Raw genomic sequence first — 72,089 nt, forward strand, 5'->3', positions numbered from 1 at the left:
GAAGTGTTTGTATCCTTGGAACATTCCAACCTACTGATGATAGAGTCAAATTGCTTCCACTCCTGAAGCAATTTAGGGTCAATATGAGTATCTATATTGACATCAATGGTGGTTTGTTTTTCCTTTTCAGCTTGGGACTCCTTCCGCACTTTTTCCTGCTCCCTCTTCTGTTGTTCCTCTTGTTCTTTATTTTTCCTTTCCTCTTGTTCTTTCTTTTGCTGTTCCTCTTTCTCTTTCCTTTGTTTATCCTCCTGTGCTCTCTTCAGTTGTTCTTATTTTTCTTTCTTTTGCCTTTCCTCTTGCTCTTTCTTATGATCCTTTGTTACAACCAGAGGTTCCTTTGACTGTTGCCGACCAGGCTCGCTTGATGATGTTGCCGGGGTTGTTGCTAGTAAATCTAGAGGCAGAGTTTGTAACCTCTATTCTCTAAGCTTATTAAACTCAGTCAACCCTTCATCATTATATTTCATTCGAGCGAATTCTTTAGCCTGACCTATTGATTCGGCTGAAACGAATAGGTCATCAAACATATCTTCTTTGTGCTCAAATTTTGTCAATTTGGCCTGTTCTAGTGCATTGTAGGCAACTTTCTTTGGATCATATGGCCTATTTGGGATAGTCGCCAGAGTTAAGGATTGAATCTTTGTGGCTTCCATTTCTGCATGTTTGAGATCATGCAGAGTATAGACACCACACCTCAAGGGAAAAGAGGGCCAACCCCTCTTCTTTTCTTTCTTGAGAGTCTGTGTAACACTCTCAGCCATAATCTGATAAGCGATTTCTCTGTCTAGCAGTTTATCTGGTATGTACAAAGGGAGAACATGTGGTTTGGCTTGGCTACCGAAAACTCTTATGTAGGTAAATCTCTCCTCTCCAAACCAATTCCTCACCACTGTTATATCAAACGAATCTTGATAGGAAATCTTGGGAATGGGTTTATCAAAAATAGAATAATGAATAGGCACCATAAAGCCATTTCAGATTTGGTACAGATGGTGCTTGTAAGAGGACTTCCATAATTTCTGATGGTATATGTGGATAGCCGTGGGATCTTGTGGCGTCCACCTCCAGCCGAGCACGGGAAATTCAGAATTGAAGCATAATGTATCTAAGATATATGCACTATAATAGAATGGGGGAATTTTCCTTTCAGAGACGACAATCTGATTTCTAAAATCATGCACAGCTTGTGCTAATTTGTCAGAAAGGATGGTGGCCCAATCCATGATTATACTGTTGCATGCTGCTTCCATTAGAGGAACCATTTCTATGGTAAAATTAACAGAGTCATGCAATCCCCATAATCTACACATCATTATTCCAGCATAGCAATAAGGAGAAGCCAGAGAATCAACCGAGTACTTACCGGAAGATTCGTGTTTGTGCTTGGCCAGATTTTGTCTCCAATCCCGGATGGGTTCGGATTCAACTTCATTTTCATTTGCGAATTTCTCCAGGAACGCCTTATTATATATCTTCTCTGGCTCGGGCAAATGATACATTTGCCTTAGATCATCCACCCTGAACGATTCGAAGATTCTTCGGTCTCTAGCGCTGAAAGTTCTATCCAAGATTGGGATTTCTTGAATCGCCCACTGCACTACGTCTGTGTATGGGAGAATTTGCTCCATGGACGCTATTCTGTGAAGGAAAGAGTCGGATAAATCCTTGAGAGTACATTCAGACTTCCGAGTAGGATCCGCAGTAGCTTCAACTATTGTCCTTGTTGGTTCTTCAACTTCAATCAGGTTATAGGTCCCTTGCCAAGTAACTTTGACGAGACCTGTACATGTAGTATCAGATCTCAAGCCCTTCTTTTTGTCCACGAGAGCTTGTCTTGCAGCTGGTGTAGCGGAAGCGCCTGTGGTCTTCTTGGATTTCTTCCCCATATTGCTTGATCTTTCTCCTTTGGATGAATTCTGCACAGAGGCGCAAATATACGTAACACAGAGAAATAGCAATGAAAACTTGCAAGTGATGAGAAATATTGACAAATGCGTAATAAGGGATTAGCTTTAAAAATGGGCGCAGACACAATCCATGGGATGATCTTACAATTACATTAAATGGCCGTTTAAGACCTGCCACCCCTTAAATGCTCATTATACCATTATTCGGCCGAATGGCCCGTTTAAGCGTGTTGTGGATGTTTTGGCGGTTGAGCGCGGGTGAATGATTTCTTAAAAGATCAAGCTTTAAATATGAATGAATCATAATATCCCTCCATTTAACGACTTTTTTGAAATCCGCGCTATATCATAATCGGGCGTCGGGAATACTTAAATCCTTACATTGACAATTTTGAAATCCCGATCGCCGATAGCGAAATCGCATCGCATCGGGGTGAATGGGTATCATAATGTGCATAAATAGTGTATCGCCGATTGCTGATTGCGATATCGCATCGCATCGGGGGTGAAAGGGCTGGGGTGTTTTAAGACTGTATAAAGATTACCGCTGATGGTCGATCGCCGATTGCGCATCGCGTCGGGGCTAATGGCATGGGGCGCTTTAAAATGTGCATGGAGTATTGCCGATAGCCGATAGCAATATCGCATCAGCGAAGACCAATGTGCCACTTATTTGTGTTTTCTATGCCATTGCTATATGCGATCTTGCGATCGCTTTATCACAACGATAAAAGATTGTATTATTTGACAAAAATGGGTTTTTAAAAGGTTTTATATAATGTCTTCATTTGGTTTGCGGGCCTTTTTCAAATAATGAAGTATTGATACCAACTAACTTCTAAAGGGACCCATTTCATATATTGATTTAGTAAATAAATATGATATGAAATTGGGGGTTGTTGTAGGGCACAACAGGTCCACCCATATTGAGCAATAGGATACCTCATCACACAAGGGAGTAAACATTTGACCCTGGAATTTCATCGGGGAGTTATACCCTCAGCCTGGAAACATATTGGGTCATCTCAAACCATGGGTCATCTCAACATATCCTATTGCCTAATGATCTTCCCATTGATGACTCAAAATAATTATGTGATAGAACACCTGCATCATAATCGCCTTGGGTTTTACACCCCCAAGTGCACTCTCAACTCATTGGTTAGATGAAGAGTGGTACTCCCGACAAGCACGACTTGTGGGTATGATGCCAACTGGGGTATACTATGCTCGAACCAAGATAGGGTGAGCTACAACTCCAACCCTATAGGTAACAGATAGGGTTAACTCCCTATATAGATAGGGTAATGCCCTATTGTCTAGAGTTCCCTCAACCCATGGAGCCCTCCATCTTGATTCCTCACCCTGGGAGCTCAAACAAGGTAGGAATATTTAGCTCATTGTCCTCGATTAGTGTTTCCCCTCATTTGGACGGGATTCTCTCTGAAAACCAAGATGCCTTTGAGATAATATCTGCAATCTGCTTGTCTCAATAGCAGTTGTTTCTTGTTCATACAAAACATCAAATAACATATCATGTGAGATCATATGTAATCACATAAATCACAAAAGGATACCTTAATCATCCTCCCTCTCAAGGAGGTCCCAACCATAAGCCTAAGCTTGTCTCACACAGATGCATTGTCTTAATATATGAGAGTATCTCAGTCCCAACTGTAAATATGGGACTTATTGCCAATCGGGTCATCACAATGTATCCATGTCATATCCAAATCATACTCAAACAACTCTCTAAGGAGCTTCCATATCCTGCCTCACAGCTAGCCATGCTAGCAACATCATGATCAACCTCAGTCATGTTATGGACCTCTCATCCAAGATATCATGGCAGATCACATAATAAAGAAGCATCCAAAAGTTCTTATCAAAAATAATCTCAAATATCAGTAATACATCTATGTAAACACATATCATATGAGAAATATCTCATTCTAAAAAACAGAACACCTTATGCAAATATTTCAAGGCAACTCTATGTGAGTGAAGCAGTTCAATCATGAATTTAAATAGGTTATATGCACATCATACATATACATATGGATGTTCAAAATGTAACATCAATGCTTCAATCAACTATTGGGTGACATGTCATGTTCAAAAATATCTTTGAACTTCAAATCAGAGTATCCAAGGATTTTCATTTTCATTATTCAAAAACATTTTCCAATAGCTTTGCAATATGGAATTCCTTTACCAAATTCTAGAATTCATGCCATGATCCATCATTTAGGGCTTCATAAGCTATCTCCCTCTGATTTAGATCATCAAAGGCTCATCACCTGTCACAAGTAGATCATCAGGATATAAAACCAAAACCATAATCAATATCAAAACCATACCTTAGAACTCATCATCCTAACTTCATCATATAACTGTCAAATATAGACATATCAGGATTGCAATGCTCTAAGCATAATGCCTTGCTAAGCCAACAAAATCATCATTACATAACTCAATGTTGTACCATCAACAACGAAGTCAAATCATCAGAGTTTAGAAGCCAGATCACGACCATTATCAAAGTCATCATTATCATAGTATTAATTCTTTCAACCAGGAGACAGGTAGAGCTCATATCAATTTTGAATAAAATTATGCTAACAAGTTGTCATCAACCATGTATTATCAATCTGAACTTTGCCGATTCTTTCTCATAATCATAACACAAGTCATTTTTGTCACTAGGTGCAAATGCATATGACAAGGATGAGTCATTCAGGTTCCATTTTCATGTTGAATCACAACTATCATTATTTCAAACATTGTGCTAGGAATAAGGAGGCCAATCTCCAAACACCCACATACGTCATCATGCCCACATAACATTGATATCATGGAAAATCAACACTCGTCAAATCATATCACTAGACATCAGGTCAAGTCCAAATTTTCTATCATAGAGAGATCTATAATCAAAGAATTTCTCAATCATCAATTCAAGGTTATTGTCAAGTAGCATGACAAAACACTGTTCATATATATCAGTAAGCCAGATCATGCCAACCTCATGTAGCACAAACATAGTGACATATCTATATGTATGTCCCAGTCACCTACAAACACAAGTTCAGACTGTATGTTCATGTTACGACAAACATTTAAGATTTTCCTACTAGCAGATCTTGTTTTTATCTGCAATACATCTGTGGTACTGACATATTCCAAGTGATCATCTGATTTCATGCACAATACTTCATTATATGATCAACAATTTAACTCAATAACTTCAAAATTCAGTTAATAGTGGAAGAATATGTCAGGGACATCATCATTCAGAGTTTAGATAGCTTCAGAAAGATTCAAATGATGGTCAACAATAGTCAGAACTCTGGTCGCTCCCTTCGGGTTAGTATGAGAGTGACTTTAGATGCCTAGACATTGTCTAGGCCTTAACATGTGTGCATCTAGGGATGAAATCTCCTAGATCTAGGAATGTGACAGGAGCATAAACCCTAAATTCTATAAAGGCTTCATCTAAGACTCTGTCGCATATCAATACTATTAGATGCACATAAATCATACTTTAGTAGCATAGAATACAAATAGTAATAAGGGTAAGAATATTGAGAAGATATTCTCCCTCTAACTGGGGATCTGCATCATTCATATTCATTTATGTAAGAAACCTATCTCTAGTAGAGTCATGCAACATCAAATCTATTAGATCATAAACATATGTATATTAGCATCATGACATCAATCTTTCATCAAAGGTTAGATTCAAAGTAGTAGATAAATGCAACATCATCTCTCAAAGATTATGGACACAATAGAATTTTCTATCAAGTCACTCCATCAAGTTACTATATCCAGTTTAACCATATGCCATCAAGACAAGACCATAGGCAGTAAGAGATATGGAATATCAATATTAGACTTATACCTCTCACATAAAGGTTATCATGCTCTTCATGACCAATGAGATCAAATTAGGTCATTCAACAAGAGTGTCAATCACTCTTTCCATATGCTTTCATCATGCTTATCGCAAACATTATCAGCAGACTAAGTCACATGACACGAGGACACGAGACATAGAGGACACGTAAATACGAGTATTCAATACGAAACGCAGCGACCTGGAAACAGGACACGGGGGACACGTTTTATATATATTTAATATATATATATATATATGTGTGTGTGTGTGTGTGTGTGTGTGTGTGTGTATACCAAAATATAGTTTTTTATCCATATTAAATTGCAGGTTGCAGCTTATTAATCAAATTAAAATATAATTACTTCTCAAAGTTCATAGTTCACTTTAAAAAAATAAATAGAATCAAAATTTACTATTTAGAAATTAAAATGTGATATGCTTGGTCTTGATTCTTGAATATTCAATGTTCATTGTTCATGTACAACTTACAAGCACATAAGAAAATAACTAAAGTCTAATCCTATTGATTTCCTTTGCCCCTCTTGCGAGAAAATGCCACAGCTTTCCCTTTCCCTCTAGATGTAGATGCCGGTGCTGGCCGAGTTGGTAGTGGAGTTTGCTATGCTCTAGAAGCTGAAGAACTAGAAGTAGGAGCTATAGGAGGTAGACCATGTCCTCTACTGGTGGCAGGGGTAGCCCGGGCAGGTGGTGTCACCTGGAAACATTACAATCTCCCAATCTTGAAATCCTGAAAAACTGATAAGTCTGCTGCATTTTGAATGAAATCTAAAATTGTACTTTCTCCATATGAAATCCAATGAGGCCGGAACTACTCTCAAACATCCTGAGTCATTTCGTGGTAATGTTAAAAATTTAAGTAAAAGGATGAAAATGAAGATTAAGGAGAATGTCAATTTTACTTTAAGAATTTAACATTACCATGAATAGCATATCAATACTAGGGCCTAGACTTGATCATTAAGCTGCCCCACTCAAAAATTATTTGTTTCTTTCAAAAAACTTACAGCTTATGCAGGAAACATTTTCTATCAACGGAATACATGTTTTCCAAATGCAGGACACGACGAAAACCGACGAATACGTTTTACATTTTACAAGACATGATGAAAAACGTTTTCGACACGTTTTAGGGCCGTTTTCATGTCCGGCACGTAAAATGCGGGACACAGGACCTTGGAGGACGTGTCCTGTGACTTAGTCAATAGACTAATGTATAGGAGTCAATGAACTATCCTTCTCTATGAAATCCATCATGACAAGTATCAAGAGTATCATTTTCTAGAGCCAAGGTGCTAACCTTCTTTATAGGATCAAGATATCCAATGGATAGATCATAAATATTAGCTAAACATCAAGTGTATCAATGTATCAATATTAGATAGCCTCGTAGAATTCAAGAAGGTCAAAATGTTCAACACCAAGTGCATAATTTCATCATAGGAGAAATATATCCAATTCACTTTCATATGCATGTATGAGCCATTAAAGAAAGAGGCATTCTCATCATACCTTAGGGCTTACTAAGCCAATAGATGAAATACAACATACCATGCATATCTTGTGATATTCAAATACCTGAGAACCTACTCATTAGACATAGGCCACTTGAATCACTTTATCATCTTTTCATCAAGTACCTCTTTGTCTCTCTCCAGATCTACATCTCAAAAATGATCCTCAAGAAGGATCTACTCATCACATCTCATCCAGGAGGTTAGAAACATCCATATACTCAAATACATATATAGGAAGTACAAGCAATAAACATAATCATCAGATCTATAAGTCTAATAAGTAAGAAGAATCATAAGTCAAGAAATACTTATCTTCAATGAGAGGTGATCCTCTCTCTCTTGAACCAATCTTTAAGAGCCATTAATGTCCATGGTCCTTCTACCAATGTTGTCTTCACGTATCCAATTAGATATGCTATGGATTATCCCATCTAGGGCATCATTGAATCTTCGTCAAGTGCTTGAGCATGGACCATGCTAGAGTTTCATACATCATATCTCAAGTCTTTGCCATAAACCAGGGTTTTCTATCCAACCCTGACGTCATAGAATCCATCAAACCCTTATCATCAAGATGCCTAGAGTTTTCTTCAAACCCTAGAATTATTTTAGGTCTCCACCATCCTATTCTTGATTACATTAATGGTGTCATCATTGGGGTGATCTCCATGTCTTTTCTTAAAACTGACTCTGATACCATGTTAAATTCTCTTAGGGCGACATTGTTCTTTGCTATGATAGTTGCATTTCATCATTAATACATTAAGTTCACCCCATATCATCATTACATTATTCAGATATACACCATTATACATTAGCATATGCAATTACATAGAAAGAAACAACATCACCATCATCATCAATGCAAAAGAATATAAAAGGAATGGTAGAAGAAAGCATGCACACACATAGAGACACCAGGATTGGTTTGAGAGCAGGGAAAAATGCACTATGGGGAAAACCCTTGCAAATATTCTTCTTCTTAGATCGTCATCAAATGATGCAAAAAAAAAGAGTACAATGATCCATAACTTTATCTATGCAAAAAAATTAATAATAATATCTATGAAATAGATCTAATCATGTTAGGAGTCAGGACCCTCATACTGATGGTTGTAATGTACTATAAAAAATTGATGTCAACTATTGTATACTGTTGTCACTGTGTTGAACACTATTGAGCATTGTTGTCACTGTCAATGAGCCCAATACATATGTTTGCAGCAGAAACTAACAAATCAGATCTACATATCTGTATAAGAGCAAAGAGTAACCCAGATCTACTAGATCACTGAAGTCAACTGAAGCCAAGATATCAAACTCTAGATCTGAAGTCGGGTCACTCTCATCCAAACTATCTGTGTGAAACCGAAACTCCCGGGTCACTCTCTCGAAAATTGTATGTGAGCGACTATGTCATAATACTGCTAAAACACAGAATCAATCCATTACTATTGTTGTTCGAGTGACCCTAATGTCCTGGTCGCTCCTAGGACTAGCTTGTGGGAGCAACTGAGGACCAAAACTTTCTGATCTACCTCTGAATCCATAGGAGCTCCCATAAGCCTCTGTGCCAGTGACAAAGAGTCTATAGTCACTCTCATAGGCTTGTGTGCCAGCGATTAGGGATCATAATTCCATGTTCTATTCCAATGACTGAGATCTAGAAGACCCTGACCCAAAGCGAACCTTTCGCCTGTGTTTTCGGACCCTTGATCGAACTCCTTTCGTTGAACCTGTGCGAACCAAGACATGAGAGAAGAGAAGATGTGTCCAAATGATATTGAGGTCTCTTCTATTTATAGGCTTTCCTAAGGGTTCACTTGGGGTCAGGACTAAACCAAGCAGTTACTCATGTGGTTAGGGCTGACCCATTTCATAATTCATGTATGAATAAAATAATTCATAACTTAACTTCCGATTAACCAAATTGGGTGATCTTTAGGTAGATTTTGGTCCTCTCGAAAAGAAGAATCTAATGCAATAATTATCTCAGTCATTTGAGCTATCCAAGGTGGAATTTTACTGCAATTTCCAAAATTAAAATATCACACAACAAGAAGGGTGGAGTGAGGTCTTGGCTCAGATTTCTCACTAGGAAGGGTGAGTGTGTGCTTCCTAGTTGAGGGTCTCAGCATTTTTGGCCTAGTGAGAGGGCATGGGGTTCGAGGATCGATCACTCTACAACAATGGGTCCTAATATGTTGATGACATTACCATGGGTTTGGTATTTCCCTCGATATGGCCACTAGTATATGTTGATGTTAGATAATGATGGATAACCATTTTCTTTAGAGAAACTTGTCAATTTGAGAACGCCCATGATAGTGGTTATGAATACCTCCATAGTTAAGAGGGAGTTTTGAATTTGTAACTATGGTCAATATTCATAATGTATATTTTGTCACTTTATGTAATTTTATTTATCATTGTAAAGCATATTTATAAATTCTAGAGTCAAAAGAAAATTTATTTTGAGTGAAAGTCCATCTGAATTTTTCAAGATGAAAATTTGAATTTTTGAAATGTAATTTTTGGCTCCAGAAATGACAAGTCATCTACCCACCAATTCAAGTTAGCCCTGGAAAAGAGACACACCCATTTGGCCCATAAAAACTACTATATAAAGGAATCTTGACCTCCTCCACTTCGGCATTTGATCTCACTCACACAAGACAATTCTGGGAAGCTAGAGAAGGACAAGAAGGAAAAAATAGGGGGGAAACAAAGGATGAAATCTCTCTCTCTCTCTCTCTCTCTCTCTCTCTCTCTCTTTTGTCTCTCTTGCAACTTGAATGTGTAGGCTGGATTATTTATTTGTGGTTCACATTTTTTTGGGAATTTTGTCGTAAGGGGCCAAAACTTCTAGGTAACTAGGCAACTGTTGTAGGGCCAAAATTTCTGGGGAAACTAGAAATTGCAAGAGGGACAAAATTCGAGGTCAGATAAGAAAAATGAATAGCTGGATCAGATTGGGTGACTTGAATTGCAGGAGAAAAATAGGTTTGACCATAGGTCTAATTGTGTCTCTCATTGAACATGAAGAATTTCTCTATTGAAAAAGGTTGTTGGGTTTTTCCCTTCGTGTGTTTTCCTAGGGTAAATCTTGTCTTCTTTTGTGTATTGTGATCTCTACTATTCTACTATTCTTTATGGTTGAATTTATTCAATATAATTGTGGAATGATATATTGGAATAATTTAAAATAAAATCTACATCAAAAGTAATGATTGGAATTTCATAATTATTGTACTAATCTATATTACACCTAGAAAATCGGCATATATCATGAATGAAAATTAAAAATAAGACTTTTTATTAAATTCCCTAGAATCGAATGCCCATATTTCCAAACAAGGAGAAAAAATAGGAAAACTCTACTTACAATGAAGTTTGACATAATAGAGGTCTATTAAAATGCATGATTTAAATGTTATGAAATGAAAAGAATCATTATATACCATTGTAAGAATATCATTATAAATAACGGTTTGAATTAGTGGCTTGGTTCCATGTTTTTTAAGGATAATTAAACGTATTATATAGAAAAGTTAGGCAAGATTGCAATATATATTAACAATTCCGTGAATTTTTCTATTTGATTGACTAGTTTGCTTACACATGGACATTAGTTTTCTTACACATGGACATAAGACATGGGGATTTGGCCACTTGATGTTTCCTTTTCGGAGTTGGGTTCAATTTATTATTTATTATTTATTTATGAAATACAAAGGATCTTGATGAATTAATGGTGGATCGATATGCAGACTTGTTTCAAAAAACAAGAACAACATAGCACCCAATGCATGAAATTCTATTACAATTTGAGTCTTATGAAAATAATCTTCTATATCGGAAATAAGATATGCAAGCACATGAAATAATTGTTGATAATAAAAAATTTCATAGGTTAATTAGAAAATCTCAACCCATATTGATGTTGCAAATGGATAATTGTGTGGAAAGTTAAATTCAAATTGCTATAATGCATCTATTAGGTAAAAGTGTGTTTCTTAGTATGTTTCTTTAGTATGCATTAGTTGCATTGTAATGTTACGACCACCATAAACTTTAGGCATAGAGTGATCAAAGGGCTCATAAAGGCTAATGATTATTGATTCATGGTTTAACACCCAATTGGTACATGATATCTATTTAAAGGGCATGGAGGGTTATTATTGATGATTGATTTTAAGAACTCTCTTATGTAAAATATTTTCTTTTGCATTAACAAAATTACTTCAGTGGTTGCACTAGTTGGGGCCATGGACTACTTTCCTCTCAAAGAGGTTTAATCACATAAAAATAATGGAATTGTGATTTTTATTTTGTTTACCTTAACATGGTATCAGAGCCAATTTGAAGAACTTATCATGTTGGCATTAGAGGTCTTAAAGCCCATTTCCTGCAAATTTTGAGGGTTGCTATTTTTGTACTAATTTAGCTTAAATAGATTGTTCCATTACATCCAAAATGCGCTTGGATTTACCTCTCGAGATGCACTTAAGTTTTTTTTATTAAAACTTAAGAGAATTTTTTTTACTTATTCTTGGCATACAAGTCCCTTGTTTAACAATTTGGACATAAACTACAAACGACTAAGAATATATAATGGTGGTGAATATGTCAATAATGAATTCACAACATACTACACTACGAAGGGAATTCAAATGAAACATATTATTCCATATACACCATAACAAAAAGGTGTTAAAAAAATAAATAATCATGCATTAAAAGAAAATTTGACTAATTGTATGATTCAATATAAGAGATTAAGTCTTCCTTATTGGGCCATCAACTGTGAAAATTACATACTAAATCACACTCCCACAAAGGCTTTAAGTAATGCAACACCAAAATAAGCATGCAATAAAGTTAAGCTAGATGCAACCACTTCTATATGTTTGGAAATGTAGCACGGACTCACATTACTAATAAGAGAGGGAAACCTTTACAACCTAAATGTGAGAAATCTTTACAATATTTGAAGATGTGAAATGATATAAACTTCTTCAACCTCACTCCATTGAAATAATCATTATAAGAGATGTTAAATTTGATGAAAATATCTTGACTTACAAGCCTAATCCAGTGATTGTGCCCCCTTTGACCTGCAAGCCATCTTCGACATTTGTGCTACCTTCTCTTCCTATTTTGGCTTCTTCTTCAAATGATAAAATTCAGGATGAAAATCCACCTCTGCCTGCTCATATTCCTCTATAGGAGTCCATTGAACTTGAACTTGCACCAACACCATGAAGCAACAGGTGACACATGAAGCAACAGGTGACCTTGCTAGTGATCCTATAGATCAAATTTGTACTTGTTCACTTTTCCAACAAGCCTACTCTCTTTTGGCTCAAGTTTCAAAGAATCATGATCTAAAAACATTTGTAGAAACTTAAGGAAATCCAAATTGGGAAACAACAATGAATGAAGGATATCATTCCTTGATGGTGAATGATACTTGGGAACTTATACCTCTTCTAAAAGGAAGAAAAGTTTTCAAATATACATGGGTATACATAAATAAGTATGCATTAGATGGAAGTGTTGAAAAATGATTTTCTCAATTTGAAGGAATGGACTACAATGAAAACTTTTTCCCTATCGCCAAAATGAATTCCATTCACCTTGTTCTAGCCCTTATTGCTTCATGGATGGGAGGTCCATCAAATGGATGTTAAATTTGTCTTCCTGCATGGGAATCTACAAGAAGAAATCTACGTGGAACAACCTCCTATCTATGTTCAAGGTGGCTCCAACCTTTGTTTCTACCTTAAGAAATCTCTCCATGTCCTTGAATAAGCTCCTTGAGCTTGGTATAAAAGAATGAATAGCTTTCTTCTTGAAACCAACTTCTCTAGATGTCATTCTGACCCTACTCTCTACACCAAAAAATTAGGAATCCATTTAATAATCTTTGTTCTTTATGTTGATGACCTTATCCTCACTAGTAGTGACCCTAAAATTTTAACCCATGTGCAGTCAAGACGTAAGAAGAAGTTTGAAATGATAGAATTAGAATATTTACATTATTTCTTTAGCCTCCAAGTATCGTAAACTAAGGATGAAATTTATATTTTCCAATTGAAGTATGCATGTGACCATATTTAGTATTTCCACATGGAATATTGTAAACTATCCCCTTCTCCCTTTCAATTTGGATTCATACTTGCTTCTACCTACACTACACTTGAAGTTGATACCACTTTGTACTATCATTTAGTTGGAAACATATTATATTTGACTCATACACATCATGGTATTTCCTTCCCTAATGGTATTGTTGCTCGATATATGCAAGAACCACATGAAAATCATTGGAAAGTAGAAAAAAATATGCTTTGATATATTCATATTATAGTTCAATTTCGGGTACAATACAATTTATGGGGGTATCCTTTTTTGGTTGGTTTCACTAAATCAAATTGGGTTTGCAACCCTAATGACTAGAAGTTTATAACAAGTTATGTTTTCACTCTTGGTTTTGGACATATCCCTTGGGCTTGTAAAAATAAGTAGGTTATTTCTCTTTCTTTAGTAGAAGAAAATTACCATGTAGTGGCTAATGCAACTTAAGACGTCTTGTGGCTTAGACAGATCCTTTCAGAGTTTGGATTCCAACAACAATATCTGACCATCCTCTCATGCCATAATCAGAGTGCCATCAAGCTTGTGAGATCCAATTTAGCATCAACACAACACAAACATTTCATAAGAAAACTCATTTATGATTGATTTTTTGAAGTGAACTTTTTGTCTGCAGATGATCAAATTGCAGGCGTTTCACAAATTCTCTTACAGAAGCTCATTTTTCTAAAGTTTGATCTATGTTAGGAGTTTAGGAATTTTTCATTAAGGGGGATATGATCTAATGCCTCCTTCTTTCTCTTATTTCTTGAGCTTTGTAAATCCTTTAATCCTATCCGAAATTTTTCTTAAGAGGGATATTAGGATATTTACACACTTAGAGTTAGTTAAATTCAACTTGGCCTGAAGTGTTTATTAGGTAAAAGTGTGTTATTTAGTATGCATTAGTTGCATTGTAATCTAACAATCACAATATTTTTTAGGTACAAAGCAATAATACTACTCATATTCTCCTTGATACTAATGGCTATTGGTATGTGGCTTAACATCCATGATCTCTATTTAAAGGGCATGGAAGGTCATCGATAATGACCGATTGTGGGAACTCTCTTATGTAAAACAATTTCTTTTGCATTAATAAAATTGCCTAAAGTTGTCACATTAGCTAAGGTCGTGGATTGTTTTCCTCTCAGATGTTTTTAACCACATAGAAATATTGGCATTGTGATTTTGATCTTGTTTTTTGAGCGATTATTGAAGGTGCTCATCTTATTTGTAATACATTGTTTACCCAAACATTGTTGGGTAGGGCAAAAGGAAGTATTTACTGAAATATATATTCTACTACTGAGTCCAATAAAATAGAGGTTCAATGGTGGAAGTAAACTAGAACATCAAAGTTAACACAAAATTGTATGAAAATTGCTTAAATAGAAAAGAAAAACGGGTTGATGGTTCAAAATAAAATATTTTAATTGATGTTAATATAATCATATGGGCATGCTCACCAAGGCATGAATGGATGAAAAAAAAAAAAAACTACGAAGGGACCTGCAACAATTAAGGAACAACAAGAATAAATGGAGCATAATGTTAAGGGTAGGGGTAACACTAATGAATGAATCTTCATTTGCACCATACTATCTTAAGTATTTATTGAGAAGTACAACTATAAAATACAAATTTGTCACTTATTTTATTACACCTCTTCAATATTAATATATTTAACATTGATCCACGCACATATAAAAATAACATGTTAATAATTGTCCATTAATTATATATATATTCAAAATTTTGAAATTTAAATACATAGATTAGATATTAGAAATTAATATTTCTAGAATTGAAATTCTAATACTGAGAATCAAAATTGACATGCATTTCAATTCATATTTTAGGAATTGAAAATAATAGTTAAAATTGACATGCATTTCAATTCATATTTTAGGAATTGAAAATAATAGTTTTGGAACTTAAAAATGTAACTTTTAAAGTTTGAAATTATTTAAAATTTATATGTTTAAAATAAAAAATCACATTTAAAAAAAAATAATATTTACATCTTTAAAACTGAACATTTTCACTTTAAAAAATTAACAATAAAACATCTAAAATAAAAAATTACAATTTTTAATCTAAGCTTTTTTCAGACAGAAAAATCATCATAGATTTAATCTAAGCTTTACAAATTCGACGAAGTTCAAACTATGATATTATGTATATGAATATAAAATTAGTCGATGGTAGAGCATGTGTGCACTTCATCAATACTGAAACTATGGTATTATATAAAATATAAAACTAATCGATGCAAGAGCATTCTCGCGCATCATCAATATTACTATTTGTTTATTTGACAATTAACGTCAAACCATCTGCATACGTAACTTATCTTTATATTTAGGAAAATGCCATCTCCGTAGATAATTTGATGTTTTCATTTATGAAAAATAATATTTGATTATGGGACTTTCTGAGTCAAATATAAATTCTATGTAACAAAGAATGTACAATTAATGTCCGTTTTAAAAGGAGTGAGCTAATATGTTCTACAAACTAATTAAAAAATAAAGAAATTAAAAATAAAGTTTTTAAAGACTTTGTACCAAATCAATTTTAAAATAAGAAATGAACCTATTTATCAGTAAAATAAATAAATTAAAAATAAAGTTTTTAAAGAATTGATACCAAATCAATATTCAAATAAAAAATAAAAAATGAACATATTTATTAGTAGAATTAAATTTAATTTTAATAGATTAAATGTAAAACTTAGAATATGTTAATGTAATTTTTTTGGTTTGCTAATCCATGAATTTTGAACTTGCAATCTTCCTCATTTATTTTATATCCTATAAACAAATATTAATGTAATTGAATATAAAATGAGAATATAAATTTTAAAAGAGTTAATTTTTGTGAAATTTATTAATTTATTTAAATAAAAATTATTATTTTTAAAATTCTTAAAAATAAAATTACTTAAAAGAGTTAACTTTTCTGAAATTTATTAATTTTGTTTTTAATTTATTTAAATAAAAAATATTATTTTTAAAATTCTTAACGATAAAACTATGTAAAGTTCAATAACTATTAAATATAGATCAAAGTTGATTTAATAATTATATAAAAAAAATACATAATATAATTTTTTTTAAATATATATTAAAAATTAATAATGAATGTGGTATTATGGTTGATAATTAATTTTATTTTTTAATTATTTAAATAAAATTATTTGCTTTTAAATATTTAAAATGAGATGATTTAAAATATATGTTAATGGTATTTATTTCAAGTAATTGATAAAAATAATTATTTTCTTCTCCATCTAAGTTTAATTCTCACAAAGAATATATTGAAATCATAAAAAATATGTATTCAATCTTTTACAAAATATAAAATGACAATCAACTATATTTTTTTTAAAAAGATCAATTGAAAAATAGATAATCACAAATTTTATTATATTTTTAATATCTAATTTTAATATGGATAGTGTCTCTCTATTAAACTATCTTTAGTTTTGAATCTTATGGTACAAATATCACAAAACACAAAGTAGAAGATTCATTTATTTATACTTTTGTGTAATAAAATACAATGTCCTCTTATGCAGGAAGCCTATACAATCCATAAAAGGCTCGAGGTTTTTTAGGGGGGAGAACTAGTATCCAAGTCCTAGCCCTCTCCCACACTATGAATATAACAACTACAACCCCAAATCCAATCCCTATTCCCATCCCCAATGCTAGCAATGAGATCTTTTCATTTACATGGCTTAGCCATTTCATTTTAACATGGCTATTGTCACTAGTACCATTATCTTGTCCAATAGGTTCTGCCTTTTGATTGTGACATCGATTTAAAGGATACCCGCACAAGCATTTATTCCTTTGAAATGAAGCTGCATCAAATGTTGAAAATTGTGTCCCTATTGGAATTGGCCCACAAAGGTAATTAGATAAAACATCTAATTTGCGCAACCAATGTAACTTAGAGAGTTCTTGGGGAATTGGCCCTGTTAATTTATTTTTTGCCAAGTCCAACACCTCTAAAGTATATATGTTACTAAGAGTTTTGGATATTTCTCCTTCTAATTGGTTTCCACATAAATTCAACCATCGCAAAATATTCATACTTCCTATACTTGAGGTATTTCCCCTACAAGATACTTGAGGTATTTCCCCTACAAGATACTTGTTAGAGAAATCAAAGAGAGTGTTGGTAGGTATTAGCTCTGAGAGTCTAATATGTTCAGTGCCTTCCATTTTATCAATTGATATAGATTGATAGGTTGTGCTCTTTGAAAGTGGGTGATTATGGCCACGACTGTTCTGGTGTGTGGCCTACACGTAATACCATACCAAGAACATACCCCCTTTGAGATGTCAGCCGTCCAGTTAAACAGCCGTCCAGATGGATCTGATTTGATAAGGCTTTTGAAGGATAGAAGAGCTTCCACGTCCTTTCTCTCGTGAGGATCCATGGATGATTCGTGCTATTCTCTAACATGGTACGCCCATTCAAAACAGATTCACCAGTAGCGTGATAGCCAGAGACGTGAGCTCCCCCATAAGTAGGGGAATGTAGGTTCGAGAGTGAGTAATTAATGGCTGCTGCAAATGGAATCACAGTGGCCACGATGATGACGAAGCACCCGAGCATGAGCGGAACAACGCCCTTGTGATCCATTTTCCTCTATTCGAAACTCAAAACTACGTCCACCAGTGAGCTGTGTTGCGAGCTATATACGTATATATAAAGAGAGGAGCCTCATATTATGAAGCAGAGATAGAAAGCTTGGGCGGTGATCTGGGAGAGGCCTCCAGAGATACCGTGGGTTAGTTGAAAAAATGAAAGGCACCATAGAAAAGATAAATGGGCGAATTCAATGAATGACTTTTGTAGGGAAGAAACTTTGTTATGTAGGTAGAGGAAAAGAGCGATGGCACGTAAGAGAGAGAAAAATTGCCCAACCTTATGGGCCTTTTTGACTATCCAGGCGATTCAAACCATTTTGTTTTTTACTATCCGGGCAAATTCCACGAGGTTTTGAATGTAATGTAACAACTTTATTAAATATTTAGTTGATGGCCTGAATTTATTGGTTAATTTTATAAATCGAAGGTTAGTACGAATTAGAAAACCAATTAAATTCCATTATATTTCATTGAGTGAATATATTGTTACAGCGAAGACGGCAGTAAAGATAGAAATGGGCGTTTGGAGCAGGAGATAGAGAGGCGGCCATATTGACTCGCCGTCGTCTCAGGGGCGGTCGTGGAGGCGTGGAATTTGATGTTCACGTAAATCTTCGCTGTGCACGTATTTAAAAAGGAAAGGGAGAACTGCTACAACGAAAGACAGCAGTAAAGACAGAAATGTACATACAGAGGGGGAGATGAGAAATGTGCGCATGGAGCGGGAGATAGACACTTGAAGAGACTTATTGACTAGACGGCAGTAAAGACAGAAATGTACATATGGAGCGGGAGATGAGAAATGTGGGTATAGAGCGGGAGAGATAGACTTGAAGAGACGTATTGACTCGATAGCAGTAAAGACAGAAATGTACATATGGAGCGGGAGATGAGAAATGTGCGTATGGAGCGGGAGATAGACACTTGAAGAGACGTATTGACTCGACAGCAGTAAAGACAGAAATGTACATATGGAGCGGGAGATGAGAAATGTGCGTATGGAGCGGGAGAGATAGAGACTTGAAAAGACTTATTGACTCGATAGCAGTAAACACACAAATGTACATTTGGAGCGGGAGATGAGAAATGCGCGTATGGAGCGGGAGATAGAGAATTGAAGAGACTTATTGACTCGACAGCAGTAAAGACAGAAATGTACATATGGAGCAGGAGATGAGAAATGTGCGTATGGAGCAGGAGATAGAGACTGGAAGAGACGTATTGACTCGACAGCAGTAAAAACAGAAATGTACATATGTAGCGGGAGATAAGAAATGTGCGTATGGAGCGGGAGATAGAGCCTAGAAGAGACGTAGTGACTCCACAGCAGTAAAGACAGAAATGTACATATGGAGCGGGAGATGAGAAATGTGCGTATGGAGCGGGAGATAGAGACCTGAAGAGATGTATTGACTCGGGTTCGTCTTGGGCGGTGGTCGTGGAGGCGGCCCGAGAGATGCCGTGGGCGACTGGGAAACGCTAAAAGACGTAGATGAGTGTAACGTGAAAGCCAAGGTTTTGATAAAGATGGCAAAATAGGTTCTGGATGCATCGCATAGTAGGGGCTATTACAATCAATACATCTACATAGTAGATATCTATTGATATTTGAAATTTATCTATGATATCTATTGATATTTGAAAATTTATCTACATAGTAGATATCTATTGATATTTGAAATTTTTTCTTGGATGAGATTTAGTTGACATAAATGAAATCAAATGACGTTGTCTTGACCCTAAATATAAAATATAAATAGAAATAAATATCTTGAAAATATAAATGTTAATAAATATCTTTATAATATAAAATATAATATTAATGAGTCACTATTGAGTATTATAATATTAATGAGTCACTATTGAGTCAACATTATGTATGGAAAATAAAATAATGCACTGTACCATTTTTAAATCATAATTTTGCTATATTGTAATAGAGTTCATAATTTGGAAACTTTATATAACATTGAGCAATTAACAATTTGGAGATCTTTATGGACCATCATTATTTTGAATAATATACAGAAAGATTAATATTTGTACATGTATTTTCTAAGTTGGAAAACGATACACTCCATAAAAGGGTCTTCTGGTAAGAGGCATTACACAAAGCCTACTATTTTTCCATAGGATGATTAGACTTACTACTCCTCCAACTCCAATCCCTAATCCCATTCCCACTGCAATTAATGATACATGCTTGTTCACACTGTTCAACCATTTCATTTTAACATGATTCTCCTTGCCAGTGGCTCTCACTTTCGGTTGCTTGCATGTAGGCAAAGGATACCCACATAAGCACTTATTCTTCTCAAATGAAGTTTCATCAAATGTTGTGAATTGTGTTCCTATTGGGATTTTTCCACATAGACTGTTATATGAAACATTTAATACTGCCAACTCAAATAACTTAGAAAGCTCTTGAGGAATATGTCCACTCAAATGATTTTTGGACAGGTCTAGTTGTTCTAAAGTAGATACTTCACTAAGAGAGAGAGGTATGTGCCCTTCCAATTCATTCCAAGATAAATTCAACAACCTCAAGCTACTTAAATTTCCCATACTCACTGGTATTTCCCCTGTGAGATTATTACTTGACAAATCAAGTATTGTATTTGTTGACAACACATATGTTAGAGTATAATCATTTCCTTTGATGTCAATCTTGAGATCTTCATAAAGTGTATCAACACTAAGTTGCGAAGATGCATTAACTTTAAAACCTTTTAGTTTCTCAAGATTATGTGGTATCCTTCCGCTAAGTCTATTGTTAGATAAATCCAAAACCTGTAATTTGGAAAGATTTGTAATCCATTGAGGGATGCTGCCATGCAGACTATTGTAACTCATACTGAGAACTCTCAAGTCTTGAAAAAATGCCATGTACTCTGGTAGCTCTCCTGTTAATTCATTCTCTCTTAAATCTAACAATTGAAGTTTGGTACAACTTGCAAAAGACGCTGATAGAGAACCAGATAGATTATTAGAATGAGCACTAAAAATATACAAAGAAGATGGAAACTGTATCTTGTCAATATCTCCACTAAGTGCATTTTGAGATACCTTCAACCTCTGCAAAGCAATGCAATTGCCAATACCCTTAGGAATCACTCCCTCCAGGTTATTTTCTGATAAATCTATGACCCGAAGTGAAAGCAAACTGCTAATACTTTGAGGAATTGTACCTGTGAGCTCGTTGTTATTAAGGGAAAGCTCTTCAACCTTGCTGAATCTTATAATGGTTTTGGGGATGTTACCTGTAAGCTTATTTTCACCGAGATCTATGCTGCTCAACTGATTTAAACTGAAAATTGCTTCAGGGATATCACCAGTGAGCCTATTTTTACTGAGCTGCAGGTTCGTCAATTGACTTAAATTGCCAATTGCTTCAGGAATGCTCCCTGTAAGTTCATTTGAACCCATAAATAAAAAAGAGAGAGAAAGATGAAATATACTCATGGGCAAGGAGCCCTGAATTGTGTTATTTGATAAATCCAACCATTGAAGGTTGCTGCAGTTTCCTATTTCTGGAGGGATGGAACCAGAAATCTCACCCGCATAAATCCAAAGTGTAACAAGCTGTCTTAAATTTCCCAATTGAGGTGGTATGTTGCCTGACAACCTATTGTTCCCCAAAGATAAAAGCTGAATAGAAGAGCAATTTCCCAGAGATGGAGGAATGGAATTCTCCAATTCGTTGATGTCCAGAAACATCCACTCCAACTTTTGCAGCAATCCCAATTCACCTGGAATTCTTCCACTTAAGCTGTTGCCAGAAAAATCGATGTACGATAGTTCACTACAATTCCCTAGGGTTGAAGGGATGTGACCACCAAGTGGGTTGAACTCAAAGCCAAGATGAGATAGACTCCTAATTGAGCCCAGAATCGAAGGAATTGGACCGCTGAGAATATTCCTTCCAATCGATAATTCTTGCAGAGTCGTGCAGTTGCTCAATGAAGTTGGAATACTTCCATTCAGGTGATTCCTGGACAGGTCTATATATTCCAGCTTTGCTAGATGACCAATTTCTGTTGGTATGATCCCTGTCAAACCATTTTCTTTAAGACTGATCGATATAAGACGTGTGCAATTAAACAGTTCTTTTGGAATAGAAGCTGAGAGAATATTAGTGCTGAGGTCGAGTTTTCTCAGTGCTTTAAGATGCCCAAACTGGGATGGAATTCTGCCTGTCAAGCTATTAAAAGAAAGATCCAAAATGCGCAATAAGGAGAGATCGCCAAGAGATGGCGATAGCGTACCTTTTAATCGTAACCCGGACAGCATTATGGCAACAATTCTTTTAGTGCGTCTTCTGCACCAAATTCCATTCCACAGACACACGTTCTCCGAGTTATCAACCGTCCAGTTGGACAGCGATCCAAATGGGTCTGATGTAATGGCCTTTCTGAATAACAAAAGAGCCTCGAGGTCTCTTTTATCACGCTCCTCCATGGATGACGCAGATTGGTGAGCTTCCTCCATCGTATTGCGCCCATTCATAACAAAATGATGAGAATCATCCCGGTAAAGAGAGGTTAACCCACTCATATTGCCATACAGATGCAAGTGTTCTTTCCTTGAGTAACTAACAGCTGCTGTTGCGGTTTTCGATACAAATACAAACCATAACAACATGGTAACAAATTTATCCATGATTTCTCCTTGACCAACTTGAATATCTTTGAAGCTGGTGAGTTCTGCATGCGTTCAGTTCTTCGTGCTATATATAGAATACAGCCACAGTGCATCTCTCCTAGAAGGTCGTGTGTGGAAAAATGAGGAGATGCCGTGTAATCCGGGAATGGTAGACTAATAATAACGTTGTGGAGAGTTTTAAGAATGTGTCTAAAGTGGGGAAGTTTAGTTTCACAAGTTTTTTTAGTGAAAGATATAGTTTCCAAAACTGCTCTTAAAAATCTTGAACAAAATTATGCTCCGAAGAAAAATGAGAAGATGCAAATCGTCGGCTGGCAAATATGAGAAGATGCCGTGTAGGCTGGTAACTGTAGAGCAATCACATAGAAAGTAAAGGGCCTTATTGACTCTCGGAAATAAAGGTGAAGGTGGTGCCAGGGAAAAAAATGTAATGGGGATGTGTTTGCCAGGGCTGGTGTAAGTTGAATAGAACCCTGCCAACACGGCACGCCGGTGGTTTGACGTTGAACTTCAAAGCATAGTTACTATGTTCGAATTCGAATTCGGATTCGAATTCGATACCATACGATAAAAATTTTGATGGAAAAATTTCAATTCGAAAAAATTTATGAGTATATATCTTAACCATTTAAATATACATATTCTTTTTTTTATAACAATAATGTCTTGTTATATTCTTCCCATTCATTTTGATATTTAAATAATTTTAATCAATATAAACAATTTTAAAATTAGTCTTTACCTACCAAAACTACAACCACACTTATCTTCAATCCAAAATTTATCTGTGTTTTAAAATTCAAAATTCGCTCCTACTTTCAAATCCGATCTAAAATCTTTTTATAATGAACATTTATTTAAAAAAATAATATTTAAAACTCAACGCTATAATTCTTTAATTTCAAATTTCATCTAAATTTTTTTATAATTAATACTTATTTAAAAATGAAATAATGAAAACTTATTCTTATAATATCTAAAAAACAATTAATTATTATAAAATTTACTCTTCACTTACTCTTCAAGATTTTCTCAAATTATTTCTTTTTCTATTATCTCAGCGTTTTAAACTCTTTAAGATAACACTAAAATTTAAAATTTCCATTTCCTACGTGCAATCGGGCTGCTATCTCTTCAAGATTTTGCTCCTAAATTTTTTTCATAATATTTAAAATATCAATTATTATTTTTTTCATAATATTTAAAATATCAATTATTTTTTATAAAAATTACTGTTCAAAATTTTTTCAAATTATTTCTTTCTTTTATAATCTCGGTTTTTTAACATCTTTAACACAACACTGAAATTTAAAACTCGAAATTTTCTCAATCGGATAACCTTTCCATTTCCTACCTGCCCACAGCTATATTTTCAAGATTTTACTCAAAACATTTCTTTCCTTATTTCGTTTTTTCAGCGTTTTAAACTCTTTGAAACCATACTGAAATTTACAACTCTTTTCTCAATCTTGCAAACTTTCCATTTCCTGTCTCCGATCCCGCAACTATCTATTTTGTACTATTTTAAATTCTCAAAACACCCAAATTAATAAATCCTTGAAATAAACTAAAAACCTAAAAACCATAAAGCTAGGCAAACTAACTCTAAACGAATCTACACGAATCCAATCGAATTTTCATCGAATTATTCGATGTACGAATCGAATTCCCAAATTTCCGTATTTTTTTGTCCGATACGGACGAATTTGGTAGCTATGCTTCAAAGAAGAAAACAAATCATCCTTGGAAAAGTGTTAGTGTGGACATCATGGTGAGAGAAACCTGACGAAGTTTGTTTAACAGTGTCCTTGTCCTCCTCGACGTACTTGGACTTTCAAGTTCTTCTTACCAAATTCACGGATGTGGCCACTGAAAATCTACATACCTAACTCAAATACTTGGACTTTCAAGTTCTTCTTAGCAAATTCACGGATGTGGCCACTGAAAATCTACATACCTAACTCAAATGGTTGAATAAAGCTCATCAATTTTATACATTAATTTTTAATTAAAAACTGAATTAATGTGGCAACTCAATATCTCCATTCCTAAGTCAAATAGTTGAATAACGCTCATCAATTTTATACATTAATTTTTAATTAAAAATTAAATTAACATTTCAACGTTTAATTAATTAATAGTTATTAAAAATTAAATTAACATTTCAACGTTTAATTAATTAATAGTTTGTAAGTGTGTTTTTTTAAGTTTTCAGTAAATTTTTGGTTGGATTTCGGTGAAATAATTTATGGCTAAATCTTGATTTGTATTGTTTACACTGGTCTTTTTAACTGCATATACAGATTAAGCACCATCAAAAAAATTTAGTGTTTTTTTATTGTGAAAAAATTATCTGCAAAACTTGTGAATTCAATGAATTTCTATCAGATTCTAAACAAATTAGATTGAAAAATACACTGGAAAAATCATTTTTCCTATCATAATTTAATAAACCAAAAATATTTAATTCCAAAATATTTGAAAAAATTAATGTTAATGACACACTACTACAAAAAGATACTTTTAAAAAACAATTTGAAACAAAAATATTTTAAGACAAAACTTTATATTTAACACACAAATGTTTTGAGACAAAACTTTATATTTAAGACAAAAACATTTTGAGACAAAACATTATATTTAAACTAAAACAATTTGATAGAAAAATATTTTAAGACAAAATTTTATATTTAAGATGATGACAATTAAGACCAAGCTCGTTTAAGACAATGAACAATTAAGACACAACCATATCAATTTAAGACAATATTATTTAACACCTGCAAAATTGACTCTGATAGTGCCATGAAAAATTAAGACAAAACCATATCAATTTAAGACAATATTATTTAACACCTGCAAAATTGATTCTAATAGTGCACCCTAAGTCTGCGACCTTGTAAACTACTATTGTCTTGCACCCATACTACGTTGTTATTTCACTTATCATTCTCGATATCTTATATAAAGACAACTATTTGTTTGGTTGTTCGTTTTGTGGGGGTAACCAACAAGAACACAAAAACTTTTCCTCGCAAGATTTCTCGGACATGAATTCCTCTCTCTGGTCCCTTCTATCTGTGCTTATACGAATATGATTAAAGACAACTTGTATATCGTTGAATTCGGGAAGTTTGCAGAGAGATTCCATAAATGGATAGGGGATAATTATATTTTTTTTTTCGAATAGTTGTTCAAACCACATGAAATAGGAGATAATTATATTTTTTATCTTTGAATAGTTTTCCAAACCCCATGAAACTTAATTATAACAATTTCGTTCTTTTGTATTATATTTTTTTTTTTCAATCATTATTTTTAATTAAATATAAAATTAGATTATGTTAGCCCCAAGGGATAGCTCAGTTGGTCGAGTTCTTGCTCCTAAGTGCCTCGCCTATCGCGAGGTTATGGAGTCAAATCTCCTCAACGCCCTTCGGGTTAGGCCTTGCTAGTTTGGCCAGCGAGTAGATACATGGGATAACATACTAAACAATACCCCTAATTTGACGACATATTGGAAAATACCTATAAAAATCACATTATTTACTCCCCTGAGAATATAACCGAATACACCTTTCCAATTTATAAAACCCCTGCTTATATTGAATATATTGTCATTTTCTCCTCAATATATATCCCCCAATATGAACCCACGTGGTATGGTATTCCAATTTATAAAACCCCTGCTTATATTGAATATATTGTCATTTTCTCCTCAATATATATCCCCCAATATGAACCCACGTGGTATGGTATTTTTCCCCCGATGGGTAGATCCATTTGGGTTGATCTACCTGGCTTTCCCCGTGGATGTAGCGGCCACTCAGTTTCGGTGAACCACCTTGAAAAAAAATAGACTATGCTAATTATATTATTTCTTTAAGAGAGACAAGGTATGATGTTTACTATAGTATCTCAAGTTATATATTTGATTGTTTACACTACATGCATTGGTTTCATTGTAAATATTGATTCCTAGTCTTATTTGATTACTTGCATTAGATGCATTGATTTCAATATAGATGTTGGTTTCCAATCCTATTTGATTGTTTGCACTAAATGCATTGATTTCAGTGTAGATGTTGATTTATGATTTCATCTATGATCTACATCAATTTCAAAGTAATTATATTAATAGTGTGCATTGATTTCAGTGACATAAAAAATATTGATGACATGCATTGACTTTTATGTTACGTAATTCAACCATATATACAATACTTGAATTTTCATCCGATATAAAATGTTCACTTACCTAAAATGCTTGCTTCCTAAAACTATAAACTAATTTTAATTGACTTCTTTCTTATTATTTCCATTTTCCATTATTCAACATTGTTAATCACTTTGCATTTAAACGAGGTAATAGAAAACAACTACATTGAAAATTATTTGGGGTTTAACACTCCATAAGTCACAATAATTGACTTTGGAGAAAGCTAATATTAATATTGGAGAACAAGAGAGACAGGGTATCATGTTTACTACAGTAGCTCAAGTTAAATATTTGAATGGTCTATGATTTCAACTTCTCTTTTCATATGATCGATATTAAAAGATGGCAAAACTAATAGGTGTGATAATATGAACAAAAAAAAATAGTTTGAGATTGATCACAATGAATATTGTTTGTTATTGTTATTTGCATTTTTTTCATTCAACATTGTTACATTGTCACTTTGCATTCAAAAATTTTATTTCATCAGTTTTCATCATTCAAGTTGCTAATAATCTCTCTCATCTCAACAAACTGAGATAACTAAGCAAATTTAAAATTAATTTGACCAAATTAATCTCAAACATATTTAGCATATTTAAAATTATCAAAATAATTAGATGTTCAACAAAATTTGTAGGACTGCACACTAGTGAAATCATCCTAGATCCATCTTAACCCCGAATCTATCAAGCGCTGAGAGGGGTCAAAGCTCTTGAGGTGCAAACCTTTCATCAAAATTTTCACTAAAAAATGAGGTTTGCACCTCGAGATATTTGATCGCTCTCAATGCTTGATAGATTCGGGGTTAAGATGTATCTAGGCTAGTTATTATTGTTGGTTATGAAAAGAATTTATATATAATTAAACGTATATACATTTAGAAAAACATGAAATGAGATTCTTAATCATGGAGATTTAGTCTCATTTTACAATAGATATTCTTAATCTATAAATAGTCTTTGTTACAATATCATAGTTTATCAATACCACGTGCCCAAAAAACAATAACTCACTTCATATCTCACTTTTTCAAATGATTTATTTTTTTTAATTAATCAATTTAATTAGAAAAGGAAAAAAACATAACTACTTTGGAGATAAATTTCAATCTTTAATTTGTGTACCTTATTAAAAATATTTTAGAATATTTAATGGAAACGAAATAACTACCATTTATTTAATAATTAAATTAAAATTTTAATAATTCTATTCAAAAAATAAACACATCAATAAACATAATTACTCAACTAATTAATTAATTTTTAAATATTTCTCATTTTAATTAAAATCTAACCCAAAAAAAAATAGAGAAACAATTTCAAGTTACCCAATCTCTTAACCAACCATCAATAACATGTAAAAAAAAAGAAAGAGTATTCATTCTTCATAATGACATAATAACCTTTTGCTAAATGATCTTACGAGGGAGAGAAGACATAAACACCTTAGATTATTTTGTACATATGACTTTAATTTTAAACACATTAAAACAAATAAATTTTAATTTAATAGTTAAATATATCAAAAAATATATTTTTAATTTAATCTTTAAACCTATTAAAAATATTTTTAATATAGTAGGTATCGATTCAAGTTAAATCAATAATGGCGGAATGAAATATTAAAAAAAATAGCTTTTCCGCAAACAAAATAAAATTATATATATATATATATATATATAAATATATATGTAAAAAGTGATAAAAAATAATTATAGTGTGTAAAATTATTAATTATATTTAAATTTAAATTATTTTTAAAGAGATATTAATAATACGAAATTAATTTTGTTAGTTATTATTAAACTTTTTAATATATCGATGTTAATATGGCAATAATTTTAAAATTAAAAATAAAAGAACACAGTTAATTTTAAAATTAAAAATAAAACAACATAGTTTCCTTCTAGGTTTAGGATAAGTTTGCTCGGTAAAAATCTCTACTTTGTTCAATCAACGTGTTGCTCTAGTTTGGGCTTGCTAGGTTTTCTTGGTGGTTAGAATTTTTATGCTAACTAAGCTCTCAAAGGCTCATTAGTCCACATAGACCCAACCCCATATAGACCTATCTCCCTACGTGGGAAGCAATCATTAGTTGATTGTAGCTTGTGAGGGAAATTCGTAAATGCCATTACCCACTCTCTTATTTGTAACCTAACATGCCTCATTAAAGAGCAAGGATTTGACCGGGAGTAGAAATATTATTTCCAGGGATAAATGTGGGTTGAAAGCTTGGAATCTAGCCACTATGAGTTCGCCCCCAAACAAGTTCAAGAAGAAATTGCGTAAAGTTGATGAAAAATATATTTTGAATCATATAAAGGTTTTGATAAAGATGGCAAAATAGGTTTTGGATGCATGGCATAGTAGGGGCTTTTACAATCAATACATCTATATTGTAGATATCTATTGATATTTGAAATCTTTTTTGGATGAGATTCAAATGACGTTCTCTTGAACCTAAACGAAATGCAAAGGAAAATGATATCGATGGATTAAAGGCTTGAACGCCTAGAGAAGAAATTAGGCATCTTTCTTGATCATGGTTACGACAACAAGAAGAAAAAAATTCTAGTAGAAGTCACCATTTCTAATAAGCTTCGTTGATAAGCAGGAGTTCATTCCACTTTTAGATTGTTTACTTTGTATTTCTATGTTTAAGTTCTATAGTTTGTTGATAAAAAAAAAGCACACCTTAGAGGCCAAATGGAAAATCATGGTATTTTCGGTTTTTATGATTTTGATAAGAATTTTGTCTGTTGGATTAATGAAACAATTGAATTTCTATGTGGTAGATTAGAACAAACTTTTGAAGTCATGTATATGCATCTCTAATTTGAAGGAATAGAAAATATTTACTTTGCAAAAAAAACTTTAATTTTTTTTGTATGTTTGGGAGGACTACATTTTCATCATGTCCAATATGACTTTACATCAAGGAGTGTCTTAACAGAGCACCCGATCACCGTCTATCCAAGACCCAATGAACTTTAATGTTGAAAATATAAATGTTAATAAATATCTTTATAATAAAAAATATAATATTAATGATTTAGTATTGAGTCAACATTATGTATGAAAAAGAAAATAATGCACCGTACTATCTTTAAATCATAATTTTTCTATATTGTAATAAGAGCTCATAATTTGGAAACTTTATACAACATTGAGCAATTAACAATTTGGAGATCATTATGGACCACCATTATTTTGAATAATATACAGAAAGATTAATATTTGTACATGTATTTTCTAAGTTGGAAAACGATACACTCCATAAAAGGGGTCTTCTGGTAAGAGGAATTATCCAATGCCTAGCTCTTTTCCATAGGATGATTATACTTACCACTCCTCCAACTCCAATCCCTAATCCCATTCCCACTGCAATTAATGATACATGCTTGTTCACATTGTTCAACCATTTCAGTGGCTCTCACTTTTGGTTGCTTGCATGTAGGCAAAGGATACGCACATAATCACTTATTCTTCTTAAATGAAGTTTCATCAAATGTGGTGAATTGTGTTCCTATTGGGATTTTTCCACATAGACTGTTATATGAAACATTTAACTCTGCCAACTCAAATAACTTAGAAAGCTCTTGAGGAATATGTCCACTCAAATGACTTTTGGCCAGGTCTAGTTGTTCTAAAGAAGATACCTCACTAAGAGAGAGAAGTATGTGCCCTTCCAATTCATTCCAAGATAAATTCAACAACCTCAAGCTACTTAAAATTCCCATACTCACTGGTATTTCCCCGTGAGATTATTACTTGACAAATCAAGTATTGTATTTGTTGACAACACCTATGTTAGAGTATAATCATTCCCTTTGATGTCAATCTTGAGATCTTCATATAGTGTAGCAACACTAAGTTGCGAAGATGCATTGATTTTAAAACCTTTTAGTTTCTCAAGATTATGTGAACTAACACTAAGATGCAAGACAAAGTCAAAAAATGGACTATCAGATCGTTAACCCTAGCTGGTAGGTTGATTATGACAAAGGTCGTTCTTCAATCAATCCTTGTTTTCATATTATCAGCCCTCCCAACTCCCAAAAGTGTCTTACAGCAATTCAGGAATATCCAGAGAGACTTCCTTTGGGGCAAGGAGGAAACAAGGAAGAAATGGGCCCTTGTTTCTTGGGATAAAACCTATAAACCCAAGAGCCATGGGGGTCTAGGCTTAGATGATCAGGAGATTCTTAGTAAAGTTTTAGGAGCCAAGCTTTGGTGGCGATGGGTTAAAGAGCCAGAAGCTCAATGGGCTAAGACCTAGAAAGAAAAATATGCAAGCTCCTGGCAAACACGTGATCTTATAAGAATGTCTCGAAACATAAAGGGCTCTTACATTTGGAATAAAGCCTGGGAAAGCAGAAGCCTAGTACAAAAAAATAGTTTCTGGGAAATCACAGCAGGAGATCTAGCTCTCTTCTTGGAAGACAAATGGCAACAAGAACCAATGTTGTTAAGAGAGGACTTTATGAGCCTCAAGCAGGAAACAAACTCCCAAGGATTAAACAAAGTAAATGATTTTTGGGATCTGCCTCATAACTTGGGAAAGTGGAGAAGCTAGAGAAGCATAAACTGCAGAGATGACAACCCCATAAAAATAAAAGCAGAGGCACTCATGAGCATGTTAAAACAAAGGAAGATCTTGGTAACAGAGGGGCAGGATCAGTTAAGATGGGGCCTCAATAAAGAAGGCAACTTTAATCTTAAGGAAGAAAAAAGAATTATCCTAAACCTAGATTCCTGTGCTTTGGAGAAATCCTAGCAACAACTTTGGAGTCATAAAGGGTGGACGAAGATCAAGCTTTTCATGTGGTTGGTACATCACAAGAAAATCTTAACTTAGGACAATATTAGGAAAATGGGTGTTATGGGGCCTTCTAGATGTCATCTATGTGAAGCTCAAGAGGAGACAATGGAGCATATTCTCAACAGCTGCACTTACACCACCTGGTTATGGGATTCTTTTGCCACCTTTTTTCAACAGACAGACAGAGATAAAGGAAGTATCATTAATACCCTAAACAAGTGGAGAAGAAACTTTACGGACAATGAGCTCCTTAATTTGGCCTGGGCATTTACACCAAGCTTGATTATCTGGAATGTTTGGAAAGTGGATGAAAAACCTATTCCTCTTTGCCTGTTGGATTTGATATTGAAACAAATTAAGGAGACAGTTAGCGCCATTTTTCGTAGTTACCCCAAGATTCCTCCCATAGAGGCTGAGTTGAGAACTTTGAGGAAACTGGGAATATAAGAGATCATTCCCCAAGGACTAAACAGGAAGGAAATAGCTTTGGAAGTGGCAAAGGAGTTCTAGCAACCTCCACCAAAAGGTTATCTGAAATGCAATATTGATGGTGCTTCAAAATGCAACCCCGAAATCACCGGTTATGGAGGGGTGTTAAGAGATGAAGAAGGAAACATCATCTTCATCTTCCACTGCCATTTAGGTAAAGCCACCAACAATATGGCTGAATTAATGGCATTGGAACAATGTCTAGAGCTTCTGAAACTGGAACATAGCTCAAATGTCATTATAGAAGCAAACTCAGAGATCACCATAAACTCTATAAAGAGAATCAGTTGTGGAACAACTCCGAGAAAGTCTCAAAACACTGGAGAATAATCCAAGTTTACCAAAGAATTCAAAAACATCTCCATAGTCTTCAAACTGTTAGTTTCAACTATGTTCGACAAAAAGCCAATAAACTAGCGGATATGGGTGATTAATTCAGAATTCAGGATTGAGATGAAGTGGCGGGAGATGCCTCAAAGAAGATTAAAAGCTCTCTGCAATCAGCAAGCGGTAGAGGATAGAGAAATTTTTAGATACCAGGCCAGAATGAAAGGCACGAAATGAAGTTATCTCAGCACATTCGATCACAGCACTTCGGTATGTACCTTGTAGAAGGGAAAGCAAATATTGGTGACAAAACACCCCTGTGTAAGTTGACCAATCTCCTCCTTTTTTCAGACTACAACATAGGGGTCAAATTACAGTCAGCTACAATCTTCGGTGCAAGTTCTGAAGTGAGCTTCTGCGGGAGGGTAGTTGGATTTTTCCGAGGGCAACAATTTACGTGCAATCCACTTGCGGAACAGAAAACCAGGCACAAAGTTGTTTCCAGGTGATTGCATGGCTCCTAAGTGGTAAGTGGTATTGGAGATTTGGAAGCGATTCCATTAGGCCTCCAACACGTGGCAGGGGGTGGTAAGGAATACCACCCTCCATCGTTCACTAATGATCGGTCATCTTGGCAGTGCGATATTTCTCCAGGCCATTGGATTTAGCTAAAAAAATCGACGGTCAGAAATGACCGTGCTACTTTGTGGGGCCATGTCTTTTGTCCACGAGTCTTTTCAAGGTGTTTTTTCCCTCATTTGTTGATGGGCATGCGAAATAAGGACGATGGAAACTGTTGCAGCTTTTCGGGACAGTGGCGTGGGGGAGTTAGAGGAGTTTTCCATTTGGTTGGAGAATCATATAGTTCAACTTAATGTATTATTTGAGAGGTTAGCAATGAATGTTGTAGATGTGAGGGTCATGTCTATGGAAAAATTCCCTTGGTATTTCCTCAGTCCATGAAGATGAAAGGTGTTTTGTATATGCTGTAACATTATTTTTGGTTTAATGAAATAGAAGGATCATCTCTTGCTTCAGCAAAAAAAAAAAGACTACCTCTAACATAAACTTTAATTTAACTTAAAAAATCATTTCCATGCCCCTATAGTCACCCACATTGAAGGCTGACTCAACGCACCGAGATGACTTGGAATCTCTATAGGTTTGTGCTACATGGTGACTCATTTCATCTCATCGATTTTCTCAATATGAAACTACGTGATTCCATACTACACCTCACTTTTTATATTTCACAATTATTAGAATTCATAATTATAACACTTATTCAAGTATGTAGATAATCATTCCATACAATTATGCCTTAACATAACCAATATGCAAATCATATGAATGAAAGTAATATTATAGAATCAACAACCCAATTGGCCTAACAATTGTCAAAAATTCAAATGTGTTACAACCAAGTGAGCTCTAGTCTCGTATAACAATTTAAAAATTATAAGAGCACACAATTCATACAAACCTATCCCAAAATTTCTTTTTTGATTTACTACCATCGATCGCAACTTTGTCATAGATAAAAATATGTTTCACTTATAGAAATAGTAAGTACTCTTGTATGCATGCAATGTATGAAGAGTTAAGTGAAGGAAAGCAAGTTGAGTCTAATATTAGAAGTCAAGTGAGTGAGGGTTAAACAGTTAATGCCTTGTCAAGAAAATTTAAGTTAAGGAAAAGAAACATGTCGATTTATGTTAAAGTGATGTTAAACAAGTTTAGTTAAAGTGTCATGTCATAATTTGCATGAGGAAAAGAAAGTTAGAGTTTGCATGATTCTATATTTAGAAATTTTACTACTTATATACTCATGGTTGGGTCATTGTAATGTGAAGTAAGAAGAGAGAATAGTAGCAACTCGGTGGATGTGTATGAGAGAATAATTAATGAATATATATTCAAGCAGAAGCTCGTGTACTTATTTGTCTTGTGTTTGCATGTGTATCTCTGCCTCTAAATAACGAGTGGTATCAGAGCAAGGTTTAGCAAGGTTTCAAAAAACAAAATGAGTTAAGAAGGTCATGAGCTACTTCCACTAAGAGCCTTGGCTACTAAGAGTAGCATGCAAATTGAATTTTGCATCCATTGGTCCATAAGTAGAAACTAGAGCTCATTGAGAGTTTGTAAACCAAACTACTAAAAGATTAGGGTGAGTAGCCTACAGAACCACCACCATATCAAGAGGAAAGATCCACCGCCATTTACCAAAGGAGTCTCCACTGTACACTGTATCCATGAGCCTCCATAAGAATTTTCGTAGAAGAGCTAAGCAAAGTTGATAATAGTTATTGGGAGCCATCGTTAAAGTGAAGGTTAAAATGATTAGTTTTAAAGATAGTCAAGTGTACGTGGTGTTCATTTATATAAGGTTGATACAATAAGGAAAGAAGACTAAAGAAAAAAGAAAGACAACATTCATGGGTCACAAAGCAAGACTGAAGAAAACTGATCAAATAAACCGAAAGGAAGAACCAAAGTAGTTTGAAGAGCTCATAGAGGTTCTCGCCACAAACGGGTCATCTAAAAGACAAATAGATGAAGTAGAACAATTTTAGGATGAATGGATCAGGATAGATCTCGTAACACTTCCAAATTTTATTGGTAAAATTTTTAATTTTTGGGAACTGTCAAAAAGAAAACTTTTCTTCGATGTAAATAGTTGATTCAGTATTTATCTAATAACCCATATGATGAAGTATGGGATTCCTTAGTGTTGGATCTTATAAAACATGCATTGGATGAAAAGCCCTTTTGCAAGGTAGTAAAAGCTACATCTTTGTAAGAAGCATGGAAGACCCTGGAAGTAGAATTTGGTATAAATGAAAGTTACATAAAGCAACAAATTCTATTACAGTCTGTTAACGAGTGAATAGAAAGTCAACTGTAGGCCTAAGAGTAAATGAGCAAGACTCCAGGAGGAAATCAAAGCTTGGAGAATCCCACTCAAATGTGGATGTTGGTCATAAAGACTACAAAAGTAAAACCCATCATGCAGACATGCATATGGATGAAGAAGACACAGAAAAAAATTGTAGAGTGAGAAGTTGAAGCCTCTAAGTGTGAAGTTGATGGGGACCCAGCCCACGTGTCCCACACTCCCAAATCCTATGTGGACCTGCGCTATTATTTGGTTAATGAATATGGTTTGATTGCGATTTTATGTGTTAGGTGATATTTAATCAACCTACTGTACTTCTCTGCCTCTCCATGCTACACCTGTCTGTCTCGGGATTTGTCAAACCCTAACTCTATCCTTTGCCCTTTTCCTCGGCTAGTTCGCGCTCATTTGGTCATTTTCACTGTATGGTTTTGCTCTCTGTGGCTCTGCTCTGGTATTCGGCACTGTATCTGGGGTTTGTTCAGGTGTTCAGCTCCGTCTCGGTGGTAAACTCAGGGATTCAACTCCGTCTCTGGTTCCAACCCAACATTCAGCTCCGTTTGTTCAGGTGAGGATTTTGTTCCATGCTAAATGCTTCTGCTCTCGGCTCGAATTATTGCTAACCCTTCACAGCTCCTCTGTGGTCAGGTTGTCACTGTGCTTCTGCGACTTATGGGTCTGGTTACAGTAGGTATGGCTCCACCCCATCGGCCATACACGGGTCTCTACTCTCTGTTCCTTCTATATGATTTCACTGAACTGTTTCTGTTGCATGATCTTGGATATGACCATGACCCTAAAAATATTTTGTTGTGGTGGTTGCAGGTGACCGGTCCCGTGGCCTTGCAGGAAGTTCGACCGTCTATCCTCCGGGTAGCTCTGTTCCTAATCTACCCTCTTCTGTGGCTCTTAGCCTTCACTGTATTTGTTTGTTATGGTTGTCTGTATTTGATAATGAGTCAGGTTTGCGTAATGTATCAACCCACTTCTGCAATTTAGAGGGTTTCGATGGTTGCTTTCGGTTAATGACTCGGTCCTTTGTTCTTTCGTTGCTCGGTCAATCTGTAGCAGTGGTTAGGAAGTTTTCTGGGTTCTCGTTTGCTTGGTCGTTGGTAGTTTTATACCCGGCAATATGTTTACACAGTGAATGTAATAATTTGGGACTCGGTGTTGTTGCTTACCAGTGGTTTGAGGACCGTTGTTTCTTGCTTTGTTTGCCTGACTCCTTTCGCTTTCCACTTGACCTCGGCTTCGGCTGGTCGTGAAGCATTTGGGGCTGGATTGCTCTGTTACTGTGTCGACCTGCAATGTATTTACATGGACAGAAGTATGTATATATGCGTGTTTGCCTCTCGGAGTAACGAGACTTGGTTATAATAGCTACTTGCAATATGTGAATGTAAACAGAAATGAATATGGATGAATGTGCGTGGATTCGTGAAACTCTGTCACGGTTCTTGTTTGTATTAAATGGAATGAATAGGATTTACTGTGCATGCATGTTTTATCTTAGAGGACACAAATTCACAATCTGGAAATTTATATGTGCACTGAACAATATATGAAGGAATGAAATGTATTCTGCTATTACTCTTTTCAATGTTACACTCTAGAACCCTTCTGGTTTATCTTTTCTGTCTTCTTATACAATAGCTCAGCAGTTAGACAACTATTTGTTAGTTCCATATTACAGTTTACTTGACAGTTACTTCCAGTTACGTGACTTGGCTATTTGTTAGTTTGTCTGTTTCTTCTGTCCCGTAAGGGTTTAATGATTACATTGATTTATGGACTTTTTACCTAATTTCTTAACAATTCTAGTTTAAAACCTATAACTACAGGCCCTTAACAACTCTAGTTAGGACCTGTTATTACAATTGAAACAGAACAAGTTAAAAAAAGGAAATTTAAGCTAATAAACTAAATGCTGTAGTTAACCTTTGAAGAACAAAATAAATAAAAAAAACTCTGACAGTCTTGCTGTCCATTTGTCGAAATATTCACTTCTCCCAATCTTCTTCAGAAACCTTGTCTGCCCCTTCTCGGTCTGCGCCCTGTCGACCAGATGCTCCTGCATCAGGCTGCCGGGGTAAAAGAGAGTTCTCATGGCTCCGTTCCATGAGTTCTTCCACTGAGTAGCCTGCCTTTCGGATCTGCATCTCGTCAAGCCAGGAACTGTCCTCCATTGGACGGTCCTTCCATTTAATGAGATAACACAGATACTCCTTTCTGCGTGTCTTCTTGGCCACATGTGTGCTGATGATTCCTTCTATCTCATGGGTCTTGACCGATGGTAATTGTTTCTTCCAAAGACTGTCCTCGAACTGGGTGTCCCGTTGTGGCTGTACCACTCGTTCATCCTCTGTCTGGGCATGATATGGAAACAGGTCTGCCACGTTAAATATGGGTGATATGCCTATATCAGGTGGCAGCTGAATTTCATACGCATTTGCTGAGAATTTTCGCAGAATTTTGCATGGGCCGATTTTTTTGAACTTCAGTTTGTTATACGTACCCTTAGGAAACCGTTCTCGGCGCAAATGTGCAAGGACTTCGTCCCCAATTTCAAATTTTACCTCTCGCCACCTTGTGTCTGCATGTTGCTTATATTTCTGCGTGCTGTCCTGTAATCTTGTCTTGACCTTTTCATGCAGCTCACTCATCGCTTCTGCAAAATCTTCTCCGTCTGCACTTCTCCTTTCTAGCTGTCCCAAATCTCGTAATTCATGTACTCCTCGTGGATGCATACCATACAAGATTTGAAATGGGCTAAGACCGGTGCTCCTATTTGGCGAATCGTTATAAGCGAATTCTGCCTGGGCAAGAGCTCGGTCCCACAATCGCGAGTTCTCTCCCGTCAAGCTGCGTAATAAGTTGCCCAAACTCCTGTTTACCACCTCTGTCTGTCCATCAGTCTGCGGATGATACGCAGAGCTGAAATTTAATTGTGTGCCCAGCTTTTTCCACAGGGTGCGCCAAAAATGTCCTGTAAATTTCACATCCCTGTCTGAGACGATAGTTTTTGGTAAGCCATGTAGTCGAACTACTTCCGTAAAAAAAAGATGTGCCACGTTCGTGGCGTCGCTTGTCTTCCGGCAAGGAATGAAATGAGCCATCTTTGAAAACCTATCCACCACCACCATCACTGAATCATACCCCCTTTGCGTTCTAGGCAATCCTAGGATAAAATCAATGCTGACTGAATCCCACGGCCTGCTTGGAACAGGTAGGGGTGCGTACATCCCCGTGTTTTGGCTGTGTCCTTTCGCCAGTTGGTAGATTTTACACCTGGTTAGATACCTCTGCACGTCTTGATTCATCCTTGGCCAGTAATAAAAATGCCCGAGCTGCTCCACTGTCTTATTGACGCCAAAATGTCCCGCTAGTCCGCCACTGTGTTTCTCTCTCACCAGATTTTCCCTCATCGAACAATCTGGAACACACAGCTGTCCCCCTCGAAACAACAATCCTTCCTGTAGATTGTAATCTAGCCATGGGCTTGTATTCCTCAATACGAGATTCTGGCATGCTTCAAAAGCTTCTTTGAAATCCGCGTCCATCTGGTATAAATCTTTCAAATACTCAAATCCCATCACCTGTATGCCACTTTCTTGTAAGAGCAGGGCTCTTCTACTTAAAGCGTCCGCCACTTTGTTTGCTTGCCCACTTATGTGTTTCAACACAAAAGTGAAACTTTGCAGGTACTCCACCCACTTGGCATGTTTATGGTTCAGTTTGTGCTGCTGAGTTATGTACTGCAAAGCAGAATTATCAGAGAACAAAACGAACTCATTTCCCAGTAAGTAGTGCCTCCAATGTTTCAAGGCTTGAACCACTGCATAAAATTCCTTATCATATGACGAATATTTCTGCCGACTTTCATTCAGCTTCTCACTAAAGAATGCCACTGGTCTGTCCTCTTGACTGAGTACAGCGCCAATAGCTGTCCCGCTGGCATCACATCGAACCTGAAAAGGTTTGTTGAAATCGTGCAGTCTCAAGATTGGCCTTTCTGTTATTTTACGCTTCAGGAGTTGGAAACTGTTTTCTGCCGCCTTAGTCCAGCAAAAAGGTTGGCTGGCCTTCTTGATGGTTTCTAACATGGCTGCGCAGATTTCACTAAAGTTCCTGATAAACTTCCGATAAAAACTTGCTAAACCGTGAAAACTACGTACCTCGAATAAACTCTTGGGTGACGGCCAACTCATGATCGCTTCAATCTTCTCTGGGTCCATCTTCAACTCATTCTCTGCTACTACAAATCCCAGATAAATCAACTCCTTCTGCAAGAAAGTGCATTTTTTTAAATTTATCAGCAGTTTGTTCTGCTGCAGATTTTCGAATACCCTTCGGATATGCTGAAGGTGTTCTCTTTTCGTCCTGCTGAAAATCAAAATATCATCCAGATAGACTATTACAAACTTTCCAATAAACTCCTTTAACATCTCGTTCATTAATCTCATAAAAGTGCTTGGAGCATTACTCAATCCAAATGGCATGACCAGCCATTCGTACAGTCCTTCATTGGTCTTGAAGGCTGTCTTCCACTCATCTCCCTCTCTAATCCTGATCTGATGGTACCCACTTTTCAGATCTATCTTATTAAAATATGCTGCCCCACTAAGACAGTCCATCATATCATCCATTCTAGGCAAGGGAAACCTGTATCGAATGGTGATCTTGTTTATAGCCCGCGAATCTGTGCACATTCGCCATTCTCCACCTTTCTTGGGTGCAAGGACTGTAGGTACCGCACAGGGGCTTAAACTCTCTCTGATCAGTCCCTTATCTAACAATTCCTGAACTTGTTTGCGTACCTCCTCATTGTCCTTGGGACTCATTCTGTACGCTGCCTTGTTCGGTAAACTTGATCCTGGTATAAAGTCAATATGGTGGCTGATGCTCCTCTTGGGAGGCAACTTATCAGGTAACTCCTCAGCCGCAATATCCTGAAATTCTTCTAACAGCTCTTGGATCTCCTTGGGCAATTCTGATCTCTACACACTCAGTAACACTGGCTTCATCCTCCTTACCACTGCAAAATTAATCTCATTTTCTTCAATCTGTTTTATGTACTGCTTTCCTCCAAGTAATAGTGCTTTTGTCCCACTTGATTCTGCTGTATCTTCCTCCTTGATGGGTACAAGTGTATGTTTGACCCCATCCTTCGTAAATTTATAACAATTTGTTTTTCCATCGTGTGTCACCTTCCTGTCATACTACCATGGTCTTCCGAGCAGTATGTGGCACACGTCCATTGGCATGATATCACAGACCACTGTATCGTGGTACTTGCCAATGCGGAACTCCACCTCACATTGTTCATCGACCAACAACTGGTGGCCTTTCTGCAGCCATGACACCTTGTAAGGTGTGGGGTGCTTCAGCCGCTTCAACCCCAGCTTTTCCACCATCTCTGTGGCAACCAAGTTATCGGTACTCCCGCTGTCTATGATGACCTTACAGCACTTTCCATTCGATTTACAGACTGTCCGGAACAGTGCTTTCCGCTGGGTTGTTTCGGCCACTTCCTTGGTTGGCTTTATCAATACTTTATTCAAAATTAAAGCTTCCCCCGTTTCCGCCATGTCTTCCACTTCTCGGGGTTGTGCTTCAGCTTCTTCAGGCTGTGCCATCAGCGTTCCCCTCTGACCAGCCTGTTCAACTTCTGGACACTCAAAGGCTCTGTGCCCCCATTTGTGGCACCTGTAGCACTGGACATTCGCCCCTCTTCCGCGACCATTCCCTCGTCCTCTCTGGTATGACCGACCTCCTCTGGTGCTATCCCCTTTTTCGGCTATCCCTGAAGTTTTTGAACTGCTGCCTTCTTCGCTGTTCGCAGCACTCTTGCCTCTTCCGTAGGATTGTCCCCGTCCTCTGCTACTTCCTCTCCCTCTTCTGCTATTCTGTTTTCTGTTAATCTTTTCCTCAGCCTTTACAGCGCTCTGAAAGGCTTCTTCAATATTTCGGGGAGAAAGAATACTGATTTCATCTAATATCTCCATCCTCAATCCATTTACGTATCTTGCTGTCTTTTCTGGGTTATCATCAGTATAACCAGCACGTAAATTTACTCTGTAAAATTCTTCTGTATACTCCCTAACTGTCATTCCTTTTTGTCTTAAGCTCTGCACTCGCCGATATAATTCCACCTGGTAATCTTTTGGCAGAAATCTGCCTTTCAACTTCGCTATCATTCTGGACCATAGTCGTATCGACGACTTGTTCATTTTCTTTCTGTCTGCTTGGACACTGTCCCACCATAGTAGTGCGTGTCCCTTCAACTTAGTGGCAGCGAACTTAACCCTCTTATCCTCACTGACTTCTTCATTTTCAAAATATTTATCCAGTTCGCTTATCCAGTCCAACAGGACTTCCGCAGACAGACTGCCATCATAATTAGAGATTTCTGTTTTTGGTTTGCTGCTGGCCATTAAAACCTGTCGCAACAACCTCAATTCTGGAGCTTCCTCATCAGACCCTTCTGCAGCAGTCATCACCTCCTCTTCACTAGTGTCTCCCAGTTCTGGGTCTCTTCGTCTACCCGCTTCTACTGCTTCCAAGCGAGCTGTAAGAACTCTAATTTGTTCCCGCAATCCTTCATCTCCTCCTCTACGTGCACCTCTTCCACGTCCTCGTCTTGGCACTTGTCCTTCTGCCATCTTCTTCTAAATAAAGAAAACTGCTCTGATACCAATTGATGGGGACCCAGCCCACGTGTCCCACACTCCCAAATACTATGTGGACCTGCGCTATTATTTGGTTAATGAATATGGTTTGATTGCGATTTTATGTGTTAGGTGATATTTAATCAACCTACTGTACTTCTCTGCCTCTCCACGCTACACCTGTTCGTCTCAGGATTTGTCAAACCCTAACTCTATCCTTTGCCCTTTTCCTCGGCTAGTTCGCGCTCATTTGGTCATTTTCACTGTATGGTTTTGCTCTCTGTGGCTCTGCTCTGGTATTCGTCACTGTATCTGGGGTTTGTTCAGGTGTTCGGCTCCGTCTCGGTGGTAAACTCAGGGATTCAACTCCGTCTCTGGTTCCAACCCAACATTCAGCTCCGTTTGTTCAGGTGAGGATTTTGTTCCATGCTAAATGCTTCTGCTCTCGGCTCGAATTACTGCTAACCCTTCACAGCTCCTCTGTGGTCAGGTTGTCACTGTGCTTCTGCGACTTATGGGTCTGGTTACAGCAGGTATGGCTCCACCCCGTCGGCCATACACGGGTCTTTACTCTCTGTTCCTTCTATATGATTTCACTGAACTGTTTCTGTTGCATGATCTTGGATATGACCATGACACTAACAATATTTTGTTGTGGTGGTTGCAGGTGACCGGTCCCGTGGCCTTGCAGGAAGTTCGACCGTCTATCCTCCGGGTAGCTCTGTTCTTAATCTACCCTCTTCTGTGGCTCTTAGCCTTCACTGTATTTGTTTGTTATGTTTGTCTGTATTTGATAATGAGTCAGGTCTGCGTAATGTATCAACCCACTTCTGCAATTTAGAGGGTTTCTATGGTTGCTTTCGGTTAATGACTCGATCCTTTGTTCTTTCGTTGCTCGGTCAATCTATAGCAGTGGTTAGGAAGTTTTCTAGGTACTCGTTTGCTTGGCCGTCGGTAGTTTTATACCGGGCAATATGTTTACACAGTAAATGTAATAACTTGGGACTCGGTGTTGTTGCTTACCAGTGGTTTGAGGACCGTTGTTTCTTGCTTTGTTTGCCTGACTCCTTTTGTTTTCCACTTGACCTCGGCTTCGACTGGTCGTGAAACGTTTGGAGCTGGATTGCTCTGTTACTGTGTCGACCTGCAATGTATTTACATGAACAGAAGTATATATATATGTGTGTTTGCCTCTTGGAGTAACGAGACTTGGTTATAATAGCTGCTTGCAATATGTGGATTTAAACAGAAATGGATATGGATGTATATGCGTGGATTCGTGAAACTCTGTCACGGTTCTTGTTTGTACTAAATGGAATGCATAGGATTTACTGTGCATGCATGTTTTATCTTAGAGGACACAAAATTCACAATCTGGAAATTTATATGTGCACTGAACAATATATGAAGGAATGAAATGTATTCTGCTATTACACTTTTCAATGTTACACTCCAGAACCCTTCTGGTTTATCTTTTCTGTCTTCTTATACAATAGCTCAGCAGTTAGACAACTGTTTGTTAGTTCCATATTACAGTTTACTTGACAGTTACTTCCAGTTACGTGACTTGGCTATTTGTTAGTTTGCCTGTTTCTTCTGTCCCGTAAGGGTTTAATGCTTACATTGATTTATGGACTTTTTACCTAATTTCTTAACAATTCTAGTTTAAAACCTATAACTACAGGCCCTTAACAACTCTAGTTAGGACCTGTTATTACAATTGAAACAGAACAAGTTAAAAAAAGGAAATTTAAGCTAATAAACTAAATGCTGTAGTTAACCTTTGAAGAACAAAATAAATAAAAAAAACTCTGACAGTCTTGCTGTCCATTTTTCGAAATATTCACTTCTCCCAGTCTTCTTCAGAAACCTTGTCTCCCCCTTCTCGGTCTGCGCCCTGTCGACCAGATGCTCCTGCATCAGAAGTAGAGCAAGAGAATATAGATGCTCATATAACCCCACTATAACATGGATGGTGAAGATGATGGTGAATCCCACTATGAGGATACATATGTGGATGGTGACTACAAAGTGATTTTTGAATGATGTTGGTATTGGTGATATATTGTTCACTAAAATAACGTGTATTCGTACTATATTGTTCCAATTTTTTTAGTCTTGGCTAATCCAATTTCTTTATTTGCTCTTGCCCCAAGTTAGATACATATGTGTCAAATTTCTTGTGATATTTCAATTATGAGATGAAGTAATAACCATAAATATTTGTGAAAGACGGGAAATTTACTGCATTCTGAAACTTTTTTAGGTTGCAATTGTGATTGAACAATCTTGTGACCAAAATTTATATCATTTTCCCAATATAACATATGCACTATTTAAAACTAAAAACATATAGAGGAACTAACTATTGTATTCTAAAAAGAACTATATTCGTATATGGTGTTGAAAAATGTAACTAGGTTGGGTCTTCATAAAATCTATTTGTCAAAAGTATTTTTATTATTGTTACGATGACTCATTAAAGCATGGGTTTCATTATTAGGTCATCATTTTATTATTCAAATTCCCCATTGTGGACTCCTAGGATTAATAAAGAGTCATTAGAGTCATTTCATATTTTATGAGGCCCTTCTTGGGCTTTCAGACGATGTCTTCTTGGGCTTTCAGACGATGTAAAAAGAATGATTTTTTCGTCAAAAAAGAATTATGTAACCTCCACACCGAGTCAGCCTCAAGAGGATCAAGTGAGCCTCAAGGAAGGAAATTCGACCTCATTGGAAGGCTATATATACAAGGAAGTTCAACTTCATTTGGAGCATCTCATCTCTCTCACACATAGTTTGATATCTGAAGCTGGAAGCTGGAAGCTGGGAAAAGTTTGAAGGTGAGGAAGGAGGTGAGTTTGGTTGAGGCAAAAGGGAAGAACAAAATCAAAGTTTTGCTAGGCTCGAAGTGCACCTACTGCTAGGTCAAAAGTTGGATTGAAGAAGGATAGGTTGGCTTGGTGTGGAGGAGGTATGTGTCTATGTTGAAGCGTCTCAAGAATAACTATTGAAGGAAGATATTTTTGACTGGGTTTTGCCCGAGATACGGGTTTTTCCCTAACAAAGTGCGTACATCATGTGACTTGTGTTTTTGTGATCTTCGTGCACACATAATTTCGTAATTTCTTGATGAAAGATAATATAAAAAATAAGTAAAATAAGCCAACATAATTCACAATTAATTATCAAGAAAGAGAAAGCTAACCCTAATCACACTAGCATTGATTTCTCAACATGGTTCCAGAGCTAAGGTCAAAGAAGTTGAAGATCACTTTGTTGGATTAAAGGAAATGTTTAATCCCTCTATGATAAGAATGGGATTCAACTCTATAGGAAGATGAATCAAGAATATTGTCTACTATTTATTCAAAAAGGTCAAAATTCAAGGGTTCTTAGCTGCACTTACAGGGTGATGATAATTCATGGATCATTAACAGTGGAGCATCAAGGCATATGATAGGGTAAAGTAAACAACTACAAAATCTATCAAAGGAAGCATCTTCCCATATAGTGTAATTTGGAGACAACAAAAGATATGTTGTTAGAGGCCTGGGATCAACACCTTTGAAGCTGGAGAATGGAGCAAGACTACATCTCAACAACATACTATATGTTCCAAGTTTGTAAAAGAATTTTCTTTCAATTTCTTGCTTAGAAGATAAAGGGGATAGAGTTTCTTTTATTGATGTAAAGGTCTTGGTTTGGGTAAAACATTCAAGTATATATAAAGCTAGGGTTATTGGAGTTTGTGAAGGAAGTTTGTATAGAGTCATTACACCACCTCCGCAAGCTCTAGTTCATATGGAAATCTCTCCTATTGAGCTATGGCATAGAATATATGGTCATCTTGACTACGAGGTCATTCCCACTCTTAAACATCTAGTTCATGGCATCCCCGATATCAAAGAAGACCATGAAGGAATTTTCAAGGGATTTTCTTTGGAAAAACATACAAGAAAACCATTTTTCAAATATTGAAACAAGGCCTAAAGAAAAAGGATGAGGTATTCGAGAAATTCAAGGAGTTTAGATGTGTGCAAACCCTAATCAAAAGAAAGATAAAAACTTTGAGATCCGACAATGTTGGGGAATACACTTCTAAATAATTGATTACATATTGTAAAGAAGCAAGAATAAAGAGGGATCTTATTCTTCCCTACTATCTTGAACAAAATGGAGTGGTTGAAAGAAATAATATGACAATTGAAGAAGGTGTATGAACAATGCTACTTGATCAAGACTTGCCAAACTTTCTATGGGGAGAAGCAACAATGGCAGTTGTATATATTCAAAATAGAAGTCCTCATAGAATTCTTGATAATATGACACCAAAGGAATCATTCACAGGAAAGAAGTGTGGACCATATCTAAATCTTTGGGAGTCTTTCCTATATCAATGTTCCAATGGACAAATGAAAGAAGCTAGTTTCTACAAGCATGAAAGGTATCTTTGTCGGATATAGTCTCTCCTCAAAGGCATATAGAATCTACATCAAGGAAGGGGGACACATTGAAGTAATAAGGGACGTTACATTTGATGAAAATTAGGCCTAGAAAACATTGAAGGATATTCCTATTGGTTCCGATGACAAAGATCTACCCATATTTGAAGAAGAAGAAGTACATCCTGACAACCCTTCTACAATTCAAGAGGAAGAAGAAGGACCAAATGATCCTATTCAACTTGTGATCATACCAAGCACAAGGAAAAGGCCAAATTGGTTAAATCCACTCTTGAGGATGTTTAAGGGCATGGAGTTGCAAAACGAACCTTTAGGGAAAGAAAAAGGACGAAGAGATATTCTATATATTTTTCATATATGACAAGACTAATTGAAGAAGAACCATCTACATTCTAAGAAGTTGTTCATCAAGAAGTATGGAAGAAATCTATGCAGGAAGAATATCAATCAATCATGAAGAATGGGGTTTGGGAAATTGTTCCTAAACCTAGTGACAAATTGGTTTTCACGTCAAAATGGATCTACAATGATCAAACATGTTGTTGATGGAAGCATAGATAAATACAAGGCCATATTTGTTGCAAGGGGTTTGTCTCAAAAGACGCGGGTGTGCCCACCCGTGACACAACGGTCATGTAAGGCATGCCCGTTGTGTACTGGGTAGGCCTGCCATGCCCACTGGCAGCACAACGACCTGCTTCTTTCCAGAGGGCCAGCGAGCAAACCTGACCCATGAGAATGTTTTTTTTTTCCCCGAAAAAGAAACTATATTTCATTAGCTAAATGTTATAAAAAAAATAACGGAATGGGGTTTTTGTTTGGTATTCTAGATGAACATAACAACCTAGCTAACACGTAACTACTAGTAAATCTATGTAGGTTTAAGAACTACATTTAGTGGGATTTTAACTTAAGTCTTCCTAGTTTCCAAAATTTCATAAATTTTGAATTAATAAATTGAGCTTCCCCGCAAGACAAAGAAAATAAATTTTAAAAAATGATTTGTCGTCATATATAAAACTATTTTCCCCAAATTCTACATTGATTGGTCGAAGTACAAGGAAAACTAACCTTTGAAATGTGACAATCTCTCATTGAATGTGTTGTCGATGAAAATGTAGCTACTCCACAAAATTGCTCCAATCTTTTTAACAAAACCTCAAGAAGTCTTGATGTGATATGAGGAATAGTGATAACAAAATTTATTATGTAGGGAAATTATGGAATTCTTTTATCGCTTCTTGAATGTGGTATTAAAAATAAAATTAGAAAAACTTAATGTATAGTTAATATTATGATGATACACTAATTTATGTTACGTGTGGGATAAAGAATATAATAATAAAAAATAAAAAATAAAAATCAATTGTCTAGTAAACGTTATTTAATTTAAGTTACAGATTTAGTTTAGTTTTGAAGGAATCTATTAAATGAAAATTGTGTGGAAAATTTGAATGAAAATGAGGGTCAAAATTTTCATGAGAAAATTTTAGTAGAATTTTTTCAAATAAATTGTAGAAGAAAATATTTAAGGGGAATATTTCAAACAAAATTTATGGAGGGAAAATTTTCGACGAAATTTTTTTTGGGGAGAAACTTTGGAGGGAAATTTTCATTCTTTAAGCTATATATTATCAGTAGGAGAGAGCTCATGTGTATCACTGAACCTCTTCTGTTTGAAAGCCATTGATTCTTTTGATAGTGAGGTTTCTCTTTGTGAAGCATCAACATCTTCATCGCATAACAACTCTATTCATATTAATGAGTATAATGAAAATTATTTTACTATGAATAGAGAGTCAAATATTCCACTTAGTCCTAATCTTAAGGACTATGAGAGTAGCGTTGACGAAGGGAAAGATGAAAATTTTCAAATAAATATAGATTCACATTTTCCACTCAGTCCTAGTCCTATGGACTATGAGAGCAACATTGATGAAGGTCAAGATGAAGAATTTTGAATAAACCGACAGTCACATATTCCACTTATTTCTAATCCTAAGGACTATGAGAGCACTAGTGATGAAGGGAAGGATGAAGAACTTCCAGTAAATAGAGAGACACATTTTCCACTTAGTCCTAATCGTAAGGACTATAAGAGCGGCGGTGACGAAGGGTAGGATGAAGAATTTCTATTAAATACAGAGTTAAATTTTCCACATAGTCCTAATCCTAAGGACTATGAAATCACTAGCGATGAAGGGTAGGATGAAGATGATGAAGAATATCCTCCAAGATAGTATTTCAAAAACACAGATGATGGAAGTGAAAAATTTCCTACAACTGAGGATGGTAATGAATATTTTTCAAACAATGTTAGTGATGAATTTCCTAACGATTTTCAAAATGACCATAGTGAGGATAATATTCCTCCTAACGATGATGAAATGATGGAGACATTGCCAACAAATATTGTATCTAGAAGTAGGAGTAGACCTTTTTGTATCAATCGAAGATTTTCTAGTTATAGAAGTGGTAGACTAGAATATCTCACGAGAAGAAGTTCTATCAATGATCTTATCTCAAGTGAATGTTGTTAAAAGGATTGCTTGAAACATATGGATTTCAAATTTTCATTGGAGAAAAGGAAGAGATATTTATCAATGAATAAAAGCATGCAATCTACATTGTCAAGTCATGATTATCATATTGGGTCTTTATTTCTCTATAGAAAGGCTTTCAAAATGTTTCATTCCATTGGTAATTTTCCACTGTCAAGAATCCAAGAAAATTTGGAAAAAGATCCCACATTTTATTCAAAAGTACAACATAAACGAGAGTTTGAGCCATTCAAAAATACTGCAATGTCATGGATGAAAGACTCTTTTCAAATCTGGAGAGTGTATGCGAAATAGAGACAATACATATTCTAGATTACTAATTTCTCAGGACGAGAAATCTACAATGTATACAAAGAATATGTAGAAGTTGTTGAAGGAAATTGTCGTTTTATTACATATCAATATTTTGTGAAGATATAGAGGAAAGAATTCAAAAATGTCTATATTCCTAACAAGACAAGGATGAGGATTTGCAAGCATTCATAACATTATTTTTTTGAAATTGTATAGTCATTAACTATGAAAATGTATTTATTAATAACATTATTTTATGTTATGTGTATACTTCACTGTCAAAGCACTGCAAGAGCTTTGCGAACAACAAAAAAGTAAAAGGAAAAAGTTGGACAAGGATCGAAAGAAGTGTTATGATAATCCAAATAACCATTTGGGTTTGATAATTGATTGTATGAACCCGAAGAAAACACTTCTACTACATTTTTTCGCACACCCAAAAATTTACAGGAGGAAAACTTTACTCAGTCTCACTTGGTCGATTGTATGGTTTTCAATGGGAAAATGTTGCCAAGCGTTTACTTCAAAACTCCAAATATCCATATGATGCAAATATGACAATAACCATAATTCATGATGTGCTTTATCATTGGTCTGGTAATCTTCCTGAAGTTTTGTATCTATGATTGGACAACACTTGTCGAGAAAACAAAAATCAGAATGTTTTTAGATATCTAAATATACTTGTTGAATTGAGAATTTTTCAAAAGGTAAAGGTTGGTTTCCTTTTCGTTGGGCACACTTATGACCATATTGATCAAATTTTCAGTCATTTTTTAGTAACATTGAGGAAGAAGGATGTTGGGAGCTTTCCATAATTAATTGAATGTATTAAGAAATCATACATGCTAGGGACTATTTTTCATGTGTTGGAAGAAATTGTTAACATGTGAAGATTTATTTTGGGATCACATGGTGAGGAGAAATGCATTAAACAACTTAATGACATTAGCTTCCAACATCAATTTCGTATCAAAAAATTTGTTGGGAAAACACTAAGATGGGGCAAGAAGTATTCAACTACTATGGAATGAGCATCGTCATCAAGTTTGGCATTTTTGAAGTTCATTCCAAATAATCCAATATTTGCATCAAATGTATTGTTATTACAATCAGTTTTTGAATTTCATAATATACGAAGACATAAGAGAGATATAAATTATTTTGATTGCCTAGAAGAAATTAAAATATCTATTAGATATACATATGAGTACTTTGATGTTGTTCATCCAGTTTGGTGGGATTCTTTTTTCAATAATCAGAGTGAAATCATTTCAAGATCAACTGTAACAGCCCTGGTGAAAATTCCATGTAATAAAAGTTAATAGAGGAAAAATAATAACCACAGTTGATGGCACACTTATTCCAAGTTGAATGTTGGGAAAACTCATAGTGATGGGGATCACTTTTGATTAATTAATGGCTAAGGAAATTGGAAAAGGCAATGACTAATGCTTTGGAAAGGAAAAATGGCATTTTGGCACATTTATTTATGAAAATAATGGAAATTAGGAGAAAAGGGAGATGAAAGGTCACATGATGCATGTGATGAGGAAAATTAAGGAAAATAATGGAAAATGAAGAAAATAGAGGCTTCATTAATAAAAAGGCTTCTGAGGATCACTTTAAAGACTTTTGTCATAGCAGTTTTGAAGCTCTCTCTCTATTCTCTCTCTCTCATACAGGTCTAAGAGTAAATGAGAAAGACTCCAGGAGGAAAACAAAGCTTGGAGAATCCCACTCAAATGTGGATGATGGTCATAAAGACTATAAAAGTGAAACCCGTCATGTAGACATGCATATGGATGAGGAAGACACAAGAAAAATTGTAGAGTGAGACGTTGAAGCCTCTAATTGTGAAGTAGAGCAAGAGAATATAGATGCTCAATAACCCCACTATAACATAAATGGTGAAGATGATGGTGAATCCCACTATGACGAGACACATGTGGATGGTGACTGCAAAGTGATTTTTGAATGATGTTGGTATTGGCGCTATATTGTTCACTAAAATAACCTGTATTGGTACTATATTGTTCCAATTTTTTTAGTCTTGGCTAATCCAATTTCTTTATTTTCTCTTGCCCCAAGCTAGATACATATGTGTCAAGTTTTCTTGTGATATTTCAATTATGAGATGAAGTAATAAGCATAAATATTTGTGAAAGATGGGAAATTTACTGCATTCTGAAACTTTTTTAGGTTGCAATTATGATTCAACAATCTTGTGACCAAAATTATATCACTTTCCCAAGATATCAAATGCACTATTTAAAACTAAAAACATATAGAGAAACTAACTATTTTATTCTAAAAAGAACTATATTCATATATGGTGTTGAAAATTGTAACTAGGTTGGGTCTTCATAAAATCTATTTGTCAAAAGAATTTTTATTATTATTACAATGACTCATTAAAGCATGGGTTTCATTATTAGGTCATCGTTTTATTATCAAATTCCCTATTGTGGACTCCTAGGATTAATAAAAAGTCATTAGAGTCATTTCATATTTTATGAGGCCCTTCTCGGGCTTTTGGATGATGTAAAAATAATGATTTTTTAGTCAAAAATGAATTATGTAACCTCCACACCAAGTTGGCCTCAAGAAGATCAAGCCAGCCTCAAGAAGATCAAGTCAGCCTCAAGGAAGTAAATTCAACCTCATTGGAAGGCTATATATATAAGGAAGTTCAACTTCATTTGGAGCATCTCACCTCTCTCACACATAGTTTGATATCTGAAGATGAAAGCTGGAAGCTGGGAAAAGTGTGAAGGTGAGGAAGGAGGCTAAAAGGAGTTTGAGTTTGGTTAAGGTGGAGGTGAAGAAAAAAATCAAAGTTTCTCTCTCTCTCTCTCTTTCTCTCTCTCTCTCTCTCTTTCTCTCTCTCTCTCTCTCTCTCTCTCTCTCTTGTGTGGGCTAGTTTAGGAGATTGACGTACCCTCGTCAAATTCAAAGTTGTTGTTGATATCGGAATCTGCCAAGTCAAATTTGCTAGGCTCGAAGTGCACCTACTACTAGGTCAAAGGTTGGATTGAAGAAGGAGAGGTTTGATTGGTGTGGAGGAGGTATGTGTCTATGTTGAAGAGTCTCAAGAATAACTATTGAAGGAAGATATTTTTGACTGGATTTTTCATGAGATAAGGTTTTTTCCCTAACAGAGTGCCTACATCTTATGACTTGTGTTTCTGTGATCTTCATGCACACATAATTTCATAATTTCTCGATGAAAGATAATATAAAAAATAAGTAAAAGAAGCCAACATAATTCATAATTAGTTATCAAGAGAGAGAAAGCTAACCTTAATCATACTAGCATTGATTTCTCAACATGGTTTCAGAGCTAAGGTCGAAGAAGATTGAAAATCACTTCGTTGGATTAAAGGAAATTTTTACTCCCTCTATGATAAGAATGGGAATCAACTCTACGAGAAGATGGATCAAAAATATTGTCTACTATTTATTCAACAAGGTCAACAGTCAAGGGTTCTTAGCTACACTTACAGGGTCACTGAATGATGATAATGCATGGATCATTGACAGTGGAGCATCAAAGCATATGATAGGGTAAAATAAACAACTACAAACTCTATCAAAGGAAGAATCTTCCCATGTAGTGGAATTTGGAGACAACAAAAGATGTGTTGTTAGAGGCCTGGGATCAACATCTTTGAAGCTGGAGAATGGAGAAAAACTACATCTCAACAACATATTATATGTTCCAAGTTTGAAAAAGAATTTTCTTTCAATTTCTTGCTTAGAAGATAAAGGGGATATAGTTTCTTTAATTGATGGAAAGGTCTTGGTTTGGGTAAAATATTCAAGTATATATAAAGCTAGGGTTATTGGAGTTCATGAAGGAAGTTTGTATAGAGTCATTACACCACCTTCGCAAGCTCTAGTTCATATGGAAATATCTCCTATTGAGCTATGGCATAGACTATATGGTCATCTTCACTACAAGATCATTCCCACTCTTAAACATCTAGTTCATGGCATCCCCCATACCAAAGAAGATCGTGAAGCAATTTGTAAGGGATTTTCTTTGGAGAAACATACAACAAAACCATTTTTCAAATAGTGAAACAAGGTCTAAAGAAAAAGGATGAAGTATTTGAGAAATTCAAGGAGTTTAGATGTGTGAAAACCCTAATCGAAAGAAACATAAAAACTTTGAGGTCCGACAATGTTGGGGAATACACTTATAAATAATTGATTACATATTGTAAAGAAGAAAGAATAAAGAGGGATCCTATTCCCTACTATCTTGAAAAAAATGTAGTAGTTGAAAGAAATAATATGACAATTGAAGAAGGTGTACGAACAATGCTACTTGATCAAGACTTGCCAAAGTTTCTATGGGGAGAAGCAACAATGAGAGTTGTATATATCCAAAATAGAAGTCCTCGTAGAATTCTTGATAATATGACATCGAAGGAATCATTCACAAGAAAGAAGCCAAGTGTGGACCATCTCTAAACCTTTGGGAGTCTTTCCTATATCCATGTTCCAACGGACAAACGAAAGAAGGTAGATTATACAACCATAAAAGGTATCTTCGTTGGATATAGTCTCTTCTCAAAGGCATATAGAATCTACATCAAGGAATGGGGACACATTGAAGTAATCAGGGACATTACATTTTATGAAAATCAAGCCTAGAAAAGATCGAAGGATATTCCTATTGGTTCCGATGATGAAGATCTACCCATATTTGAAGAAGAAGAAGTAAATCTTGACAACCCTTCTACAATTCAAGAGGAAGAAGAAGGACCAAATGATCCTATTCAACTTTTGATCATACCAAGCACAAGGAAAAGGCCAAATTGGTTAAAATCCACTCTTGAAGATGTTTAAGGGCATGAAGTTGCAAAAGGAACCTTTAGGGAAATCAAAAGGCTGAAGAGATATTCTATATATTTTTCATATATGACAAGACTAATTGAAGAAGAACCATCTACATTTGAAGAAGTTGTTCATCAAGAAGTATGGAAGAAATATATGCATGAAGAATATCAATCGATCATGAAGAATGGGGTTTGGGAAATTGTTCCTATACCTAGTGACAAATTGGTTTTCACCTCAAAATGGATCTGCAACGATCAAACATGTTGTTGATGGAAGCATAGATAAATACAAGGCCATATTTTCTGCAAGGGGTTTCTCTCAAAATACGTGGGTGTGCCCGCCCGTGACACAACGATCGTGTCAGGCATGCCCGTTGTGTACCAGGTAGGCTTGCCATGCCCACCGGCAACACAATGGCCCCCTGCTTTCCAGAGGGCCAGCAGGCGAGCCTGTCCCATGAGAATGTTTTTTTTTTAATTTTTATTTTGAAAAAGAAACTATATTTCGTTAACTAAATGTTATAAAAAAAATAATGGAATGGGGTTTTTCTTTGGTATTCTGGATGAACATAACAACCCAGCTAACACATAACTACTAGTAAACCTATGTGGGTTTAAGACCTACACTCAGTGGGATTTTAACTTAAGTCTACCTAGTTTCGAAAATTTCGTAAATTTTGAATTAATAATTTGAGCTTCCCCACAAGACAAATAAAATAAATTAAAAAAAAAATATTTGATTTGTCGGCATATATAAAACTATTTTCCCCAAATTCCTCATTGAATGGCTGAAGTAGAAGGGAAACTAACCTTTGAAATGTGACAATCTCTCGTTGAGTGTCTTTTCGATGACAATGTAGCTACTCCACAAAATTGCTCCAATCTTTTTAACAAAACCTCAAGAAGTCAAGATGTGATATGAGGAATAGTGGTAACAAAATTTATTATATAGGGAAATTATGGAATTTTTTATCGCTTCTTGAATGTGGTATTAAAAAAAATAATTAGAAAAACTTAATGTATAGTTAATATTATGATGATACACTAATTTATGTTACGTGTGGGATAAAAGATATAATAATAATAAATAAAAAAAAATTAATTCTCTGGTAAATGTTATATAATTTAAGTAAAAGATTCATTTAAGTTAAAGATTTAGTTTAATTTTCAGCAAAATTCTTTTCGGGGGGAATTTTGGAGGGAAATGTTCATTCTTTAAGCTATATATTATCAGTAGGAGAGAGTTCATTTGTAGCATTCAACCTCTTCTGTTTGAAATCCATTGATTCTTTTGATAGTGAGGTTTCTCTTTATGAAGCATCAACATATTCGTCACATAACAACTCTGTTCATAGTGATGAATATAATGAAAATTATTTTACTACGAATAGAGAGTCAAATATTCCACTTATACCTAATCCTAAGGACTATGAGAGTAGCATTGACGAATGGAAAGATGAATAATTTCAAATAAATATAGATTCACATTTTCCACCTAGTCCGAGTCCTATGGACTATGAGAGCAACATTGATGAAGGTCAAGATGAAGAATTTCGAATAAACCGACAGTCACATTTTCCACTTAGTCCTAATCCTAAGGACTATGAGAGCACTAGTGATGAAGGGAAGGATTAAGAATTTCCAGTAAATAGAGAGTCACATTTTCCACTTAGTCCTAATCGTAAGGGCTATAAGAGCGACAGTGACGAAGGGTAGGATGAACAATTTCTAGTAAATAAAGAGTCATATTTTCCACATAGTCATACTCCTAAGCACTATGAGAGAAGCACTGAAAAAGAATAGGATGAAGAATATCCAGTAAATAGAGAGTCAAATTTTCCACTTAGTCCTAATTCTAAGGACTATGAGGGTAAAGCTGACGAAGGGCAGGATGAAGATGATGAAGAATATCCTCCAAGTCAGTATTTCAAAAGCACAAATGATGGTAGTGAAAAATTTCCTACAACTGAGGATGGTAATGAATATTTTTCAAACAATGATGGTGATGAATTTCCTAACTATGTTCAAAATGATCATAGTGAGGATAATATTCCTCCTAACGATGATGAAATGATGGAGACATTGCCAACAAATATTGTATCTAGAAGTAGGAGTAGACCTTTTTGTATCAATCGAAGATGCTCTAGTTATACAAGTGGTACAGTAGAATATCTCACGAGAAGAAGTTTTATCAGTGATCTCATTTCAAGTGAATGTTGTCAAAATGATTGCTTGAAACATATGGATTTCAAATTTGCATTGGAGAAAAGGAAGAGATATTTGTCAATGAATAAAAGCATGCAAAATTCATATTTAGTGGGGTGCATGCAATCTACATTGTCAAGTTATGATTATCATATTGGGTCTTTATTTCTCTATACAAAGGCTTTCAAAATGTTTCATTCAATTGGTAATTTTCACCTGTCAAGTATGCAAGAAAATTTGGAAAAAGATCCCACATTTTATTCAAAAGTACATCATAAACGAGAGTTTGGGCCATTAGAAAATATTGCAATGTCATGGATGAAAGACTTCTTTTCAAAGCATGGAGAGTGTATGCGAAATAGAGACACAATACATATTCTAAATTGTTAATTTCTCAAGATGAGAAATCTACAACGTATACAAAGAATATGTAGAAGGTGTTGAAGGAAATTGTCGTTTTATGACATATCAATATTGTGTGAAGATATGGAGGAAAGAATTCAAAAATCTCTATATTCCTAAGAAGATAAGGATGGGGATTTGTAGTAAATGTGCTACTCTTAAATAAAAAAGGGATAGATGTCAAGGGATAGAAAGAGGTAAGCATTCATAACAATATTTTTTAAAATTTTATAGTCATTAACTACGAAAATGTATTTATTAATAACTTTCTTTTATGTTATGTGTATATCTCACTTTCAAAGCACTTCGACAACAAACAAGTGAAAGGAAAAAGTTGTACAAGGATCGAAAGAAGTGTTATGACAATCAAAATAATTATTTGGGTTTGATAATTGATGGTATGAACCAGAAGAAAACACTTCTACCACATTTTTTTCGCACACCCAAAAATTTACAGGAGGAAAACTTTATTCAGCTTCACTTGGTCGGTTGTATGGTATTCAATGGGAAAATGTTGCCAAGGGTTCAGTTCACAACTCCAAATATTCATAATGATGCAAATATGACAATAGCCATAATTCATGTTGTGTTTTCTCATTGGTCTGGTAATCTTCCTGAAGTTTTGTATCTATAATTGGACAACACTTGTCGAGAAAACAAAAATCAGATTGTTTTTGGATATCTAAACATACTTGTTGAATTGAGAATTTTTCAGAAGGTAAAGGTTGGTTTCCTTCTTGTTGGGAACACTTATGACCATATTGATCAAATTTTCAGTCATTTTTCAGTAACATTGAGGAGGAAGGGTGTTGGGAGCTTTCCATCATTAATTGAATGTATTAAGAAATCATACATGCTAGAGCCTATTTTTCATGTGTTGGAAGAAACTGTTAACATGTGAAGATTTATTCTGGGATCACATGGTGAGGAGAAATGCATTAAACAACTTAATGACATTAGCTTCCAACATCAATTTCATATTAAAAAATTTGATGGGAAAACACTAATATGGGGTAAGAAGTATTCAACTACTACAGAATGAGCGTCGTCATCATGTTTGGCATTTTTGAAGTTCATTCCAAATAATCCAATATTTGCATCAAATATATTGTTATTACAATCAGTGGTTGAATTTCCTACAATAAGAGAGATATAAATAATTTCTATTGCCTAGAAGAAATTAAAATATCTATTAGATATACATATGAGTACTTTGATGTTGTTCATCCAATTTGGTGGGATTCTTTTTTCAATAATCATAGTGATACCATTTCAAGATCAATTGTAACATCCCTGGTGAAAATTCTATGTAATAAAAGTTAATAGAGGAAAAATAATAACCACAGTTGATGGCACACTTATTCCAAGCTAAATGTTGGGAAAACACATAGTGATGGGGATCACTTTTGATTAATTAATGGCTAAGGAAATTGGCAAAGGCAATGGCTAATGCTTTGGAAAGGAAAAATGGCATTTTGTCACATTTATTTATGAAAATAATGGAAATTAGGAGAAAAGGGAGATGAAAAGTGACAGGTTGTGTGTGATGAGGAAAATTAACGAAAATAATGGAAAATGACGAAAATAGAGGCTTCATTAATAAAAAGGCTTCTAAGGATCAATTTAAAGACTTTTGTCGGATCAGTTCTGAAGCTCTCTCTCTCTCTCTCTCTCATACTCTTGGACACTTAGATTTGTCACAACGCTCTTAGAGAGTGTGGGATCAACAACTACAATAGGTTTTGCTTACAAGTACCGAGTTGCAAGTGTGTCTTCCTCACTAGTTTTGGCATGCATGGCATATGCATGTTGTTTATTGGTCATGTTCTGTCATTGGCATGGAGGATACCTAGATTGACAGTGAATTTGCCTAGTCTTTGCATTTCCTACATAGCCATGGTGTTGTGAGTTCACCTATTCATTTTTCTGGTTGGTTCTCATGTTACCTTTAGCTTGGGTTGAGTTACTAGTTCCTGGAAGCTCTGATTGAACAAACTCTATGGAAGCCCTATAAAATCTTGGGTTGAGTTAATATTTGTGGAAGCCTTGGTTGGACAAATTCTCTGGGAGCCCTTGGTGGGTTAAGTTACTAGTCCTGGAAGCCATTGTTCGGAAAATGCTCTGGAATCCCAACGATAGTTGTGGGTTGAGTTACTAGTCTTGGAAACCTTAGTTGGAACAAACACTCTAGAGCCTTGGAAGGCTTGGGTAGAGACCAATTTGATGATGGTTTTGTGATGTCCGACCATGAGGTGGAATCACTATTTGATGGGTTGATGTGGTTTGGCCTATAGAAAGCATGGATGGTTTTGATTAATGTGTTTTATGAGATCCCACATTCATGCTTGGAATATGGCACGAGGGTGACTGGCTAAGGAGATATTTGGCTCAACCATATCTAAGGTCAAGTGGTTCGTGGAAGCCTCACAACTGGTTGGCCTTTTCATCATTAATATAAGGTTATTTCTCCTTGTTATTTCATGAGTATTATATTGGTTTATATGTGGATGATATGGTTGTGATTTCCTTGGTATTTCTATTGTTTTTATGTTCATTATGAATATGTATTGTGACAGTGGCTATGTATGGCTCTCGTCATGTTTTTACTTTTAAATGAATGAACAATGTATTTATGGCCTAATGGTTGAAACTGCAACTAATGTGTTGAGGCATCAATACTGCTCAGCAATTCTCAGATGAGTATGAGACCCCTATGCTCAAATATGTTATTTAAAGCTGTATATTACATATTTGTGACATGTTTAATGAAATTCATGCCATAGCTAATAGGGGTCTAGTAAATTCGTTGTTCAAGTAATTGTGTGTGTATCATTATTCTGTTGTTATATTGCAATTCTAAGAGTTTCATTGAGTTATGGGAAGTGGCATGGGCTTTGGGCCTAAAAAGTGGCTCAAATCCCAGAGATGCATGTACTACATTGGCCAGAAAGGTCCCTCGATGCATGCATACCCATGATGTGGGAGTGTCTGGAGCCTCCTAGATGCATGCTTGTCCATATCAACGGAGTGTTCGAGGGTTGAAATGTCTAAAAACTTAGTGCTACCTAGGGGTTAGTTACTTGAGTGGCTGGGATGATTCCTAGGAGTCCTGTTGTCGATGTGGAAGGTCTGTATGGTGTGTTTCTGTCAGTTCCACTTCCTCAAGATGAATTAGGAGGTTGAATAATATCATAGTAACTTATCATCACATATTTAACCCGGTTGGTTGGTTGCCTAGGTAGATGTGGGAGGAGGGTGTTACATCAATAAATGAAGATATACTTTTGAAGACTTCATTTATTTGGCCATAAAATGTGTCAAATGAACATGAGGAAAGAAACATTTTTTACCAACAATATTATCAAGGTATTATTAATTCTTCATAGGTAGAGGAAAGAGAAATGTTTATTGGTCCCACAAGATCTCGTGTACAACATGAAGCCATGGAAGACCTTTACATGGGTTCAGTACATGATATTAAGTAGGGTTGCATGATCGTAGTGTTAGTAGATGGAGATGCACATGGATATACATTCTGGGTTTCCAATGTTATTAAGGTAATTACAAAAAATGAAGATGTTGCAGGTGTTGAATTACATTAGTATGCCAGAAATACACACCCATTCAATGGTGTGTACAAGCCAGAGATGGTAGTTGATAAAAAAAATGGAGGAAAGAGAAAAAGAAAGGGTACAAATATAAATTGTTGCCACAAAAACCTCTTAAAATTGGAGGATGTTAACACATTCATTTATGACTTCAATTTAACAAAGAGATGAACTCTTTGCTTCAGGATGATAGAGATTCTGAAGAGGTTACTTTCAAAAGAAACAATGTGGAGATGGGAGTCTGCTAAACACAGTCATATATCTAGAAGACTTTTGAAACCTGAAATGGTGGACATGCATGTTAACTCAGATGGGGCACTAGTTGATGAAAGAGAAAAATATGGAACATCTTCATGTACAACCATTCATTCAACTGAAGATGTGAATTTTGATGGTGTGCAAGAACATATGAGTGATTTTGAATAACTGTCTAAAACAATTTATATAAATGATGTTTGCATGGTAACTTGAAATAAATATTTTAACTTCCATATGATCTTACATGAAGTTATGAGTTATTTTTGTGTTTGTTGGATTATATGTCTTAATTATGATGAATTTATTTCTTTAGAATATCCACAACATAACAATAACTTAGAGAAATAATTTATGTTTTATTTGATCTAAAAGTATTGATTTTTTTATTAATTTAGTCATATAATTTGTTCATAATGCCATGGTTGAAATATGCTGAAAACTTAAAGTTTTTTAATTCTATAGTTAAAAAATTGTTATTATTATTTTTTTTTAATGTTATGGTTGAAAACATTTAGAATTTTAACAATTTTTAGTGTCATGTTATTATATGCTTAACAATGTGGATGAAAATTCTTGGAATTTTAATGTGTTTTGGATCCCATTATTCTATCTTTAACGTCATTACTAAAAAATTGTTGAAATTGTACCCAGAAGAGAAAAATGTTATTCTACCATCAACATTAGTGTGTTTTTTGTTCATCTTTTTTGCACAAAATAAATTGGTTTTACTATCATCATTAAAAAATGTTGAAAATTAACCCTAAAAAAATAAAACATTGTTCTGGAATACACACTTTTCGTTCTTGGGTTGTTTTTTTTTTATGGTTTTTAGGGTTTTTAGGCTAGAATTATCGTTTTGACTTTACAATTCCCATTTCAAATTTTTCATTGTTCATTCGTGTTTTTCATCATTCAACAATATTAATCACTTTACATTCAAATGAGGTAATACAAAAAACTACCAATGAAAATAATTTGGAGTTTAACACTCCATAAGTCACAATGATTGACTTTGGACACTGAAGAAAGCTACTATTAATATTCAAGAGCAAGAGAGACAAGATATGATGTTTACTATAGTATCTCGAGTTATATATTTGATTGTTTACACTAGATGCATTGGTTTCATTGTAGATATTGATTTCCAGACTTATTTGATTACTTGCATTAGATGCATTAATTTCAATATAGATGTTGGTTTCCAATCCTATTTGATTGTTTGCACTAAATGCATTGATTTCAGTGTAGATGTTGATTTATGATTTGATCTAACTAAATGTATGATCTACATCAATTTCAAAGTAATTATATTAATAGTGTGCATTGATTTCAGTGTAACCACATAAAAAGTATTGATGGCATGCATTGGCTTCTATGTTACGTAATTCAACCATATATACAATACTTGAATTTTCATCTTATATAAAATGTTCACTTACCTAAAATGCTTGCTTCCTAAAACTATAAACTATTTTTAATTGACTTCTTTCTTATTATTTCCATTTTCCATTATTCAACATTGTTAATAACTTTGCATTCAAACGAGGTAATAGAAAACAACTACCATTGAAAATTATTTGGGGTTTAACACTCCATAAGTCACAATAATTGACTTTGGATAAAGCTAATATTGATATTGGAGAGCAAGAGAGACAGTGTATCATGTTTACTACAATAGCTCAAGTTAAATGTTTGAATGGTCTATGATTTCAACTTCTGTTTTCTTATGATCGATATGAAAAGATGGCAAAACTAATAGGTGTGATAATAAGAACAATAAAAAAAAAATAGTTTGAGATTGATCACAATGAATATTGTTTGTTATTGTTATTTACATTTTTTCATTCAACGTGTCACTTTGCATTCAAAAATTTTATTTCATCAATTTTCATCATTCAAGTTGCTAATAATCTCTCTCATCTCAACAAACTGAGATAACTAAGCAAATTTAAAATTAATTGACCAAATTAATCTCAAACATATTTAGCATATTTAAAATTATCTTGACCAAATTAATCTCAAACATATTTAGCATATTTAAAATTATCAAAATAATTTGATGTTCAACAAATTTTTTTGCATTGCACACGAGTGAAATCATCCTAGATCCATCTTAACCCCGAATCTATCAAGCACTGAGAGGGGTCAAAGCTCTCAAGGTGCAAACCTTTCCTCAAATTTTGCACTAAAAAATGAGGTTTTCACCTCGAGGTATTTGATCCCTCTCAATGCTTGATAGATTTGGGGTTAAGATGGATCTATGCTAGTTATTGTTGTTGATTATAAAAAGAATTTATATATAATTAAACATATATACATTTATAAAAGCATGAAATGATATTCTTATCATGGAGATTTAGTCTCATTTTACAATGGAGATTCTTAATCTATAAATAGTTTTTGTTACAACATTGTAGGTTAATATCATAGTTTATCAATACCACGTGCCCAAAAAACAATAACTCACTTCATATCTTACTTTTTCAAATGACTTTTTTTCTAATTAATCAATTTAATTAGAAGGGAAAAAACATAACTACTTTGGAAATAAATTTCAATCTTTAGTTTGTATATCTTATTAAGAATATTTTAGAATATTTTATGGAAATGAAATAACTACCATTTATTTAATAATTATTAATAATTAAATTAAAATTTTAATAATTCTATTTAAAAAATAAACATACCAATAAATATAATTACTCAATTAATTAATTATTTTTTTAAATATTTCTCATTTTAATTAGAATCTAACAAAAATAAAGAAACAATTTCAAGTTAACCAATCTCTTAACCAACCATCAATAACAGGTAAAAAAAAAGAAAGAAGTACTCATTCCTCATAATGACATAATAACTTTTTGCTAAATGATCTTACGAGGGAGAGAAGACATAAACCCCTTAGATTATTCTGTACATATGAATTTAATTTTAAACACATTAAAACAGATACTCATTCCTCATAATGACATAATAACTTTTTGCTAAATGATCTTACGAGGGAGAGAAGACATAAACCCCTTAGATTATTCTGTACATATGAATTTAATTTTAAACACATTAAAACAGATACAATTTGAATTTAATAGTTAAATATATAAAAAAATATAATTTTAATTTTATCTTTAAACCTATTAAAAATATATTTTTAACATAGTAGCTATCGATTCAAGTTAAATCAATAATGGCGGAATGAAATATTAAAAAAATAGCGTTTCCGCAAATAAAATTATATATATATATATGGATAAAAATAATTATATTGTGTAAAATTATTAATTATATTTAAATTTTAATTATTTTTAAAGAGATATTAATAATATGAAATTAATATTGTTAGTTATTATTAAACTTTTTAATAAATCGATGCTAATATGGCAATAGTTTTAAAATTAAAAATAAAGGAATACAGTTAATTTTAAAATTAAAAATAAATCAGCATAGTTTTCTCCTAGGTTTAGGATGAGTTTGCTTGGTAAAAATCTCTACTTTGTTCAATCAACGTGCTGCTCTAATTTGGGCTTGCTAGGTTTTCGTGGTGGCTAGAATTTTTATGCTAGCTGAGCTCTCAAAGGCTCATTAGTCCACATAGACCCAACCCCATATAGACCTATCTCCCTACGTGGGAAGTAATCATTACGTGGGAAGCAATCATTAGTTGATTGTAGCTTGTGAGGGCAATTCGTAAATGCCCTTGACCCACTCTATTATTTGTAAGATAACATGCCTCACTAAAGAGCAAGGATTTGACCGGGAGTAGAAATATTATTTCCAGGAATAAATGTGGGTTGAAAGCTTGGAATCTAGATACTATGAGTTCACCCCAAACAGGTCCAAGAGGAAATTGCTTAAAGTTGATGAAAAGTATATTCTGAATAATATAAAGGTTTTGATAAAGATGGCAAAATAGGTTCTGGATGCATGGCATAGTAGGGGTTCTTACAATCAATACATCTACATTGTAGATATCTATTGACATTTGAAATTTTTTTTCCTGCATGAGATTTAGTTGACATAAATGAAATCAAATGAAGTTCTCTTGACCCTAAACGAAATGCAAAGGCAAATTATATTGATGGATCAAAGGCTTGAACATTTAGAGAAGAAATTGGGCATCTTTCTTGATCATGACTACTCTCTGGGCAACAACAAGGAGCCCATTCTAGTAGAAGCCACCGTTTCTAATAAGGTTGGTTGATAAGTATTAGTTCATTCTAATTCTAGATTGTTTATTTTGTATTTCTATGTTTAAGTTCTATAGTTTTTTTGATTAAAAAAAAACACCTTAGAGGCCCAATGGAAAATCATGGTATTTTCGGTTTTCATGATTTTGATAAGAATTTTGTCTGTTGGATTAATGAAACAATTGAATTTCTATGTGGTAGATTAGAACAAACTTTTGAAGTCATGTATATGCATCTCTAATTTGAAGGAGTAGAAAATATTTACTTTGCAAAAAAAAACTTTAATTTTTTTTGTATGTTTGGGAGGACTACATCTTCATCATGTCCAATATGACTTCACATCAAGGAGTGTCTTAATAGAGCACCCGACACTCTATCCAAGACCCAATGAACTTTAATGTTGAAAATATAAATGTTAATAAATATATTTATAATAACAAATATAATATTAATGATTTAGTATTAAGTCAACATTATGTATGAAAAACAAAATAATGCACCGTACCATCTTTAAATCATAATTTTGCTATATTGTAATAAGAGCTCATAATTTGGAAACTTTATACAACATTGAGTAATTAACAATTTGGAGATCTTTATGGACCACCATTATTTTGAATAATATATAGAAAGATTAATATTTGTACATTTATTTTCTAAGTTGGAAAACGATACACTCCATAAAATCATAATTTTGCTATATTGTAATAAGAGCTCATAATTTGGAAACTTTATACAACATTGAGTAATTAACAATTTGGAGATCTTTATGGACCACCATTATTTTGAATAATATATAGAAAGATTAATATTTGTACATTTATTTTCTAAGTTGGAAAACGATACACTCCATAAAAGGGTCTTCTGGTAAGAGGCATTATCCAATGCCTAGCTTTTTTCCATAGGATGATTATAGTTACCACTACTCCAACTCCAATCCCCAATCCCATTCCCAGTGCAATTAATGATACATGCTTGTTCACACTATTCAACCATTTCATTTTAACATGATTCTCCTTGTTAGTGGCTCTCACTTTCGGTTGCTTGCATGTAGGCAAAGGATACCCACATAATCACTTATTCTTCTCAAATGAAGTTTCATCAAATGTGGTGAATTGTGTTCCTATTGGGATTTTTCCACATAGACTGTTATATGAAACATTTAATACTGTCAACTCAAATAATTTAGAAAGCTCTTGAGGAATATGTCCACTCAAATGATTTTTGGCTAGGTCTAGTTGTTCTAAAGTAGATACCTCACTAAGAGAGAGAGGTATGTGCCCTTCCAATTCATTCCAAGATAAATTCAACAACCTCAATCTACTTAAATTTCCCATACTCACTGGTATTTCCCTATGAGATTATTACTTGATAAATCAAGTATTGTATTTGTTGACAACACATATGTTAAAGTATAATCATTTCCTTTGATGTCAATCTTGAGATCTTCATATAGTGTATCAACACTAAGTTGCAAAGATGCATTGATTTTAAAACCTTTTAGTTTCTCAAGATTATGTGGTATCCTTCTACTAAGTCTATGGTTAGATAAATGCAAAACCTGTAACTTGGAAAGATTTGTAATCCATTGAGGATGCTGCCATGCAGACTATTGCATTGATTTTAAAACCTTTTAGTTTCTCAAGATTATGTGGTATCCTTCCACTAAGTCTATGGTTAGATAAATCCAAAACCTGTAACTTGGAAAGATTTGTAATCCATTGAGGATGCTGCCATGCAGACTATTGTAGCTCATACTGAGAACTCTCAAGAAAAAATGCCATGTACTCTGGTAGCTCTCCTGTTAATTCATTCTCTCTTAAATCTAACAATTGAAGTTTGGTACAACTTGCCAAAGACGCTGATAGAAGACCAGATAGATTATTAGAACGAGCACTAAAAATATACAAAGAAGATGGAAACTGTATCTTGTCAATATCTCCACTAAGTGCATTTTGAGATACCTTCAACCTCTGCAAAGCAACGCAATTGCCAATACCCTTAGGAATCACTCCCTCCAGGTTATTTTCTGATAAATCTATAATCCGAAGTGAAAGCAAACTGCTAATACTTTGAGGAATTGTACCTGTGAGCTCGTTGTTATTAAGGGAAAGCTCCTCAACCTTGCTGAATCTTATAATGGTTTTGGGGATGTTACCTGTAAGCTTATTTTCACCGAGATCTATGCTGCTCAACTGATTTAAACTGAAAATTGCTTCAGGGATATCGCCAGTGAGCCTATTTTTACCAAGCTGCAGGTTGGTCAATTGACTTAAATTGCCAATTGCTTCAGGAATGCTCCCTGTAAGTTCATTTGAACCCATAAATAAAAAAGAGAGAGAAAGCTGAAATATACTCATGGGCAAGGAGCCCTGAATTGTGTTATTTGATAAATCCAACCATTGAATGTTGCTGCAGTTTCCTATTTCTGGAGGGATGGAACCAGAAATCTCACCCGCATAAATCCAAAGTGTAACAAGCTGTCTTAAATTTCCCAATTGAGGTGGTATGTCGCCTGACAACCTATTGTTCCCCAAAGATAAAAGCTGAATAGAAGAGCAATTTCCGAGAGATGGAGGAATGGAATTCTCCAATTCGTTGATGTCCAGAAACATCCACTCCAACTTTTGCAGCAATCCCAATTCACCTGGAATTCTTCCACTTAAGCTGTTGCCAGAAAAATCGATGTACGATAGTTCACTACAGTTCCCTAGGGTTGAAGGGATGTGACCACCAAGTGGGTTGAACTCAAAGCCAAGATGAGATAGACTCCTAATTGAGCCCAGAATCGAAGGAATTGGACCGCTGAGAATGTTCCTTCCAATCGATAATTCTTGCAGAGTCGTGCAGTTGCTCAATGAAGTTGGAATACTTCCATTCAGGTGATTCCTGGACAGGTCTATATATTCCAGCTTTGCTAGATGACCAATTTCTGTTGGTATGATCCCTGTCAAACCATTTTCTGTAAGACTGATCGATATAAGACGTGTGCAATTAAACAGTTCTTTTGGAATAGAAGCTGAGAGACTATTAGTGCTGAGGTCGAGTTTTCTCAGTGCTTTAAGATGCCCAAACTGGGATGGAATTCTGCCTGTCAAGCTATTAACAGAAAGATCCAAAATGCGCAATAAGGAGAGATCGCCAAGAGATGGCGATAGCGTACCTTTTAATCGTAACCCGGACAGCATTATGGCAACAATTCTTTTAGTGCGTCTTCTGCACCAAATTCCATTCCACAGACACACGTTCTCCGAGTTATCAACCGTCCAGTTGGACAGCGATCCAAATGGGTCTGATGTAATGGCCTGTCTGAATGACAAAAGAGCCTCTAGGTCTCTTTTATCACGCTCCTCCATGGATGACGCAGATTGGTGAGCTTCCTCCAGCGTATTGCGCCCATTCATAACAAAATTATGAGAATCATCTCGGTGAAGAGAGGTTAACCCACCCATATTGCCATAGAGATACAAGTGTTCTTTCCTTGAGTAACTAACAGCTGCTGTTGCGGTTTTCGATACAAATACAAACCATAACAACATGGTAACAACTTTATCCATGATTTCTCCTTGACCAACTTGAATATCTTTGAAGCTTGTGAGTTCTGCATGCGTTCAGTTCTTCGTGCTATATATAGAATACAGCCACAGTGCATCTCTCCTAGAAGGTCGTGTGTGGAAAAATGAGGAGATGCCGTGTAATCCGGGAATGGTAGACTAATAATAAGGTTGTGGAGAGTTTTAAGAATGTGTCTAACGTGGGGAGGTTTAGTTTCACAAGTTTTTTTAGTGAAAGATATAGTTTCCAAAACTGCTCTTAAAAATCTTGAACAAAATTATGCTCCGAAGAAAAATGAGAAGATTCAAGTCGTCGGCTGGCAAATATGAGAAGATGCCGTGTAGGCTGGTAACTGTAGAGCAATCACATAGAAAGTAAAGGGCCTTATTGACTCTGGGAAATAAAGGTGAAGGTGGTACCAGGAAAAAAACTGTAATGGGGATGTGTTTGCTAGGGCTGGTGTGAGTTGAATAGAACCCTGCCAACACGGCACGCCGGTGGTTTGACGTTGAACTTCAAAGAAGAAAACAAATCATCCTTGGAAAAGTGTTAGTGTGGACATCATGGTGAGAGAAACCGGACGAAGTTTGTTTAACAGTGTCCTTGTTCTCCTCCACGCACTTGGACTTTCAAGTTCTTAGCAAATTCACGGATGTGGCCACTGAAAATCTACATACCTAACTCAAATGGTTGAATAAAGCTCATCAATTTTATACATTAATTTTTAAGTCAAAAACTGAATTAATATGGCAACTGAATATCTCCGTTCCTCAGTCAAATAGTTGAATAACGCTCATCAATTTTATACATTAATTTTTAATTAAAAATTAAATTAACATTTCAACGTTTAATTAATTAATAGTTTTTACGTGTGTTTTTTTTACGTTTTCAGTAAATTTTTACTTGGAATTTGGTGAAGTAAATTATGGCTAAATCTTGATTTGTATTGCTTAAACTGGTTTTTTGGACTGCATATACAGATTAAGCACCATCAAAAATTTCTAGTGCATTTTTATTGTGAAAAAATTATCTGCCAAACTTGTGAATTCAATGAATCTCTATCAGATTCTAAAAAAATTAGATTGAAAAATACAGTGGAAAAACCATTTTTCCTACCATAATTTAATAAACCAAAAATATTTAATTCCAAAGTATTTGAAAAAATTAATGTTAATGACACACTACTACAAAAAAGGTATTTTTAAAAAACAATTTGAAACAAAAATATTTTAACACAAAACTTTATATTTAAAGAAAAACAATTTGATAGAAAAATATTTTAAGACAATTTTATATTTAAGACGAAACTCGTTTAAGACAGTTAACAATTAAGACAAAACCATATCAATTTAACACAATATTATTTAACACCTGCAAAATTGATTCTGATAGTGCCACTGAACAATTAAGACAAAACCATATCGATTTAAGACAATATTATTTAACATCTGCAAAATTGACTTTAATAGTGCACCCTAAGTCTGCGACCTTGTAAACTACTATTGTCTTTGTGTATATTATCTTTGGGATACATCGCATTAGGTTTCTTTTCGATCGACGTTTCCAACCAGCAAGGATGGTTCATCTTTAGGATGTGAAATATTATTTGAAACACTGTTCTCAATTTTTCTTCACATATATATAGATGAGATGCTTATCTGACAGATAATTAGAATTCAATTTTTTTTTTTTTTTTATCTAATTATTATCTTTATTACATTTATGGTTATATTAATTTCTTTAGGGTTATATTAATTATATTTTTAATTATTTTTTTATTTTTATTTTTTTTTTATCATTAAAGGCTATTCTACTTCTATTATTTACAGTAAAAACTGAGAACGATTACATTCAGGTTTATACATTGCGAGAGGCCTGGGTTGGCGCTCTTGCTCATCGAGCTGCATTGAGTCCATTGCCCTCGCAGGGGCCTTTTTCCAGTGCTTAAGCGCCCACGCAGGGGCCAAAAAAGAGACCAATCTCATGTGCATTCTGTGCAAACTGAGAGCCCTTGCCAGAGCAGAGGGGCTGTGAAGACTAGAAACTTGAATAAAAACCATCAGAGACCCACGCAGGGGCATGAAAGAAACTTCCAAACCCACGCAGGGGCGGAAAAGAACCTTGAATAGAAACCATCAGAGACCCACGCAGGGGTTCGGAATTACTTTGAACGTCAAAATTATCTGACCAAGCAAAACGATTAACTCTATATCTTAAGTATTGGTGGCGAATTAAACAGTAGACAAAAAAACCTGAGTGCATACAGAGAGCTGGAATTGTGTTGAGCGCGTGACTAGGCATCAGAGTCCTCCTCCGAGTCTTCTGGATAGATCCAGTATTCTCCTTCTGGTGGGGGTCCCCAGTCGTATTTAGCTTTGCCCTTTGCTGTTGCTGGTTGGGAGGCTGGCAGAGCAGCTTCAGGCTCAGATGGTGCCCCAGCTTTGTCCTCAGCTGCTTTGGAACTCTCTGCAGGCTGAATTGGGGCATGGGGAGTATCCATTGGTTGAATTGGAGCCTGGGATTGTTCCCCCTCGATTTCTTTCGCCTCTTCCACAAATAAGACTGAAACATGAGCCTGGATGCTCGAATTACCTTGCAGATTGTTGATAGAGAAAATCGCTGAGCCGAACGCCGGAAGTGGAGCAGCTTCTGGGTTCTGTGGCTTGGCTTCCATAAATTGCTGAGCTTGGATGGGGTTGGCTTCCTCCACCCTGTGACAAAGGCATCGGCAGCAACTTGAAGCCCGATTGACAGGGGGACGCGAGGCATCTCTTCTTCCTGTGCCGCGTCGACTGAAAGGCCTTTGCCTTAGCGTCATAACTGCCCACTTACCAACACTTCCACTGCACCAGAGAATTCGCAGGTGGCTCCTAGAATCCTCTCTGAGCCTTGAAACCCACACCTCCATCTCCGAAGATCGAACTGCCCGACATTCTCCATCTTCTGCAATTTTATGCATCGGTGGTTCACCTTGGAGCTGGTGCCCCATAACTCCCGCCTGCCTCTGCGATTATGGTTCCTCTCAGACCATAAATGGTCGTCCCGTCTTCCTTTAGCTCTCACGCTCGCTGGCCAGGGCGACGTGGAGTAATTAAGGAGAGACTTGACCTTAGGCTTGCCCATGTACACCATGTGGCGTACCATGATCTCCCGACGTGGCACCCGCATCCGGGAATTTTATTTTTTAATTTTAATTATTTATTTGTTTTTAATTATTTTAATTGTATTTATTTTAATTAATTAATTATTAACTTTAATTGTTATAATTGTCCTATTAGTTTTAATTGTTATTATTTTAATTATCTTTATTTTAATTAATTTTAATTACTTATTTATTTTTAATTATTTTCATTGTATTTATTTTAATTAATTAATTAATTATTAATTTTAATGGTTATTAATTTTAATTTTTATAATTGTTATATTAGTTTTACTTAATTATTGATTTTAATTGTTATAATTATATTGAAT

The 72,089-nt window shown here is 35.1% G+C and overlaps 2 protein-coding genes across 2 annotated transcripts; both read right to left on the minus strand.

Annotated features, from left to right (window-relative positions):
- Positions 1-18,637: 18,637 nt before the first annotated feature.
- Positions 18,638-23,102, minus strand: LOC149194491 (uncharacterized). The gene is made up of 4 exons (XM_089407679.1): positions 22,417-23,102; positions 20,261-22,200; positions 19,548-19,620; positions 18,638-18,768 (listed from the first exon to the last, which is right to left on the minus strand). Exons 1-4 carry the CDS (start codon positions 22,808-22,810, stop codon positions 18,638-18,640), a joined length of 2,538 nt encoding a protein of 845 aa, XP_089263805.1. The 5' UTR covers positions 22,811-23,102.
- A 43,703-nt stretch (positions 23,103-66,805) lies between these two features.
- Positions 66,806-68,849, minus strand: LOC149194492 (uncharacterized). Its single transcript, XM_089407680.1, has 2 exons — positions 68,227-68,849; positions 66,806-68,010 (listed from the first exon to the last, which is right to left on the minus strand). Exons 1-2 carry the CDS (start codon positions 68,618-68,620, stop codon positions 66,806-66,808), a joined length of 1,599 nt encoding a protein of 532 aa, XP_089263806.1. The 5' UTR covers positions 68,621-68,849.
- Between the last annotated feature and the right edge of the window lie 3,240 nt (positions 68,850-72,089).

This window comes from Pinus tabuliformis, chromosome 2_2, assembly GCF_031772625.1.
Source record: "Pinus tabuliformis cultivar Carrire ecotype Pingquan chromosome 2_2, CPIR1, whole genome shotgun sequence".
NCBI lineage: Eukaryota > Viridiplantae > Streptophyta > Pinopsida > Pinales > Pinaceae > Pinus > Pinus tabuliformis.

What these genes read in the sequence shown, in the direction of transcription:
- LOC149194491 (XM_089407679.1), bottom strand. Translation starts at nt 22,810, where the DNA reads ATGGATAAATTTGTTACCATGTTGTTATGGTTTGTATTTGTATCGAAA. An exon ending in GTCCGGGTTACGATTAAAAG is followed by an intron (nt 22,201 to 22,416) that starts GTACGCTATCGC and finishes ATGGTTTGACAG; the next exon opens with GGATCATACCAACAGAAATT. An exon ending in GAGTCAATACATCTCTTCAG is followed by an intron (nt 18,769 to 19,547) that starts GTCTCTATCTCC and finishes ATACGTGCACAG; the next exon opens with CGAAGATTTACGTGAACATC.
- LOC149194492 (XM_089407680.1), bottom strand. Translation starts at nt 68,620, where the DNA reads ATGGATAAAGTTGTTACCATGTTGTTATGGTTTGTATTTGTATCGAAA. An exon ending in GTCCGGGTTACGATTAAAAG is followed by an intron (nt 68,011 to 68,226) that starts GTACGCTATCGC and finishes ATGGTTTGACAG; the next exon opens with GGATCATACCAACAGAAATT.